This window comes from Glycine soja, chromosome 10, assembly GCF_004193775.1.
Source record: "Glycine soja cultivar W05 chromosome 10, ASM419377v2, whole genome shotgun sequence".
NCBI classification, from domain to species: Eukaryota; Viridiplantae; Streptophyta; class Magnoliopsida; order Fabales; family Fabaceae; genus Glycine; species Glycine soja.
Genome location: NC_041011.1, coordinates 6476681 through 6536188, shown reverse-complemented (window position 1 = coordinate 6536188; position 59508 = coordinate 6476681). Strand labels below are relative to the sequence as shown.

The 59508-nt window shown below is 33.6% G+C and overlaps 3 protein-coding genes across 8 annotated transcripts; 1 reads left to right on the top strand and 2 right to left on the bottom strand.

Annotated features, from left to right (window-relative positions):
- Positions 1 to 1097: 1097 nt before the first annotated feature.
- Positions 1098 to 10876, bottom strand: LOC114371891 (serine/threonine-protein kinase CTR1-like). Of its 2 annotated transcripts, none has more exons than XM_028329201.1 (16): positions 10092 to 10876; positions 8599 to 8900; positions 8366 to 8510; positions 8128 to 8231; positions 7714 to 7922; positions 6076 to 6465; positions 5584 to 5624; positions 4694 to 4762; positions 4515 to 4615; positions 4314 to 4398; positions 3909 to 4007; positions 2820 to 2888; positions 2587 to 2718; positions 1868 to 1962; positions 1477 to 1787; positions 1098 to 1318 (listed from the first exon to the last, which is right to left on the bottom strand). In XM_028329201.1, exons 1-15 carry the CDS (start codon positions 10650 to 10652, stop codon positions 1679 to 1681), a joined length of 2511 nt encoding a protein of 836 aa, XP_028185002.1. In that variant the 5' UTR covers positions 10653 to 10876; the 3' UTR covers positions 1098 to 1318; positions 1477 to 1678. The 2 variants fall into 2 exon arrangements, with proteins under 2 accessions (XP_028185002.1, XP_028185001.1); XM_028329200.1 differs by having other exon boundaries at positions 1584 to 1787.
- A 5896-nt stretch (positions 10877 to 16772) lies between these two features.
- On the bottom strand, positions 16773 to 34872 carry LOC114372568 (DNA glycosylase/AP lyase ROS1-like). 3 transcript variants are annotated; one of them, XM_028330202.1, is made up of 23 exons: positions 34750 to 34872; positions 34590 to 34664; positions 34460 to 34493; positions 33798 to 34376; positions 31849 to 33262; positions 30857 to 31602; positions 30380 to 30757; positions 29557 to 29647; positions 28286 to 29474; positions 28118 to 28197; positions 27851 to 27935; positions 27688 to 27779; positions 27547 to 27615; positions 27397 to 27433; positions 27230 to 27312; positions 26454 to 26927; positions 26161 to 26197; positions 26021 to 26078; positions 25722 to 25864; positions 25512 to 25577; positions 25302 to 25416; positions 25177 to 25215; positions 17781 to 18278 (listed from the first exon to the last, which is right to left on the bottom strand). In XM_028330202.1, exons 4-23 carry the CDS (start codon positions 34204 to 34206, stop codon positions 18085 to 18087), a joined length of 5799 nt encoding a protein of 1932 aa, XP_028186003.1. In that variant the 5' UTR covers positions 34207 to 34376; positions 34460 to 34493; positions 34590 to 34664; positions 34750 to 34872; the 3' UTR covers positions 17781 to 18084. The 3 variants fall into 3 exon arrangements, with proteins under 3 accessions (XP_028186002.1, XP_028186003.1, XP_028186001.1); XM_028330200.1 differs by having other exon boundaries at positions 30857 to 33262; positions 33798 to 34229; positions 34340 to 34376; XM_028330201.1 differs by lacking the exon at positions 17781 to 18278 and adding an exon at positions 16773 to 16951 and having other exon boundaries at positions 30857 to 33262; positions 34750 to 34857.
- Positions 34873 to 39929: 5057 nt separating this feature from the next.
- Positions 39930 to 50480, top strand: LOC114371141 (dihydrofolate synthetase-like). 3 transcript variants are annotated; one of them, XM_028328568.1, is made up of 11 exons: positions 39930 to 40055; positions 40262 to 40502; positions 41121 to 41218; positions 41348 to 41498; positions 42004 to 42066; positions 42303 to 42464; positions 43634 to 43825; positions 48024 to 48123; positions 48696 to 48827; positions 49145 to 49276; positions 49767 to 50480. In XM_028328568.1, exons 2-11 carry the CDS (start codon positions 40275 to 40277, stop codon positions 50117 to 50119), a joined length of 1611 nt encoding a protein of 536 aa, XP_028184369.1. In that variant the 5' UTR covers positions 39930 to 40055; positions 40262 to 40274; the 3' UTR covers positions 50120 to 50480. The 3 variants fall into 3 exon arrangements, with proteins under 3 accessions (XP_028184369.1, XP_028184371.1, XP_028184368.1); XM_028328567.1 differs by having other exon boundaries at positions 39942 to 40077; XM_028328570.1 differs by lacking the exon at positions 43634 to 43825 and having other exon boundaries at positions 39941 to 40077.
- Positions 50481 to 59508: the final 9028 nt, after the last annotated feature.

The window sequence follows — 59508 nt, the reverse complement described above, 5'->3', positions numbered from 1 at the left end:
TTAAGATTTTAAATTTAATTTTTGTGGATGAAAAAAATATAGATAAGAAAAGAAAAAAAATAACTCTAATTAAATAATCGATTTAGTTTTTAGAGGAAAATTAGTTATTAATAAAATTAATAAATACTTAAGCTATTGCCAAACTGACGCAGATTCCTCTTTGCTTTGGTAGAGCAAAATTTATAAACTATCCCTATTTGATCTCGTTGAAATGGAGAGTTCCGATTCTTTCTTCTGAAGGAAAAAAAAAACGTGAGCCTTTCTCTTTGATATAAGCTTAATTTTGATAATAAAATGCAAATTTGCTGCGACAATATTCATACTTCGTTTAATATATAAGGTTTACGTGAATTTACTTTTTCCTCTAATTTATGTTCTATGTATATAATATTTTTAATAAAAATGGCATTTTTAATAAAGATATAACACTAAAATAGTATTTCTAGGCCGAATGTACCCTATAGTTACTATGTTAATAGTACTATAGTAGTATTTCCGTGCCCGCCTTCGAAATTCGAATACGTTCCTTAAGGAATGAGAGTTATCAGAGTCTGGCTCGAAAACGAGCACTTATGAGGCTCTATCCACCTACCATTATTTTCCTGATCCCCTTGAGCTTCTACCTGTTCAATGGATCTATTCTTCCTCTTAGTGTCTGTTTAAGTTATTTTTGTTTTATTGTTTGAGTTTTCGATCATCTCTTATGTCCTGTACATAGACATGTATTTCTTTTATGCTTCAATTAAGTGTAAAACAAATTTTGCATTTTAGATTTGTTCTTTTATCATTCTGTTTATGGATTGTTTTTCTTTTCCAAACTTCTAAATGACGACCATGAATTATAAGAAACCATGGAAAAAGTGGTGTGAGTACAATGAATCGTGTGTTGTACAAGACAATTGGTGCTCATTACAGTATGAGGATCAGAAAGACAAAATACCAAAATACTGAAATAGCGTACATGTCAGATGGGATGATGGAGGGACCATCTGAATTAAAAGTATTCCCACCATGGAATTGATTCAATGCAAGTACAGAGTGTAATTCAATGGAGTCAACGGATCCAAGCATGCAGAAAAATGTAAATGTACACCGGTAGCGCTGGCAAAGCTGCTTATCATTAACTGAATGTAATTACAATGGGAATGTTTTTTTACATACAAAATTATGAAAGAAGAAAAAGTGAAACATTTCTCGGTAAAATTACAAGATCACCTAATCAAATAATTTTGTTTGGAACAATAAAGAGGGAGTATCCATGCTCTGCGTTGGAAATCAGTATTTCTTAAACCTGAATTAAAGAAATATACAATTGACTCTGCAACCAAAAAGACATGAACAAGCATTAGTTTGACCGCGAGGTTAGACACATGAACAATAGGGACAAAAAAAGCATATAAAACTATTTATTGAGTTGTAAATGCATTTCAGCATGATTTATAAATAATTATAACAAAAAATTGTGTACGCTCCAACCTCCAACTATAATGAGGTCATATCTCCACTAGAAAATCGATGACCATTCCCCCTTACCCACAGCACAACCAAAAATTGAGAAGACCGTCATGGAATTTGGCACTTACCTAGGGACAACTAAAGCAGTGTAATCTTGTTAGACATCAAAGACCAATAAAATCCTGTCATATGTGCATGAAAAGAACCTTGGCGTTCAAACCATTCAGGTCAGTAATGGCATGCTTGGACAACCAGGTTGAGGTGTAGGGGGTTTGAGCAATGGCCTCAAAGAATCCATAATACTGGCAAAAGAAGGACGTTTCCAAGGCTCACTGCAGTAAATTAATATCAATAAAATTTAATGACAGAAGATTGAAGTGGAATACATAAAGGTAGATGCATCTGAACTCACTTCGCCCAGCAAGCATCAATTAGTGCAGCTACTTGAGGATTCACATCATGTGGGATCTCTAGCCTTTTCCCCTTAAAGCCAACAGCTGCCACAACCTACATGCCAATATGCGTTTGTGAACATTGAAGCAAAATAAATAAATATGTAGTAGAAAACTATAGTATGTGAAGAGAAAATGTGGAATCTAGCTCCTTACAACAGAGCTTAACCCTACTAATTAGTGATTACACTGAAAAACAGAAAAAGCAACATATTGACAACTTTCTCTAGAACAGATTCTGCCCCTCATTCCTTCTTTCAAGCACCTGCGGCCCATTAGGCCCACTCCTCTTTCATTTAGAATAAACTTGGGCCAAAGGTCTACCTATGTGCATGCAAATGCAACCAAAGCAAGCATGATATAACAAAGATGTCATTGACCACCATGAAACAGGATAACACTCAAAAGTCAAAAAATACTTTGGGCACAACCTTAAAATTTCAACCATACACCCATCAATATTGGCTTGTCCAAGACATGCTTCAAACAATATACATTTCTTGCAATCATTCTCAGATTTCTATTCCCAGCCACATGCTATTTCAATTTCATTTATTCTTATGGTCATTCATTTCACATCACAAGTTTCATAAATGCTGAAAAAATATAATAATAATAATAATACAACTATTAAGCATAAACATACTGCAATATCATGTATCACAGCTATACAACAAACCTGTGCTGGATTTAAATTAATCCATGGCTGTTGCAATGTTGCAAGCTCCCATAAGATTACACCAAAGCTGTAAACATCAGACTTCTCATTCGATGGCTCATCACGAAGAACCTCTGGAGCCATCCACTCAGGCTAAGGGAGGAAAAGGAGAAAAATTAATAAAAACGTAGTTATAAAACTTCTGAAACATAAGTAGTACAAAACAGAAACATCTGCAGTCAATGTGAACTTACAGTCCCAGCAGCTGATTTGGATGAGAGAAATGTATTGGCCTTCAGACGTGAAAGCCCAAAATCACAAACCTACAAAAAGAAGGCATTATTATTTAGAGGGGAGGAAAACATCCATTAATGTCCAACAGAACAGATCAACCCCACCCCACCCACCCTCCCCAACGAAAAAACTTCCACAAAAAAAATTACCAATACACTGCACATGTAGTTTTCGTATTAAATGGCTTTTCAAATTTCAACAACATTCCAAATTTGAATCAAAACAAGCACAAATAATTTAGCAGAAGGCTGAAACTGTCAGGAAGTCCCACATCGCCGGCTCCAATTCTCAAGGTGCAACTTATATATTTGCTGGACAACTTCACTTAATGCCAATTGGTTTTAAGATGGAATCTAAAATGTTATCAAAGCCTACATCTTGGTCATTTGCCTCTTCGGGTAGGCTCGCCTGTTCTAACGAGCATTTGTGGAGGGGGACCTTAGAAAGTCCCACGTCGCCTGTCTCAATTCTCAAGGTGCAACTTGTATATTTGCTGGACAACTTCACTTAATGCCAATTGGTTTTAAGATGAAATCAAGCAAAAACATCTATCAATAAAAAGAAAGGTTTGAAATAAACACAACCTTCCTCAAGTTCATAAAAGATCCAGATCAAAGTATTACTAGAATGTACCAGGAAAAAAGTATCAATTACTATTTAAAGAAAAGCCAATCAAATCAATAGTTTATTCATGATATAGCTCCATCTCTCTAGACAATCCAAAAAGGGCTGTCATCTGCTATTTGGAAACCAGAAGTGTCATTTTCTTTTTGGGATGAAATACAAATTCCAAGAGACAGGTGGGGGAAGAGGGTTGCTCCCTCCCCAGATGTGAAATAGGTCCTGATCACTTGAGCAAATACATCTTACTACATTCAAGCTATGCTCGAACAAAAAAGACGTGAACATTGTGGCTAATTATTGGCTAGTATCAGTGTGAGGCTATCAGCAAGAAAAGTGGAATCCTACTGCCATGGGTGACAAATAATTTATATGAAACCCTTAAAGACTATTTGTAATTTTTATACTAAAGAAAACTCCATTCCTACCTTCACTGTATATTTCTTGTCAACAAGAAGGTTTGGAGATTTCAGATCTCTATGAACAATGGGGGGATTACGTTTATGAAGATAATTCATCCCCTTTGCCTGCAAATGATAAAATAACACATGGTTAATCAAAGAATACAAAGATTATTTTTATGACAATACAAATTCAAAAATACTAAAAAGCAGAAACAGTAGAGTTTATTTTTAAGAGAAAAAGGGTTATACACTAACAATGTAAAAAGTTTCATAGTCATCCAGTCACAACTCACCATGTATAATAAGTTCGTTGACTTTTAAAATAATTATCTTAAAGCAATTTAAACGATGATATGTGATTGGATGACGGTGTAAAATTGTTTTACACTGTCAATACATAGACATTAAACTCATTTTTTAAATACATACCACGTCATAAGCCATACCAAGCCTACGCCGCTCATCCAATACTTCTTTGGCACCAGACCTATGCAACAGCCTATATAAGCTACCCCTGCACTTAGGTCAAGAACTCTTAGAATCTCAAGGTCAAAATATCCTATTATCCATAGCCTTGAAAAACTTCCCTCTTTGAGGGAAAAAGATGAGGAACATGTAGAGGAGTACAACCTTGATAAATATTCTGTGACAATTGATAAGTTAGGAGGCTGAGTGACTGCCCCCATAAACAAAACAATGTTTGGATGCCGTAAACGTTTCATTATTGCAACCTAATAAACACAGATCAAATAAACAGTAAGCAAATATCTAAAAAGCAAATAAAGCAGGGTTAGGACTTTCAAGCATACCTCCCTTAGGAATTCCTTGAAGCGCTCAGCAAGAAAATCCTGTTCCATCAAAATTTTCACAGCAACGTCCTGCAATATGATGTGTTTTGAAGGATGTAAGAACAGCAAAAAATAAAACAGGGTTGAGAGGAAGAGGGAAGCATAAGAAAATTATATATTTATAATTCTGTGAGTGTGTGTGTGTGTATGAAAATTGAAACACTTTCTGTTACAAACTTTAATGAAGCAATCCTGGAAAGTGCAATCCTCTAGGAGGACATATAACCCCCAAAGCCCCAACATATACGCATTCCAAATGGTGACATAAATTAAGCTTAAAATTCTTGAAAACAAAAGAACGTAAGTCTAAAAAATATGCCACTTTGGCAACATTATTTAAGGCTCCGTTAATTTGCAGAAAAAATAAATGTTTGATGGAAATAGTTCCATGAGCAAAACATCTTATTCTCTTGGCGTTTGAAAAATTTTCAAATAAACTCCCGGTCTTTTGAGGCGCAACTCAATTAGAAAACATAAAATGCACTGTTACTGAAGGTTGGTCTTGTACTGCAAAAGCCAGTGTAACAATGGCTGGGCTTGTACTAGATGAGCATTGAGCTGGACCTATTAGGATTATTATTAATAATAATATGTTAGGAGTAACATTGGGCAGGAGTCTGGACTTGTCTGCCTGCATTAGTTTTACTATACTTGTCTTTGGAATAGATTATTAGCATAAATAGGAGTAAAGTGCCAGTATTTCATATCACAATATATCAATTATTCAGCATCTTATTACTTTCTCTATTCACTTTTTTATTCATTGTCTAAAAATTTAACAGAAACAATTCAAACAACCATAAGCTGACCGATTTATACAGCATCAATTTAAGAGAGAGAGATTGGCTTACCGAGCCATTCCACTCAGCACGATGTACAGTTCCAAAAGAACCTGAAATACAACAGGCCACTTTCAATTTAATGACTACTGATACTAATTACACAGACCATGCCACTAGAAGAAGCAAGTTATGTTACTAAAAATTAATTACTGTGCTCATTTAAGTTAGGATCAGATCTTGATTATTAACTTAAGAAGGTTTGGCAGAAGCAAGGAAAATTTTTATGGTGGTGTGGTATAAGTGATTGGATGATATTTTGAATGCTTTTATGAATCATGACTTCTTCAATGAAAGCCCCTGGTCAAATATGCACATGGATTGGGGAGCTTTGTTGCACTAATGAGCAGGCTTACTTTTTTTGTTTTCTTCTTTTGTACTATCATTACTAAGGACAATATCTAATTTCCTTTTTCATTTTGTCTTTTCCCTCTAGAATAGTATGTCTCTTTTTTTCCCCAAAACTTTAAAACAAAATTGCAAGTTATAAAGGAGAAGATATACCTGACCCTATTTTCTCTCTTAAAACAAGATCGCACCATGGTATGTCCAAATCCTCCATGTCAAGGTTAAGCTCTCGAGCATGTTTGCTAGGAATCAGTTGACTTCCTTCAGCAAACCTCTTGCCCTCAATCATGTCATCATTAGTATTTGTAAGTGCTAATGGGGTTGGTATACCAGCAGGACGCTTATGCTTTATTGGTGGTGGATACTTTCCCACAGTCGAGTCTACAATGTTCTGAGGAGGGTTACATGATTGATATGTTTCGGAACCTTGTTCCCGTGAGCTTGGATGAGAATCTTGAGGATGCAGAGGAAGGTGAGAACTTCTATTGCTGTCAGTCAAAATTGGCCTAGGGTTATTCCTGTCTTTGCACTTCCCATCAAACTGTTCTGAAATGGAGAATCCAGAATCCACATTAGCAACAGCTCATGTGATAGAAAATTTAGCGCCTCCTAAATTGGCACCTAGTTAAAGTTTAAATAACTATCATCCATAACTGCAAACAAGATTACAGGAAGACAGGCAAAACTACAACTAATGTCGAAGTCAAACAAGCAACATGAACATTTATTCAAAGTACGTGCTTTTTGGAACTATTCCAGATGTTGATTTACTTGCAAATTTGCCACATGTTAAAATTAAATTAAATATATAGTCACTCAAATTTCATTCTGTAGACAGAATAAATGATGTTAACCCCTGTTCATCACAATAAATCAAGAAATTGATAAACTTGACCAAGTAACTTGAACTGTGCTTCCAATTCTACAATACAGAACCCAACTTACATGGAACACCATATAGCACAAACATCAAAGTGAAGAATCATGAACTTTTTTTTAGTAGGCAACCATATTCTTGCAATTTCCAAGTTTAGAAAAAGTATTCATCAGCTAATTGCAGTGAGCATACGAAAGAGACAAAAATACAGACGCCTGCCATCTAATCTCTTGGTGCTTATAAACTGATTAAAACAACAAATGGATAGAGTTCAATTCAAATAAGAAAGCTATAACACATTAACATATAAGTTTGGTAGACAAGCAAATTAATTATAAAGTGTGTTGGGAAGTAGGAACCACAGATTAAACACCAGAAACTGATAGTTTTATTATCTGAACCAGCTTAATGAGCTATAACAGGCAAAAAAATATACTCCAGTGGAGAATGCTGCTTCTCAGAAAAGGAATCTTCTCTGCCTACAATTCACCCCAAAAGCAATTGCAAAAAATAACTCATCACTCCCTACACTCCCCTCCCTGTAACCTTCCCCCTATCTGGGATCTACACCTCTCAGCCAGCATGCAACTAACTCTTCCTACTCAGATAACCAAGTGTAGGGACCCACTTCTTTTTCCTAACATAAACCTTCCAAATCTTGGGCCTCTTTTAGATCCAAGTCCAATAACTGGCCCTGGCCCTAGTCCTGGTCGTGGTCTGGGCCCTCAACCCAATCAGAGAGTAACTATCTTAAAGAAAATGATTTCATCATTCATTGAAAATATGGAAATTAAAAAGAGAAAGATCGGGGACACCTGGATCCTAAATTCTTAATAAATGCAACAGTAGGCCATTAGTAGATCTTTCACACTCCCAGATGTAGAGTATCATAAATTAACAGGAAATATGAATATCACCTGCAGAATTGTTGTCAAAGACAAGCTCAAGAGACACACAGTCCGAGAAATACTGTTTGGCCAGTGACCTGAAATCAATGGTAGTTTCAGCTGGTTTAAGTCGTGGAAAGCGCAAGGGTGAAGAAAATGAGATGGAAGATGGACCATTGAGCAAGGAATCAGGCTCGGATAAGTTTCCTGGCTTTCCAATTAAATCAACAAGATACTCCCTGTATTTAGATTATGAAAGATGAGAGGTGTCAGGAATATTACTATAAAGAAACATATATTTAAAATGACAATAAACAGAATGCTCACAAGTTAACCAATTATATAAAGTCCTTTTCCATGGCCATCAACTATTGGAAACTAATTTTTCCATTGCAGCCTACTTATTAACAGAAAAGTATTTGTGTTTGGCAATAAAGCACATACCTCTCAATCCCAAATCGAACAAGACAAGATGAAGCATCATCCCTTTTGCAATATTTACAGCCCTTAGCAATTCGACATGGTAAATCAATGGCGTCAGCTAGTACCTGAAAATATTGAATATAAAGCAAGTCATTTAAAAAACAACTTAAATACAATTGCATGTACTAAACTAGCAAACAAAAACAAGTTAACATGCATAATCATAGCCTTAAAAAGCCAAAGGAAAGTAGAGCCTTACTTTGAATAATATAGCACGATGCCGGCAGAGGCCAACAGATAGACTACCTATGGGAATAACAACAGATCCTAAGCAATCTTTCAGATCATTACTGCAATTCCTCCAGATGGAAAAAAAGTGATCTTCCCCAACAGAAGCTGAACCCCTTGTGTATAGCAATAAAACACAGTTAAGACTGATATGACCAGACAAAAAGTTAAATAGGTCAGGCCATGAATGCCAAGGAGGCTCACCCCATACGGTTGCAAACCAGCTTGGAAAGTTTATCTACAACATCTGTTGTTGTTATGCTAGTGAAAGAAATGTTATGAACACTATTTTGCAGATCTCTTAAGCTGGGGTCACTGCATCGATCCACCATAACTACTTCGAGTGAAGGAACGACACAGGGATTCACAGACTTCAGCATATCAACTGATGGAATTCGTCCATTTTCATGCAGATCAGTGCACATGGTCCAGACAAAGGAATCCATCCCGTGAATTAGGTAAAAGCCATCTGGAATTTTGTCAGAGTATGATAGGCAACCATTCACCTGGTGCACGTTATTAACAAGACACAAAATTAACAATTGCATATCTTACCAAAACGGTACAACTTCCAGTTTCCTCCCTCAACTTTCCAGGGAAAACAAGAGATGATTTTCAAAAAAGAAAAATGGAGTAGAATAAAGAGTGAAGGGATATTTTTTCCTCTTAAACATAATTCATGCAACAACTCAAGAATCAGGTTTCAACTTCATTTATAAATTAACATTTTGAAGCTCCTTAAAGTATTACATTATCCAATATTGAATTTTTATGCAGCACAACAATGAGAAAAATAACTTGAGATAAGCATGAGAAATATGGTAAGCACACAGTAAGAGGATACCCTACCCATACTGCCCAGAATTCACAGCAAACAGTTTTCCCAAGACACAGACGTCACGGGGGAGGGGGGAAGAAGAGAAAAGCAAAAAGGAACATGATACCCATTAGATTTCAACAGTGTAATTCAAAATCCAACTCTGTCCTTTCAGACAAACAAAGCACAACTTCTTACTAAGAATTTTTGTTAGAAATTAAATGGAAGGAGAAGAACGGAAAATAGTAGATCCCTCCTTCAAGGGTTTCCCCTTCAGGAAGGATTTATTTTTTCACAAAGAGCATAAGCTCAACCTACAGATGATACAAAACAAGATAGAATCCTCCTTTGAGTCCTTGCTCTTAATTACCCCTATTTATATCTAATCTAACTAATTGCTATAACTGACTAATTTACAATAACTGTCAGTAACTAATTTTCCTTTCCCTTCCATCTAACTCCTAACAGTTTTGTACTAATGCAATTCCCTTCCATTCAATTCAAACTACAACTCCTCCAATCACTCACAGAAAAGGACCAACCAATCATTGTGAATGAACGTCTAAAAATTTGCGATCATCAACCACAATTTGATTGATCCTCCATTCCTCCCTTTGGCGAAGACTAAACCTATATAATATATAAATTCAACAGTTTACAATCATAGAACCACTGCAGCTTCACCTCATGCTACATTACATTGCACTTGATCAAGCTTACCAGAGTCAAACTACACCTATGTCCACTCACAAGCTTCCAAATTATTCAGCACACGATTCAAAAACACCAAACAGTGAAATCCATCACCGGAATTCGTAATCACAATACAATTCAATCCAATCCAAGCCGCGTAAACAAAGAGGCACAGCGATCAACGTACCCAAAACCTATGCGAAACTGCCTCGGCCGACCACAAGAGCCGCAGCGCGCCGTCGTCCGGCACCGGATCGAGGAAATTGGGATCATCGGCGCACGTGGCGTCGGACGAGAGCCGCAGAGCGAGCGCGAGCTGCAGCTGGTAGCTCTCCTCCGTCTGCTGCGCCCAGCTCTTCCCGGAGGAGGAGCCGGCGATCCTCGCCGGCGCCGCCTCCGAGAACTTGCTTCGCTCGTCGTGGAGGTAGCCGAAGGCGTCGACGTCGCTGGCCGCCGCCGTGGAGATCGTCGGAGCGTAGAAGTCGCCGCCGCCGGAGAGCGAGCTCTCGCCGTAGCTGCTCCCGCTGGACTGGCGCTGCAGGCCTATCGAGGAGTAGACGTTTCCGATCCGGTTGGCGGCCCGGTGATCAGCGACGAGGTCCCATTCGAAGGCGGCACGGTCGGACTTTCCGGCACGGCCGGCCTTGCCGTCGCCGGAGGATGAGGGAGCGGCGGCGGAGGAGAACTGGTCGTCGGGAATTTGGCTGAGGAGCGAATAGTTGGATCTTCTGGCAGGCATTTCCATCATCACAGTGAGTTCACAAAACCCTAAAACTCGCCATTGGTTTTTAGCGCGGTTTTTCTGTTTTGGTATTTCTTCTTCTCTCTCTGTATTTCTTTTTCTCTCTCCTCTTTCTATTTCACTTTCTCTCACTAGAACTACAACCAGATGTGACTGTTGAATGACACCTCTCACTGGAATTGGGTTGTCGGAGAGAGAGAAATCAACGAGGACAGCCTTCTTTTCTTTTTTTAATCGGTGGCGCAGTCGTAATTATTTTCCTTAAACTTGTTTTTTTAGCTTAATCTTACAATCACTTATCACTGTGTTTCTCAGAAAAAAAATATCACTATTTCTTAAATATTCATTTACAAAAATAGTAAATAGATAGTATTAAAGTATTAAAGTTTTGTTTTGATAAACTGTTTCATAATTAATTATAGGAGAAAAATAAGAAAAAAATTAAATAATTCTTTTATGAGTTAAAATTAACTTACACATAAATGTAGTATTAATTTGAAAAAAAATTCCTATTTTAAATTATCAAAAAATTATTTAAATTTATGAAAAAAAATTATAATTTTTCTTTTATTTTTTTATAAGTGTTACAGAAAGATTATTCAAACAACTTTTTTTATATATATTATTAGTGCAACTTTATATTATTAATTAACTAAAAATAATTATTTATATGATTTTTAAATTTGTTTTATATTTAAGTTTTGCATTTTTTTTATTGAGCTGATTTTTTTTTATATTCAGAGTTAAATTATATATTAGGGATACATATACTATTTGATCTAATTCTCATAAGTTGGAAAAAAGAAATCAGAATGCTCCATTTGCTACTTCATAAAGTGGGAAGAAGGAAGGCAAGGGTAGAGTAAAAGATACAAAAATGGTGTTATTTTCTCTTCTTGATTTCTTTTAAATGTTAGGTTTGGAAGGGATGAAACTGGGAGAGAAAAAATAAAGAGAAAAAACAAAAAAATAATTATTTTTTTGTTTAGTTAGAGAAAAAAATTGATTTCTAAAATTAAAATTTTTATTTTCTCTTCAACTTAAATTTCAATTTTTTTTCCTTCTTTATTCTCTTTCCTCTCAACCAAAACAAAGTAAAGATATGGAGGATGGAGGAATAATTAAAAACACATGTGAGACTCAAATGTTTAGCTTTTGTTTTAAGATGAAAAGAAAAAAAAAGAGAGAAATATTGTCTTATATATTAAAGACTTAAATATCTTTTTAAATATATTTATGTCTTAAAGATGAATCAATATTCATAATTATTTTGATAAAATACATATATATACAAATGATAAAAATTATGTTTAATGTGTTATCAAATCATGATTTATATCTTTGTATTGTTCATAAAACAATCTGACATAATATTTATGAAGTACATTTAAGACTTTCATTTAATATTTTATGTTTGAGATTATTTTATGCATAAAATATTTTCCTTGTCAAAATGCATGTTCTATTAGTGTAAACCTATTATGATGAAAGTAAATTTCCTCTTATAATATAAGACATGTTAGTCTATTAACATATTTTACATGAAGAAAGGATGTGCATTTAATGCAAACATTAAATGCTCCAACCAACTCAAAACTTCAAACAAAGAATAGAATGAAGAATCCAACTGGTATGAGACAATAGATAGTTGAAGACAAATGTTATAAATAGAATAAACAACTTTGAAGAAATAAGACACATATTTTCTTGTGCAAACATATTTTTTTTTATATTTTCTTGTAAAGCTTTTTATATAAATCTTTGTATAGATACTGAGTTCTCAAAACACTTTGTAAAACTTGAGAGAAAAGACTAAAGCGTCGAGTGATATAAGACGATCACATATTAATCATTGTGTAAACTTGTAAGAAATCTTATTAATTTGTTTAAAGTCAATAATGACTTGATAGGATAAAAATTAGTGTGTGTAAGTTAAACTTGGGGTAATACTTGCATGTGTAAAAGCTAGAAGTGACAATGAAAACTATGTAACTTTGATAATTAGTGAAAACTTGGTAGATTACTAAGAATTAGATGTGATCTCAAGTTTGAGACAAACAAGTATAATTTTATATGTGTTTTCTTTTATTGCTTTAACTAGCAAATGATTTGAATTTATTTTTAGATTTTATATCTTATTTTGATTTTCCAAAAACTATTTTCCTCACCATATGATAAAGTCTATATCAAAATCTTCTTCATTTATTTTTAGGTTTATCTACATTAGATGATAAATGTGTTTTCAATTTTAGAAAAAGTTTTAAATTTCTAAAAACACAATTCAATCTCACTTCTTATGTTATTTGATTTTAGACTCATAATTTTTTTTTTGCTTTTTATCCTTGTAAAATTATTTTTTTTGTTTAATTTTTATAAATTATGTTTGTTTTGTTTTTCATCCTAATAACATTTTAGATAATGTTTTTTTTATTATTTAAAGCATTACCTAAAGTGTTTTAAAAACTAAAAACAAAACAAACATAATTTACAATAACTAAAAAAAAAATTGCAAGGAAAAATAGTAAAATAAAATAAAATTGGAAGGAGTAAAAAGATATTTAAACCTATATTAAATGACCAAAATAAAATAGTCTTATTCATGTATTTTTTTTCCTTTTTAAGTGGATTAAGTCATTTTCATACATATTTAATTTTCTTTCAGAAATCTCATAATTTTTGTATACAGTATTTATCTCATATTTTTGCTCTTACTTATTATTTTAATAAATCAATTAATTTATTTAAATTTCCATAATTTCATCCTCCTCGTGACAACATGGGCATATAGTATCAATATCTAACATTTTTTTTAAGGTTTTTCGACTGGCACTACATTTCTACATGCCCTCCATACCAAATTTAGGCTTTTCGGGATCACTTGCACTTGCCATATATTTTTCCATAGGGAATCAAAGTTTGTACTAGTAGAAGCCTTAATGCCAAATAGCCTTTCAAGAGCTAAATGATATCCAATTTTAATGGAACATTGTTCATTTACAATGTAGTTCCAGTTGATTTTATACTCAATGGTGTTGATACAAAATGGAATAGCAAGATACTTTCAGCCTCATGCTGAGGGAACAAATCCTTAATCTTTTGTTTGTTTCATGTTCTGATCTCTTGATGTATAAGTTCAAACATTGTCAAGTCTACTTTATTTATTTTTGCAAGCCATGAACTTAACATTAATTAGAAATCTCATAGGCAAAAGTAACACAAAAAGCCTTCTCTCTTATCATTATAAGTTTTTCTTTTCTTCCCTTTTGAAGTCGATGCCTTTCTCTGTGTCCTTTTTCTTTTTCCCTTCAGCAATTTTCCTAGAGCTATTGTTATAGTGAACATAGTTTATCAAAAATTGATACACACGCTAATAAAAGAGAAACAAATGTTTAAACTATTATTACTATTGGAATATATTGAAAGATTTCCAATTTTAACATAAATACTTTGTTTGCTTGAAAATGTTGAGGAGAATTACTTTTATTTTACCTTGGTGGTGATGCTTGTTGAGTTTCATTAATGTACGTCTTCATTTTTTTCCCACAATCTTTAAAACTCCTTTCTGCTCCAAATAGTTCGTCCCGTTAACAATTATAAATGAACAACTTAAGTAATTATAACAATATAGTAAAGTCAACATTATAATTTTTTTACAAGAGAATAGTAATTAGCTGCAGTCTAATATTAATTGATGTTATCATATATTACAATTTATCCATAAAAGGACCAATATTCAACATGAAACAAAATAATAAGAATGTTGGAAGTGATCTTAATTAGCTGACTTGTTGAATAAACAAATACATAATTTAAATATGTTTTAAGTGTACGCGAATATATATATATATTAGTCTCTGTATTTTTTTTATTCCTATATGATAATCAGGGCTAAAAGAATTTATAATAAAGACAAAAACAGTAACCTCAAATGTTATTGGCCAGGATAAAAAAAACTCACAAGACAAAATAAAAATCATTATATTTATAGAAGAATGTTAATATTTTTAAGCCTATATAATTAATCAACATGAACTAATTAATTATATAGGCTTAAATGTATTTAAATTCCTCTATAAATATTGTTTTAATCTCTGTCATAAATTTGTTGTTAATTGCAATATTTTTTACCTTCTAGCAAATATAATAGTTTTAGCTTTATATCTCTATAAAATATAACATTTTGCTTATTTAGTTCCTACAGATATAACAATCTTTGTTTTTACCTACTTCTTAGCTAGGACCATATAATATATATAGTCGTTTTTGTTATTAGTCTTGACCATCATGGACATCAAAATAACTGACAAAATATTGTAGGAATAAAATAAAATAAAAAATACATGGATTAAAAACAAGAGTAACATGTTTGTATACATTGAAAACATATTTAAATTGTGTATCGCTTTATTTATATTTGCTTGTTTTATTTTTAACAGGTCAATTAATTAAAATCACTTCCAACATTCTTATTATATTGTTTCATGTTGAATATTGGTCCTTTTCATGGATATATAGTAATATATGACAAGATCAGTTGATATTAGATTGCAATTAACTATTCTGTTATATAACTATTCTTATTGTATTGTTAGAATATTACTTAAGTTGTTCATTGCTAATTGTTAATGAGACGAACTATTTGGAGCAGGTTATAAAGATTGTGGGAAAAAATTAATGAAACTCAACAAATACCACCACCAAGGTAAAATAAAATTAATTTTCCTCCACATTTTCAAGCAAACAAACAACGTATTTAGGTAGAAATTAATTGGAAAACTTTCAATGTATTAGAGTATTTATAATAGTTTTAAATTTTTTTTAATCTTTTATTAGTCCGTAATTGTGATAAGTTGTGTTCACTATAGCAATAGCTCTAGGAAAACTGTCAAAGGAAAGAAAAAAAATGACACATCGAGAAACACATTGACTTTAAGAAGGAAGAGAAGAAAAACTTCTAGTAATAAAGGGAAAAGGTTTCTTACCTTACTTTTGTCTATAGGATTTCTAATTAATGTTAAGTTCATGGTTGGCAAAATATGTGTAATCCAAATATATATTTACTTTTTTATTTTCTAACTTTCGTAGCTCAAGTGATAATCGTCCTATAGTATAAGTGTGGTGGTATATGCTAAAGGTGAACGTTAGAAAAACTTCTACTATCCCACAAGGTGACTCGTCTTTGTCATTCACTTAATATTTTTGTCTTTAACTTGAACTTTTAAGGATATAAATAAAAAGATTAGGTAAGTAATATAGAATCTACTCAGGGACAATGAAATACATCTGAATACTTTTTCTCCATTGATTATTCCTCCGGACAAAAAGAAATATAACGACACATGTTTTTTAATACACTTTTTTTTAAAAAATTTATTATAAATTATAAAATCACACGAATCTTCATGTACTGTATTTAATAATTTTTATTTATAGTTTTGTATTTCTTAATAAATTTTAACTGATAAAAATTGTGTTAAAAGAGATAAATTGTGATAGAAATGTGTCAAATAGAACTATTCCATATCTACTCGTTATCCCGTAAGAGGGTCCACCCTTTCTACTTTATGCATCTCATTAAGTTATGCAAATTTAGAATCCAAAGATCCGCAGATAAGACAAGATCTAAAACACAAGTTAATACAGATTTGACTCTTAAACGTATAAATGAAAAATATTTTTAGAAAAAAACAAAACATATTTCGATAATCAGTGTATTTTCAAGGGTCTGGTCTAGAATTATCAGTTGAAATACCCATAACACACACTAAGCAATAATATAAGATTGAATACAATTACAAATAATAAAATTGGTACGTGTGTAATCATTACGTATGTAAATATCCTCCATAAATAAAGTATTGTTTTGAAAAGAAGAAATGGGTTCGGGTTCCATGAATCTGAACCTGAAGTTGTCATGGATGTGATTAGTTTGTTAATACTTGCTCTTTAATATTATTTTAAGTCAATGTGAAATTAACCTTCATAATATTAAAAAAATTATCATATTATAACATAATTAATAGATAATTTTATTCTTATTTAAATTATAACTTCAGTTCCTAACTTGTCTATATGAAAAAAAAAATATAGTTAAAAGAAATCAATTTTTAAATAAACCTTTGTACAATGGATGATTAGTCTTGACTTTTGGCAGAAATATTTTTATTCACACAAAAATAAAATAATAATAAAACAAAAAAGTAAAGATTAGAGCAAAGCCTCCGGTCCGCAACGGTAACCATGATTTGATTGGAAATTGGAAATAGAATGATGAGTGACGCATTGATGATTCGTCCAACCCCAGCCTGCTTCAAGTGAGCGGAAAATCTTTAATTATTGAAATTGAAGCTTAAAAAAAGAGAGGGTTACTTTTGTTGAGATTATGATTATAATTTTTCACAGGTTTTAATTTTTATCTCAAAGTCCAAAGACCGAAGCTGTATTCCTTCTACATTTATCAGCTCATCAGATTCAGAAAAATAATAAACTAAAAGAATAAAAAAAAAACTTTATTTTATTTTATACAACTGGAATTGAAATTTCACGCGGACGGTTTTTGAGGATCATATGTTACCTCTCATTATGTAACTTTATGTTCCTGCAATTTCAAGTTTTCATGATTTTCAACATTTTTATTTATTTACTGATGATCACATGTTTTGAAAATCATACAAAAACATTTTTTATTTAAATAAAAAAGTTCAACAAAGTGACTTCATCCCATGCCTATACTCTATGCTAATAATTTACTGTTCCTCCTGCAAAACCTTTTGAGTTGAAATTAGGTTTTTCCTATTCAATGTTTGTGTTGATTATTGGTTACTTGTATATTTATGTAAGTATGTTCATGATTTTAGATGAAGTAATTAATAATTGAATATTACTATTAACTTGATAGGTTTTCATAAGATCTTAGAAAGCTTGTGTGCGATGTATTTTTTTTTTTTTTCTTCCAATTGTTTGAAGGCTATTATGTTGCTAATTTTAATGTGTCTTGAATGATTTCTGAGCGAGATAGGATTGTTTCTGTTTATATTAGAATGAGAATTTGGATTAGTGAGTTAATACAGAGAGGACAGTATTGCATTTTAATCTTTGTTATATTGTCTTTAAAATTATGATGAAGACGCATGATTGATGTAGATGTTGTTGGTGAAGTGGGGAGGCATAATTTAATTCTAAAACATTCTAAGTGTACATCAGCAGGGATTGGGGGAGAAAGTACTTGGCCTCTCATATGGCTCACACTCCCCTTCACATAATCTTCCTTTTTGGAAACAAGAAACTAAAGCCTAAGTTCTACCAATAGTACATTATTGGGGGTCCTAATCTGGAAAAACTGCTCAGTCTCTGAGCACGATAAAAAGTAAAATGAAATAATGACTTTGTCATTTTATGCATGCAACTGGGCAACACAGCATGGGATGATGAAAAATGCTCATTTGTCTCTGTTGGCAATCAATTCCGGCTGTTCTGGATTTGGTTTGGATGCTCGTGATTTTGCTGAATTCGACTCCTTTTTTGCTTTCTCTTTGGTCTTGGCGGCCAACTTGCTAGCTGGGAAATGTAGTCTAGCCATCAGAGGGCGGGGTGCTCGTGCTTCCCTGTCAAACCCCCGCACACAGATATACCCTGGAAAACATTTTTTTTCATTTCTTTAGACAGGTTATGTTATTTGGATACCTGCTTTTCTATTCAGCTATGACATGGCTCCCCCCAATTAATTTACTTTCTTTCCTTTTCAAATTAATAGTAATACACTCCTATATTTTATATTTGAATAGTGATGCTTTCACTTCTTTACTTTCTCAATTAGACATTCATATATTCCCTCTCTTTTTCCTTTTCAGATCTACATTTCACATATTATCTTGCAACTAGTTGAAAAAAAAATTCTGTCAACCATCTCAAACTAGTGTTTATCTTTATTTGTTTAGTTAATCTATATCTACTTATCTTTTTTCTATATCTCTAAATTAGAATTTAATAATTTTTTGGAAAGAGATTGTTAAAAATTAAAAATAACATAAAAATTTTAAATTATTCATTATAAATCTAAAATATAATTCAGAGATTTAAAATATATATTTTTTATGAATTTAATTACAATATAACTTGTATATTAATTTTTTTATTATCATTGCATTATTTACCAGTTTTATTATATAAGTTATATTAGCAGGTACGTTGCACTAGTATATTAGTGATAAATGATAATAATAAAAAACCAGCAAGGCAGCTAGAGCTTAAATTTTTTTAGTACAATGATGCAGCTCGTAATTTGTATTTTAAAGTAGTATTTCGTATTTATATAGAAGAGTTCACGATATAGTTTAAGGTCAGAAAAGTAAGGAGCCAATATAGTGTCATATACAGAAGGGTATGGAAATAAGATGACTGCGAGTTTGTCAAAAATCTATGATAAGATAAACACACATTGAAAGTATTCGAATATGTCTGAGTATGCATGCTAGAGTGCGCATGAATCTTCCACTAGGAGAAGAGAATATGGATAATAGAAGTCTGACAAAGAAAATAAGAAATGACTGAGAAAGTAAGGAAACAAGGTTTCTAGAATTATTCGATGAAGTGGGTTTAGAATGGACTGCGATGGGCGATGGCACAAGGGAATTGCTATCAAGGGTTTCAGTTACCGTTTGAGGAGTTTTGATACCAGAAGTACATTGGTAAATAGTGCAAGTTGTCAATTAGACTTCGTTAGTCACAAAATGCTTCTGGATGAGATGAAGACAACAAACAAGTTGTTACACCAATAATTTACTCTACTAAGTAGGTTGTTTCATATCTTTCTCTTTGGTTATGGATGCAAGTTATGTTTTTGGCTGGTTTGCTAGTTATCTTTGATATTGTTAGCACACTGTTGTTAACCTAAATCAACAAAGCAAGCTTTAGCAGAACTTACAAATTATAGAAGCATGTGCATATATAATGCTTGCACAATTAACCTAAAAGCTATAGATCATGTGAGGTTGAAAGGAACAGCAAAAAATAACACAGTAGTAGAGAATTAAAGAGATCAACAACAGAAAATGGTATGTAAGTATGGTGTATAGTATTATTCACGATTTGATGCTAACACCCTGCTTGAATAGCCAGAGTATTCCAGAGCTAATGCTCCTTTTCTGTTACTATTTTTCAGATGTATTTTTCAATAATCCCCCCCTGCAACATGCTCTCCCTCTAATACCTCATAACTGCATCACATGGGTCCCTTGTCCACCTCACCAACTAATATTCCCTTTCTACCCTTGACCCCACTTTGTTTCTTCTAGTATATACTTTCCACTGAGTAGCAGGCCTATATTTTCCCACTAATTCAGGCCCATTAGACAGCACCCTATCACTGCCCTCCCCATCAGCTACAGCCTTGTCCTCAAGGCTGAAAAAGGGAAATTGACTTCTCATCGCATCTTCATTTACCCATGTAGTATCCTCTTCAGCTCGACCCTTCCATTTGACTAGAAATTGCCTTGTCACATCATCCCCTTCACGGATATCTCTAGTGGCCAAAATAGCTTCAGGCTCCTCCACATCCGCATCCTCAACTCCTAATTCAGCAGGGAGTTCTGGTTCCACCGTATAACTACCAACAGCCTTTTTTAATTGAGAAACATGGAAAACATAGTGAATTCTTGCAGATTCGGGCAACTTTATCCTATAAGACACTACACCAACTCTCTCCAATATGGGATAAGGGCCAAAATACCTCGGTGCTAACTTTTGGTTTATCCTTCTAACTACAGTTTGCTGCCGATGGGGTCTCAACTTCAAAAAGACCCATTCTCCCACCTCGAAGGTCAAATCCCTCCTCTTTCTATCTGCATATTTCTTCATCTGCTGCTGCGCCCTAAGCAAGTGATGCTTAAGTTGCCTCAAAGCTTCATCTCGATCTACTAACTCGGCAGCCACAGCTTCAACCCTTGTTTCTCCTTGTGTAAAACGAATTATGGTGGGAGGTTTTCGACCGTAAACTACCTCAAAAGGTGTAGTTCCAATAGATACATGGTAGGAAGTATTATACCATAATTCAGCCCAAGACACCCAATACGACCAGTTTTTGGGCTGCTCCGATGCAAAACAACGCAAATAAGCCTCAAGACATCTTTTCACCACTTCGGTTTGGCCATCCGTTTCCGGGTGATAAGAGGAACTCATCTTCAAAACTGTTCCTTGTAGCCGAAATAGCTCCTTCCAAAATAAACTAACAAATAGAGGATCTCGGTCACTAACAATGGATTGTGGCACTCCATGTAACCGGACAATCTCCTTGGTAAACACCTCAGCTATTTTCTTGGCTGTATAAGGGTGCTTGAGGGGTATGAAGTGTCCATACTTTGATAATCTGTCCACAACAACAAAAAGTGCTTCAAACCCCTTAGATTTAGGAAGACCGGTGATGAAATCTAGGGAGATGTCTTCCCAAATTTGGTCCGGAATTGGCAATGGTTGGAGCAGTCCCGCGGGGGACATCGCAACATATTTTTGCCGCTGGCAAATGTCACAGCTTCGCACAAAGTCTTGTATAGATCTCTTCATCCCAACCCAATACAAGTTCCCAGCTATTCTGCGATAAGTTCTGAGAAATCCTGAGTGCCCCCCTGTTGGAGATGAGTGAAACTCTTGCAATAACAGAGGAATATACACTGAATTTGCAGCCAGCACCAACCTGTTATGGTAAAACAAGTTCCCTTTTTGCAAACTGAATTATGGATGAACATTCGGGTCCTGTGACAACTCTTCAATGATTTTTTTTAATTCTTCATTTTCTCTTACTTCCTTTTGAACCTCTGCTAGTTGTAACCAAATTGGAAAAGTGGTAAGGCTCCTCAATTCACTATCTCCATACAGCCTTGATAAGGAATCAGCCGCTTTATTCTCCAAACCGGGCTTATACACTACCTCAAATTGGTAGCCTAACAACTTGGCTAGCCAATTTTGTTGATCAGCTGTAGTAATTCTCTTTTGCAACAAATATTTAAGGCTCTTTTGATTTGAATAAACAACAAACTTCCTTCCCAGCAGATACGGTCTCCAATGCTGCACCGATAACACTAAGGCCATCAACTCTTTCTCATATGTTGACTTTGCTAAATTTCCTTCAGATAAGGCCTTGCTGAAATAGGCAATCGGTCTTTTCTTTTGAACCAAAACAGCCCCAACTCCTCTTCCCGAAGCATCACACTCAATCTCAAAAGGTTGAGTAAAATCCGGTAGAGCCAAAACCGGAGAAGTTGTCATCACCCTTTTTAGTTCCTCAAAGGCATGCAACGCTTCTGGCCCCCACTTAAATCCTTCTTTTTTTGTGAGTTCGGTCAAAGGCTTGGCTATTTTCCCATAATCTTTGACAAATTTTCTATAGTATCCTGTCAACCCCAAAAAACCCTTAACTCCCTTCAGACTTTGAGGAATTGGCCAATTTACCACACTCTTTACCTTAGCCGGATCTACCGCTACACCCTTCTCCGAAATAATATGGCCAAGATATTCCACTTGAGTATCACCAAAAACACATTTCTTCGTATTGGCTATAAATCTCTTTTCTTGTAACACCTCTAAGATTTGCCTTAAATGCTGCATATGTTCACCCCACTCTCTACTATATACCAATATATCATCAAAAAATACTAGAACAAACCTTTTCAAAAAGGGCTTGAAGATTTGGTTCATAGTTGCTTGGAACGTTGCCGGGGCATTTGTCAAACCAAATGACATGACTAAAAATTCATAATGCCCTTCATGTGTCCGGAAAGCGGTCTTGTGCACATCCTCCTCCTTTACCCTTATTTGATGGTAGCCCGATTTCAAATCGATCTTTGAGAAGTATTTGGCCCCATGGAGCTCATCCAACAACTCCTCTACCACCGGAATGGGAAATTTATCTGGTATGGTTATTTTATTAAGTTCCCGATAGTCCACACGCATCCTCCATGCACCGCCTTTCTTCTTAACTAATATGACAGGGCTAGAGAAAGGACTTGAGCTACACCTAATAATGCCCTGCTCCAACATAGAGTTCACCTGATTCTCTATCTCACTTTTGTGATGAAAAGGATATCTATACGGTCTCACATTGACCGAAGAAGCCCCTTGATGCAACTCTATGGAATGAACATTGTCCCTCTTTGGTGGTAATCCTTCTGGTTCTTTAAAAACTTCCTTATAATCAGCTAGCATGTGGTTTAAATCCTGCTGCTCCTGCGCCTTCAATTCACCACGAGGAGTCATATCAAATTCTATTTCACCAGCTTCCAACAAACTATGCAGGGAAGAGTTTGAAGATTCAGACAAGGCTTTAATGCCTTGTAGTTCCACCATTTTCCCTTGCCAAGGGAAACTCAAACTCATGCTCTTCCAATCAAAGGTGACTTTGCCAAATCGTCTCATCCACGTTGCTCCCAATATCACATCAAGATCTCCCAATTCCAACACAAGGGCATCTATCCGGGTTAAGATTCTAACTCCACATTTCTGCACTTTCCCATGGTCTTTACTCGGTGACCATCGCCCAATTTCACTCCTACCGCCGCTGTTGATTCCACTATTAATCCCAGCGCCGTTGCCACCTTTGGGTCAATAAAACAGTGACTTGCCCCACTGTCCACCAATACTTCAATTTGGACCTCACCCAACTTCCCTTTAAGTTTCATAGTAGCCGGTTGACCCCTGGTGCTCATCATCTCTTTAGTTTCAAATAACCCCAAAGCATTACATTCAATAACTTCCTCCTCTTCATCTTCTAGCACTTCTACGACAATCACTTCTCTTTCTTCATTAACCTGTTCATCATCTCCTAGGATAAGTAATCGAAGATGCCTCTCCTTACACTGATGTAAAGGATGAAATTTCTCTCTGCAACGAAAACATAAGCCCTTGCTTTTCCTATCCATCAATTCAGAATAGGGCAAATGCTGAACCCCTCTGCTGCGAGGTCCTCCTTCACAACCCGAGTTGGCACGGTAGTAAGAGTTCGAACCTCCCATGGAGTTCTGAGAGTTCGAATTGCCTCCTAGGTGAGAGTTACTCCCAGACTGGGCAGATATTTTTGGAGAAACAGGCCCCGTAACATTGCTACTGCGATTTGGGCTTGGGTTGTAAGTTGACCCGAATCCACTCCTTTGACCCGACTTAAAACCCGATCCCGTTCTCCCCCTTTCATACAAATTATACGACACATCTCTTTCCTTTGTCCATCTTCTTCCAAAATCATTCAGCCTCTGTGAACGAAAACCCCTTATCTCCACCTCAATATCCCGCGCCATTTTCATGGCTTGAAGCCGGTTTTGAGGATTTAGGGTTCTGACCTTTACCCGAATTTCTGGTTTGAGACCTCCAACAAAATATCCCAAATATTGTTCCTCCGGCAAACGATTCACTTGAGAAGAGAGGAATTCGAATTCAAATATGTACTCTTCCACTTCTCCCTCCTGGTGCAAGTCTTTCAATTCTTCAAAAGGATTATCACACCTTCGGCCTCCGTAACGATCAACCATCATCTTCTTCAATTTATCCCATGTCAGATTATCCTCTGTTTCTGTCAATAAGTTGAACCAATGGATGGTAGCTCCTTCCATACATATCTTTGCCAAACGGATCTTCACATCCTCCGAAGAGCCATGTATCTCAAAGTAGGTCTCAGCTCTTGTGATCCATCCAACCGGGTCACCACCATCAAAAGAAGGAAGTTCCACCTTCTTGACCGTCATTCTGAATTCAGAGTTCTCATCCGCCGACACCGATGAAATCCCTTCTGAACTCGGTGGGTTTCGCATTCTAGCAAATTCCTCCATCATCACCTTTTGGAACTCCTCCATCCTCAGTCGGAACGATTCCTCCAGCATTAGCATCCGTCCCTCCAAAGCGTCAACCCTCTCGTTCATTCTCGTAGTCATGGACTAGATCCACGCTAGCTCCTCCTCGTCAGTATCCAGCAGGTTGGACCAGTGAAAGGAACAGCAAAAAATAACACAGTAGTAGAGAATTAAAGAGATCAACAACAGAAAATGGTAAGTATGGTGTATAGTATTATTCACGATTTGATGCTAACACCCTGCTTGAATAGCCAGAGTATTCCAGAGCTAATGCTCCTTTTCTGTTACTATTTTTCAGATGTATTTTTCAATAATCCCCCCCCCCTGCAACATGCTCTCCCTCTAATACCTCATAACTGCATCACATGGGTCCCTTGTCCACCTCACCAACTAATATTCCCTTTCTACCCTTGACCCCACTTTGTTTCTTCTAGTATATACTTTCCACTGAGTAGCAGGCCTATATTTTCCCACTAATTCAGGCCCATTAGACAGCACCCTATCAGAGGTGGCATATTATGGTCGCATGATGGCATTCATAGTGTTTTAACAAATAAGGTGGTAGAAGTGCATTTATTTAGTCGATCCTGTAGTATGTCTAAAAAATGCAAATTAGTGGTGTTAATCACACCAATAAAAACTGGCTAAAGTAGGATATTCAGTTAACAAAGCAGGATTACATTCTGTGTATTAAATCTTACCTCTCCAAAAGCATTGTTGAGTTTCTTGTGTTGTTAAACCTGATTGACAAAATTCATATATTCAATTTCATTGTTAATGCACAGTATTTATTTCTTACTTTTACAAAGAATTCTCAAGCCTTTACCTTTAAATATTGTTGTTACGGAGGTCCCAAAATATACTGTTCGCCTGTTGAGGTTCCAGATCCAACTTCGGGGCACACTAATTGGGTTGAGACTTGAGTCATGGTCAGCAAATACCTGGTTCAAATGATACAAGTTGGTAGTGCTTAAATTTCAATAAACAAGTATAAGAGAAAAAGAGATTCAGCAGTCTGAATTTCACATTATTTTACCTCATTGACTTGGAAATAGGTGCCATTCAGTGGAAAGCTCCCCCGCATAGCTGTTCGACAAGGTATCTGCTCATATTTATCATAAATTCAAGTCAGTCTATTATAATGCTTGAATTTCTATGCAGATGTGTTCCCTCCCCAGCCCCCATAATGTATAAGAATTAGTAAGCTACATATGGTTAAAACAATGATTTTGATAAGCATTCAGACCAGGAGTGTCCCTCTAACTATCTGAGAATTTGCTTCACGGAAACTGTTGCATGAGAAACATTCCTTCTCATTACAGAGTTGGCCACATTCTTCTTGAGAGCTGCAATTGCTTTCTGGTGGCTGTATAGAATTTGCGGTCTCACCTAATACAATAATTTATCCGGAAAAATGAGTTCGGAAAGACCAAAGCTGAAAGAAATCATTTCCCAACTTATTGTGCTGCTGCATGGAGCAGACAAAGACTATATCTAAATTCATCTGGTAGGAGACAAGGTAGTGAAATTGTTATTTTTGTCTACCTGGAGTCCATATAGCAAGAAGATATTTGCCTGGATCATCAGGCTCTCGTGTGTCCCACTGTAATGCACAAATAATTAATAAAAGATGAACATACAGGGTAAAGCATAGCTTTGATTAATAGATACATCAATTTACTAACCCCTTGTAGAAGAGGATGCGTATCTGGGAGTTCATAACTGTACAAGAGTAAACACAATCAACATAAATTGTTAGAAATTTCCCCTACGTTAGCATGGTGGTTGTGATGTCTGCTAAACTCTCTGGTTTTATTACATGCAAGATTCTTTTACACTCATATTTGAATATTGTTGGATTTATAATTGTGGACATGTAATTACTGATTTCTGGTCTTGCTTTTGTGGTAATTATTATGAAATCTCGATAGTGCACTCAATGTTATGTAGTTGGAGATGAGTTAGTTATTTTACTTACACACAATGCTCTGTTCGTAATCGGCCCACATTCTTTAGCTTGGGCATAGGAATGGAAGCAGCTTGTGGATTCAAAGCAACCAATGCCTTTGACATTTCACCTCCTTGAAGTTCCATATTTTCTTGCATGTAATTTTGTAAATTCAGAGTGAACTCTTCTATGTTAAGATTGATGGTTGGAATTTCACTTGAATCCTCATAGAAAGCATCCTCTATATCAGTTTGTGATTCTTGCAAGCATTCTGGCTCTGGAGTTCTGGGCTCTTCAATGATAGGTTGGCAAATATTTATTTCAAATTTTGATTCCAATTGTCTGCTCACTTCTGTTAGTTGAATTTCATCTTCTTGGGCTGTGTTCTCAGGTGGAGGCAAGTGCAACTGACTGATGATTTCAGATGGGTTCTGGTTAATCACACTATTTCCAGTTGTGCTAACTATACTCTTCTGCTCTGGTCCAGGCAGTGCAAACCTTGCACTGCATACAATATTGTTTATTTGTAATTGATCTATCATAACTTGCGATACATGCATATTATTGGGTTCAGTGTGGTATTGAGATCATTTTCAGTTATCACTTAAGTAAACATTTCTTAATTAAACCATTGTGATAAGGATAGAATGCAATAGTACTGTCATTATACTGAGGTAGCGAGTATTATATTTCTGGATATATGAACCTAGTATTTTGTCCGTCAAGATCCATACCTATTGCCCAACTATAATGCTTTCAGTGCCTTCTAGAGTTCTATATTTTGCAAAGAATTTTAATATACATACCTTGCAAATGCACTAGCAAAGTGTCTACATTCTGCTCTCATTGGGCATGCATTACAATTTGGTTTGCTTTTTGTACAGAAGACCTGCATTCATTGTAGTTTTTGTCCCAATCATAATGGGTTTTAGCTAAGTAAGGTCAGTCTCTTCCTTGAGAAAATGTAATTTACCTTTCCAAATGTAATCATCTGGTAATGTAGCTCATATCTGCAATATAACATTAAAAAAAAAGCAAAAAACAAAAACCTTTGCTAAACTTGCAGAAACAAAGAATTTATTTATATTTTATTTTTGCCAAGTAAATTGAAGAAAATCTTTACAGTGTTTCCTGATCTAGCTTGCACAGTCGAGGCCAGAGATATTTTTGTATTGACTCCAACACCGGGTACCTGCATAAGACAATGATATCAGTTCTTCGTATCAACAGAACTAATGCCTCATATTATTTATGAAGCACTCACAATTCTAGGAGATGCAACTGCAGTGACTCAGGCAGTGGCTGCAGAGGCACCCATCCCAGTCGTACGGCAATACGTCCGACATTTGTGTCTACCTGTTATACGTCAATAATTTATCAGATTTATTCCATATTGCTGTAATTGCTTACTACTTATTTCAACTTACCGGGAAGGCAAGATGGTGCAGTGTTAAAAGCCGCACGCATTCCACACTTTTCAATCCCAATCCTCTTATGCTGAGCAAGTATTCTCTGTATGTATGAAATCAATTTTTATTATGAATACATTGCCTACATGAAATAGGTCTATTCACTTGTGTGAGTTTGTTACTAGTGAATGAATTGAGAGAGTTCAGGATGTTGGTTTCTCCAATGAGAGTCAAGAAATGCTCACATTATTGCTTGTAAGTAGTTTAATCAACCACTGGACTTACTTTGCTTTGTCAGGTGGAACGTCTCTAAGCCATTCAAGGTCAATGCTTTCATGTTCTTCAACCAGTCGATTCAGGAAATTCTGCAGTGTATCATGTAATATAAGTTGCATTCATAGGCTGTCTGTCTCCAGAAAGTTAAAAGAAATATTTCATGGAATTTGATTGTACCTTAATACGTTCAGCAAGCCTGTTGTTCATGCCCCGTTCTTTGATGGTCTCAGCGATTTCACTGACATCTGCACATCTCACAGCATCCCAGTCCAAAGAATCCATGGTGTTTTCTGTCTTTTCTCTTTTGCCAGCCTTAGCCTGTGCATCAATTCTTAAACTATCCCAGTTAAAATCATCCTTTTTTTCTTTTCCTTGTTCCTTGGTCTTTAATTTTATTGGGGCAGAACTTATCTCATTGGTTCCATTCCTCGTGGCATTTTTTTGCTCACCAAGACCTGACCCCCTTTCTTTCTGCATAAGATCTTGAGTTTGTCCAGAAATGTTGAAAAAGCTTTGCTGCTGGTGATTGCTTTGTTCCCGAGGATGGACTTGAGATGCAATACTTTGAGAATGGGTAATTGCAACTTGGCCTGCAGGTTCTGTTGTTTGAAGACTAGATCTGTTCATGCCATTTTCATCCTTTTTCTTTAAGTCACTTGTTGATGCTTCTGTTTTGAAAGGATCAAAGCCGTTAACTTCAAGCATTCCTGAGTTTTCAATTGATTCGCTTTTTTGACTGTTATCTTCATAAAACTTGGTCGAACTAACCATTTCAAGGAGTTTACTGAAGGAAGTGTTGCTACCAAAATGGTTGTACTTTGCTGTGCTGGACAGAACTTCTACTTCTGAGTTGCTATCTGAGCATGATCCTATTTTCTCAGGATTTTGATCATTTGAAAAATCTCCAGATATTTGAGAGGAAAAAACAGAGCCTTGGGATGAAACTATGTCATTTAACTCTTTCCTATCACCATTGTAACATGATTTTTCTTCTCCTTCCTCAATTGTAGCACTAAGTATTCCACTCCTCGTAGGACTACAGTGTTCCTTAATATTCTTTTGAGGTAATTCTGACAATCTGGAGTTTGATTCATCTGTTAAGCTAATTACACTGCTGGGAGTTCCACAGGATTCATTGCTGTTGACGGCTTCTTTTTCTCCAGAATGTTCAGCCATATCTATTGTAGAAGTCTGGTCATAAACAGATTGATTCAATAATTTTACATCCCATTCTGTGCTCTCTTCCGGTTCCACTATATGCACTTGTGGTTCGTTGACTACCAGCCTTGTGTCTTCTTTATGGTGTCTTTTGCACATGCTGCTTGAATTTTTTGGAAATCGAGCAGCAAGGGACATGAATGCAGAGCTGTCAACATAGAATAGAAAATGTTGCTGTGGCATGTCATCATGTTATAAATTTGCCAAAATTAAGCTTGTATAGTTTATACCTGGAAAGATGGTCAGTGACATTTTGGGTGAGGAAAACTCCAACCACTGAATCCACAACTGATCCTTTCCATCGAGAAAATCGTCTGTCTCCTGTTGAATATGATTTATATTGGTAAATGAACTCAATGCAAGAAGCTCTTATTGTCTGAAGTTTTTCATTGTTCATGGGGTAGATTTTCTGCACATTGTTTTTTTTTTCAAGATAAAGTTGAAATTATTTTATTCTCTTCTAAGCTGTAACAACATCCTGAGGACATGGTTTCATTACACTATTTTAGTAAAGTGCTACATGTATCTTTAGTCAAATTAGATTGTGTCATTGAGGTTTATGAACATTACACCTGAAAAAAATATTTATGCTACTTATCTTTAAATTACTATGATGATTTGTTGCTTATAAGAGATTCTGAAGTTTATGTATGATGGATAAGATATAGGATGCTATTATATTTGTCTTGCCTTCAATCAATTTCAAGAAAAACCCTAATAGATGACCGCCAAAGTGTAGGTACTTAAATTTTTTAGACACTGAGAGTGGCCCTTGCATTGTTCTTGTGATATTATCACTGACCTAGGAAGTACAAATAATTTCATAATTCATGTTGTGGTGGTCTAGGGGACCTATTTTGTTTTATAGTTATTGGTGGGTCGGGTTTACCATCTACTTTTTTGGGAAGTAGGCAGACATAATATTTGTTATTCTTTTAAAGTGTAGTTTTGTTTTGCATCTTTCCTTTTCTCATTTCTTCCACTTCAATGATCACATAAGTTGGTGCCTAGCTAGAGGTGTGTGTCAAAGGTGAATAATGTCAAACATGATACCTTGTACAAGATGCATTCGTGCAATAAAAGAGTCGGCTCGTCCTCGGAACACATTTCGTTCTTCTTCCCACCACTTGGCCTTATCTTCATCTGTTCCATCAATGCCATGACTGTTTATATCTAACAGCAAAAGCTTCCACACTCTATCAGTCTCATCATCAAGGTTGACCTTTGGTCGTAGATGCTGTTTCTTAATGTGAAAGGGAACGATGACCCCATCTCCATGGATAAGGCTGTTTTTCTGTTTATAAGGGACAAGTGCATTCTCCTCATGAAATGCAAGGTCTCTGGCTTCTGCGTTTAAGTTTAGCTGTCTAAATTGCAATGTTAATGCATCAATATTGTTCATGGTGTTCCATAGTACTTCAGGAACAATGTCTGCAATGCAAAAAAAAAAAGAAAAAACCATGGTGGAATTATTTGTCCTTTGAGATTTATAGTGTTATTGACACAAAAATAAGGATTCAGTTCAAATACCTGATGGCTTCCCCATTGGCAGAGGGCAATTTTCCAATGTAAAATTATGGTGGTGTAGCATCTCATTTGTGGTAGAATGTGCTGAACTGGAAAGAACACTTTTCTTTCTATTCTGCCTCTTTTTTGTGGGTGGTGTACATGTCTCTGCAACTAAAGCACCAATTGCATCCCCAAATGTTTCTTTGCCAGGGACACCCACTTGTTTTGCTGTATAATTTGGTTCAGTATCACAGTTTCTAATTCTAGTTAGAGAACCACGATCACAAGTAGAGGTTTGAGATGTTTCTGCCAGCCTTTTCAAAGACAAGAGAAACTCGTTGAATGTTTGAGTATTATCAATACTTGTGGCTGGGACTCTAGCTGTATTATATCCAGAACCATAAGTCCAGCAGCTGGAGCTTGATGCATATGGATGTCCTAGAGCATCTTCCTGAGGGCATGTCAGTTGGACTTCTTTTGTTGCATTCCCCTTTTCGGTTCTCCTTTTCTTCTGTATTTTTGGAAACTGAAGGCAAAGGCTAGTGTGGTATGAGGGCAGTCCATTATATTGCACTCCAATCAGATTCAAGCTGCTGTCATCTGCACGATTAAAGGTACCAGAATGTTTTCTCTTTGAACCAACCATTTGTAACCCTATTGATGAACTTTGACTATTACTGATGTTTCCACCCCGAGCAGTTGCCCGGATTTTTTTGTTTTTCTTCTCTACAGAGTTGGCATTCAGCTTTGCCCCAGGGGAAGTGCATTTTGAAATAGACGTACTTAGGTGTTGGTATGAGGGCAGTCCATTATATTGCACTCCAATCAGATTCATGCTGCTGTCATCTGCACGATTAAAGGTATCAGAATGTTTTCTCTTTGAGCCAACCATTTGTAACCTTATTGATGAACTTTGACTATTACTTATGTTTCCACCCCAAGCAGTTGCCCGGCCTTTTTTGTTTTTTTTCTCTACAGAGTTGGCATTCAGCTTTGCCCCAGGGGAAGTGCATTTTGAAATAGACGTACTTGGGTGTTGGGTTTCCTCAGGTAATGACATGCAAATATTTACTGCCTCTTTCAACCAAGTGTCTTTATAGGTGGGACCTACTTTTCTTTCCTCCAACACCATATTTTCCTTCCCAATGTCCAAATCTAAATTTTCTCTGCCTACATTTCCGATATCAAAATTTAAGGATCTTCTCCATGACATGTTAGATTCAAGTATCATTGCTTCAGTCAATTCTGTCATTTCTGTTGGAGGAATAGGAGACGGATTCGATCCTTTTTTCCTCGCATTCTTCCTCTTGCCAGTCAAGTTTTCTTTTCTCTTTGTCCCCGGGAGTTTGATTTTTGAAGATGAACTTGGGGCTTGTGTGTCCTTAGGTAATGTCATGTCATCATTTAATGCCTGCTTCATGGAAGTGTTTAAATCATAGGCAAGGCCCACATTCATTTCCTTCATTACTACACCAATTTCACTGCCTGGATGCCCAGTTGGATTCTCTTTGACTGCATAACTTTGTTCACTTGCTCTTTCATCAAAATTTATGGACCCTGTGCATGATGTTTGGGCAGATGCAGACGTTGTTTCTTCAGTCAAATTTCCAGGAACTTCTATTGGAGGAGCAGAAGTCTTGTTCACTCCTTTCCTTTTCACATACTTCCTCTTCGGAGGTGGGTTTTCCTCTGGCTTTGTCCCTGAGCTTTTTCTTCCCGAAGATGTATTTAGGGCTTGTGTGTCTTCTGGTAGTGACATGTAACTGTTTGATGCCTGCTTCATGGAAGTGTTTAGATCAAATGCAGGACCTACATTTGTTTCTTGTACAAGAACACCATTTTCTTTTCCCAATAGCGTTCTTGTATTTTCTATGGCAGCAGAACTTTCATATGTTGTTCCTATGTCGAAATTTAAGGACCTTTTACAAGACATTTCTTTAGTCAATTCCCCAGTCTCTTCTGTTGGAGGAGTAGAAGTCTTGTTCAGTGCATTCTTTCTCACATACTTCCTCTTGACAGGTTGCTTTTCTTTTGATTGAACAGGCTTTGGGGTAGCTGGCTTCCGAGTTCTTTTGGGTTTGCCTTCTTTGATGACCTTGGGACGGTGCTTTCTTCTCCTTGGTTTTTGTTGTGGTGTTTTATTAAGATCAGTATCATGACTGCTTCCATTATCTGGGTTGTGATTCTCCTTCACTGGTGAAGAAACAGCAGCAAATTCCATGGCAGGGTCACAGAGTTCTTTGCTGTTTGGCGCTACATTATTGTCAAGCTTATTGGCAGTGACATTTCTCTCTTCCCTTCCTGGATCCTTTTCTTCCATATTGACTTGCATTGATGCTATTTGTCTGCTTTCTTCTTTGTTGGCATTGTCAAGTATATATGAGGTATCCTGTGAAGATTTCATGCTACAGCAAGCAATGTATGTTTCTGTGTCAAAAGAGAATATGCAAACAAGTGTAAGAGCAATATGATCCTAGCAAGACCAAGTCTGGAAATTAAAGCAGAAACTTATTGATAAGAAAATGGTGGATATTGTGCTTGTGGTGCAGAAGGTTTTATGAAATGCTATAGAGCAACATGATCTCAAGGTTGATAACCTTTAAGGAGAAAAATGCAGGCAAACATGCAAATAAAATCATTTTAGTCACAAACTAGTTTGAATGTATATTTAGAAATTACAAACTGATTTCCCATTCAGATTGTCCTCATTTCAATACAAAATGGATGATAATGGAAAAATATATAGTATGCGTAATATCTTATTCAAATTTATCAGGTATCCTCTAGCTGTTGCTACCTCTATTTTTTTTTATTCATCATCAGTGTTCTGTGTAAATTCTTAATTTACCTTGATACGAATACAATCGTTGCTAGTGCTCACTGAGTTCCAGTGAGATGTGGAGTGGAAAATTTAATGAAATGTCACATACCGAGAGTAGCAAGGACAAAAAATAGGACTTACCCTGAGGGTCTAGGACATTATCAAGGACGAGTGGAGGAACAAACGGATTCTTCAATCCATCATTATTCCCTTGTGTCACACTGATGTTCCTCGATTCAGCTTCAACCGCCAACAGTTGCTCACAGAACCCAAGTTTTCTGTAGCTGGAAACAGCATCCGAAACTATCTGTTCACAAGTTTTGCCACTGTAACCGGCAACATTTGACCCATCACCTGACCCACCAATTTTGTCTTGGCCAAGTGAAAATTCAGCACATGCAACTGCTCCATTTGCAAGATGATCCATTTGGTTTCTCTCCTCAGGCATGTAGATCGGCACTGGTTTCATAGGAACTGGCTTAATAGGTGGGCCGGGGCTCCAAGGAACCTCAACTTGTGTCTCCTTTCTGTCCATTTCCCCAACCTCCATTCACTCTTCCCCTTCAATCCTCACTGAAAAAGGTCAATAGGGAATATAATCAAAATTGCTTACTGGGACTATCTCAGGGTGCTCTCAGAAGCCCAATTTCCTGATAAAGGTCACAACTTTGTGCAATATTGACCTTTTCCTCTCTGGAAGGAGCATCTTCCCATTTGAACCTAAAAGAAATGTGAAATAAATGTGAATAAATATCAGAAATTGAAGAACAGGATCAAAGATAAAGATAGGTTTCTGTAATTACCTCTATGACAGGGGTAACCGCTCCAGCAGAGTAACTGCAGAGGGGATAGAAGAATTTGTTTATACCCACTTAATTAATTAATATTAAAAAAAACACCAACCCAATTGGTGGACTATGGAAAGCAACAAACCAGAAACCAGATACTTGTTGATAGATTTATTGATTATTTTTCTGTTTGGAAAATCCCTCCAGAATTTCTTTTATGCTGCAAATCAAAATCGAAATTAAAACAGATATGAGATATGAAAGCGGTTACATAGAATCAAAATATGTGGGGCTAAGTTAAGTACCAAGTTGCTGTTGTAAGTATCTGAGGGAAGCCAGCAGAACAAGAGAGAAGTAACACGAATTCTATGTGCCTGTGTATGTATCCAGAAGATAGGTTTCATTTCTTCTATGATGCATTGGTTGAAGAAATCAACATTTAAAGTACACGATTTATTAGATGTACTTTTAATTTTTTTTTAAGTTATTGTTCACCGAGAAGTTGTAATCACAGAAATACCAAAAAAAAAAAATATTTTTCACACACATGCATAACTTTTTCATACGTAATGCATGCATGCATAAAATTATGCATGCATGCGATTTTATTTTAGAATTTAATTTTCATACACAGTTAATAAATTTTTTGATTGAAAATTTATTATTAACTAACAAGTGTATAAGAACACGCAAGAAAATAATATTATTTATATATTTTTCATAAGTGACACATGCATATAATTTATTTTAGAATTTAATTTTTATATATTATTGTGATATCAATTATCATAATGTTAATTAAGGAATATTTTAATTATTAAACTTTTAAAAAGTGTTTTAAATTTATATATATGGTCATGAATTTAAAGATTTTGTAAAATACATACATTGAATGTTTACTTTTATTCTTTTTATTTTTTCATAAATAGTAAATGTGTTATTTATTATGACCATGAGTTTCTCTTTATCATCATGTAAAAAGAGACACTTTCTCTGTTTTATTATCATTTTCATTTTAAATTATTTTACACATATTAATAAAAATTAATAATAAATAAAAGAAAATAAAAAATTTATAAAATTAATATTATAAGAGATATAAAAAAATAAAATAATTATTATTTTTGAAAAATTTCTTATTCGTACACAATTATCAATTATTATTATTATGGAACAAACAGTAAATTCTGCAAGTTAGGTTGTGTTTCCATTTTTTTTTAGAATATTGTATTAACTTTTTACAAATTAAAAGCAAACTAAAAAAATCTGTTTGAAAAAAATTATTTTTCAAAACTAATTTAATTCGATCTTTAAAACTGAAACATTTCTGTTTTTTTTTTATAAAAAAAAGAAAAATAAAGAAAAACATATGTAAACAAGAAAATAAATATATTTTAAACATAATACTTAATGAATATTTATTTTCTTATTTTGTTTTAGGAAATATTTTTAAGACTATTTTATAAAACAGTTTTAAAAATTATAAATAAAATTAAACACGATCAAATGTCCATAATCCATTTAATAAAATGACTTAATTTTACTTTGGTTCGTGTATGTAGTGATTAAGCAACTTTTTGCTTGTTATAATAAGTAATAATAAGACATTAACAAAACAACAAATTAGCATACTCGCAGAGAAAAAACTATAAAGGGGAAACATGAACAAAAAAATTTACAAACATTTTACACAATTAACTATAGGATTAATTCTGCAATTGTCTTCAATGAAATTGTCAAACTTTTACAACGTGATTGGAAGACATCTTGATGAGGGATGCTTTTTTTTAAAAAAAAAATTGTTGAGATGAAATTAAGCTTTATAAAATCAATAAAAATAAGAAAAAAATTCTACTTTGAACAACCAGTCTTAAAAAGAGAATCTAGATTTCAAACTAATATAATTCTTAATAATATTATTTATGCGCTAATTAATTTAAAAATAATAAGCGTATGAAGTTAATTTAAAATATATGATTAAAAGAACTATCTTTTTATTTTACTATGATTAATGTAATATCTATTCATATTTAATCCTTATTTATTAAAATGATTGAATTTACCGTTTAAAAAGAATATTTTGTGATCACCAAATAATAGAGTGAAAGTGTCTTCAAGGGCTTACTAGAAGAAAAAAATTATATATTTTAAATTTTACATAATTATCTATGGTAAGTTTGTTAACTTTAAAAATAATTATTTTAAAATAATTTAAATATTAATTTATGATTAAGTAATCGTGTAAAAATTATATTGTAAAACGTTAAAATCTTAATAAAATGTTCGATTCATGTAATGTATAGATTTTTTTAGTAAATTAGATAGAGAAGTCAAGTTTCTTCTTGCAATAATATTTTAGATAAAAATAAGTGTGGCTATTATAATATTAGGAAATCATAGCTTCTGTATTTATATTTTAGAGAACTGATTTTAAAAATTTTAATAAAATTAAAATTTTAATATATTTAATTTTCTATTTGGTAAATATTTTATAGATTTTATAGTTAATAAATAAATTTTTGATTTAAATTTAAAATATTATAATCTTAACCTTTAATTTTAATATAACGATTAAAATTAATTATTTTAATTCTCACATATAATAATCATTTTTATATTATATGTTTTTTCGTTTATATATGTATTATCTTAAAAAATTTAAATGGTATATTTAATATATCCTCTTATTCTTTCTTAATACCAACTCAACCGTTTTATAAACTATAACTGAATATAAAAAAAAAACTAATTTTAATTTTACATATATATTTTATTTTTAAAATTCAAATATGTTTGTTACATGCATATAATATATTCTCTTACACTTTTAATATTAATTGAATCATTTAATAACATTTTAATCTATCATTTTTAGTATATTTATATTCTTTTAATATTATATATATATATATATATATATATATTAAAAAATTAATATTACATTTGTAAAATGTGAAATAAGAGAGACAAATAAAAAAATGACAAATTCATGAGTTAGTGTTACTTTTCTTCACTCGAAGTCTCTTAAAAAGTCAAATTTATAATAAATATACTTAAATTTAATCTTTTTAATATTAAGTTTCCATTAAATATTTTTTACATCTTTTTATCGTTGCATTAGAATCCATGAAAAGAGAAAGATCAACTAACACAAAAAAAAAGTTATTATTTTCTCATGTCATTAAAGTCTTCTAAAAAGTAAAGATTTTAAAAATTATGTCAATTTTATTCTTTTTTTAATCTTTTTTTATTATTACATCTTTTAAGCATGAAATAAGGAAGATAAATTAAAAAGAGGTGAAAAAGTGAGTTGAATTTTCTCCTATCAACTGGAATCTTTTAAAAAGTGGAGATTTCAATAAATATATGGAAATTTTAGGGATGTAGCAAGTCAGTTTGAGTTGGTTATGAACAAATTCATGATTCAATCTAATCAAATTTGAACGATTGGTTTGAAGATATTGAGACTCAAGAACCAAGCAGAAGGAAGACCTATATATGTGGTGATGATCTCAGTGCAAAATTGTTATTGACCCATGAGTTGAAGGGTGTTGTTACTAACTTTTTTTTTTAGAATTAAATAAAGTTATATTTCTTTTATTTTCTTCTACTTATTTTAGGGACCGATAGCATTGGTGTCTTTTCATGTGTGTCACTAAGAATTAAATGTCTTAATAATCACAATAAATTGTGTATTTAGAATAATTAAAGATTACCTGTTTATATGTACACAGAATGAAGGACTTGAATTTCCAAAGACTGTGTTGTGAGACTATTGTCTAGGTTTGAGGCACAACCCGTGTGGACTTGTGCAATGGCTAATCTTTCATTGCTAGAAGTGATGTCTTTCACCTGTCATCAAGGGATCAGTCACCAAAACCATGCCATTCTTTTTCAAGAAAAAAAATTAAAATCCAACCTAAACCAACCTTTTTTTATAAACAATTTGAATGGGTTGGATCAACTAGTCAAAGCATTTACAATTTTTTTACAAGCTAAATTTTTTATTAATCTCTATCGCACTATTCCGTGTGTTTCTAAGTTCGTTGAAGTGAGATTGCGAGTTGCGATTGAGTGAGGTGCACCGAAAAAAGATGGGAGTTAAAACTCTAATTTGGTGTGGATGGATGGTGAAATTGTGAGAATTGAGAAAAAAAGACATTATTTCAATCTTAATAACTAAGTTTGATAATAATAGTAATTGATTTTTTAAAATTTAAAATATATATTATATATAAATAATAATTTAATACAAATTAATGAATTAATAGATCAAATTAGTGGATTATCGGGTTCATATATTTAAACCTATGACCAAATCCAGACTCAATGGGGTTGAATGAATTAGTTCAGGTTTGATCTAAACACAAAATATACTTAACTCAAATTATTTGAATTGGTTTGAGTCAATTTGGATTTGCGGTGATCATATTTGTGAACACTCTCTATTTTTTTTTAATAATAGTCATAGATTAACTATTTTTCTCATCTCTTTAACATTATACATCTAAAATCATGAAAAGAAAGACAAATGTAAAGTCAAGATTTAAAAAAATATATGTAAATTTTACTTTTTTATGTTAAATGTACATTTTTAACATTACATTTTTTAAGTATAAAATAAAGAAGACAAATTAACAAAAATCTGAGTTATTTTTCTTCTTATTATCCAAAATCTTGTAAAAAGTGGAAATTTCAATTAGTATACTTAAATTTATTAATTTTAATATTAGTTATATATTAAATATTTTTTTCACACCTCTCTAGCGTTGCATATGAAATTGTGAGAAGAGAAAGCCAATTGAAGAAGCAACAAAATGAAAGTTTGTCATCTAGATTCTTCTAAAGAGTAAATATTTTAATAAATTTATGTAAATTTTATTCTTTTTAATATTGCATATAATTTTTTTAACTTTTTTGACATTACATCTTTCAAGCGTAAAATAAGGAAGACAAATTAAAATCCAATAAAAACATGAGTTATCGTTTCTCTTATTACTTTGAATCTATTAACAAAGTAAAGATTTCAACCATAGTTCAATTAAATCAATTATGCATCCTATGTATACATCAAAAGAGAAATTCTCTCTTTTGTTAACTAAAACTAACCCTGCACACACATCAAACTCTAGTACTATACATCTAATATTAAAACCCTAATAAAAGGAGATTAAATTTTACCAATCATAGTTAGAAGAAATTTATATTATGTTTCGTAGTCATGAAAGTGATAAATATATACATCCAAGTTCTTCTTGTATAAATAAAAAAAATATTTAAGAAAATTTTAAAGAGAAAACACTTTTTATTTTTATTATTACACGTGCATTCAAGTTTGGTTCTCACGCAGATTCAAAGGAAAATTATACTTGCAAGGATGATATATTTATAAGTGAGACCGTGCTTTGAATGATAACTTACCTATTTTCGTAAATAATTCAAAAACTATCCATTTTGGTAATTTTGAAATAAAATTGCACCATAAAAAGCCATCTATTTCCCCTTTTTTTTCTTCTACACCGGTTGTTGACATTGGAAGAGGCATTGTGCAGTAGCTTCAATTTTTGTTTCCTGGGAGAGCGAGAAGAGTGTTCGGATTTCACCATTCCAGGTGGAGGGAACTAGCTCATGTGGTAACAAAACTTTACTTTTGATTGTGTTTAATTAACGTAATTGCTGGAAATCTGTTGTTTGTTTCCTTCGTCGTTTACATTGCTTGATGATGTTCCCTGATTTTTCATGTTTAATTAACATTATTGCATTATGTGAAACCTTGAGGTATGTGTTATCTGAATGACATGCTGTATATGAACATAGGTGACGGCGGAAGATGCTTCTGTCGTCGATACGCAGAGGATTCACTAGTCGAGTAGGTCCCATACGAACCCTCTCTTCGCACTCCGAAATGAAAGACTTTCTGGATTACCTCGACTCCCTCAAAAATTACGAGAAATCAGGAGTTCCCAAAGGTGCCGGCACCGATTCCAGCGACGGTTTCGATCTTGGTAGAATGAGACGCCTCATGGAGCGTTTTGGTAACCCTCACTCCAAGTTCAAGGTTTCATTCCTCTTCCTCTCTATTTTCACTCATTATCAACGGATGGTGCCATTTTGATCACTTAATTGACGGCAGAAATGCAAAACAAAAATTTGAATATATCATGGACTAAAAATAATGAAAAAATTTATTAGGACCCAGAATAAAATTTGGTAATTTATTAGCAACCTTAAACATATTTAAGCCTTTTTTAAAAAAATATTGGTTTAATTACTTATTTGGTTGGGAACAATCTTTATGTTTTAGTCCCTACACCTAGAAACTATTCGATTTAGTCCTAACATCTAGAAATTATTTATTTCAGTCCCTATAGGTACACTTTTAAACTCATTTTAGTCCCTACAATTTTGGATGACCGGGACTAAAACAGATTAAAAAGATAGTTTTTTTTTATGGATAGAGACTAAGATGTAAAATCTGTGTATGCATAGGGATCGAAGGAGTAATTAAACCAAATTTATTTTAAAGTTTATCTCTTAATTTTTCACCCATGTTTTGAAGAGGACACCAACTAACCCATGGAAGTTAAAATGGGCATTTTATGCTTGGGCTTTAGGGATGTTTTTGTACTTTCAGTTGATTTTATGTAGTTGATGGAAGTGCTCACTCCAATTGTAGGCTGTTCATATTGCTGGAACTAAGGGGAAGGGATCAACAGCTGCTTTTGTATCTAATATTCTGAGGAATGAAGGCTATTCTGTTGGTTGTTACACCAGGTGAAGTTTCTCTATCATTTAAATATGTTTTATTTTTGTATAATTGCATCTGCTTGTGATTCGTCTTCAACTATATATTCTTTACAGTTTTGCACATCATTGACAGCAGGCTTTATTTTTCTCAAGCAGTCCACATATCCTGACCATCCGGGAGCGCATTTTACTGGGAAAATCCGGCCATCCGGTGTCAGCGAAATTGTTGAATGATCTCTTTCGTAGGATCAAGCCCGATATTGACCAGGCAATGAAAGAGGAAAATGGTTGCATAAGCCATTTTGAGGTATTGAATGTTGAACCTCATCAATGTTTGAATGTTGTCAAGAAATTGTTGTGGTAACTTGAGGACGTATGTTGATGGGATTCCATGTGTCCAATTGACAGGCTGGGAGTAGTGTTTTTCCTTTTTGTGGCCATTGCATTTCTTTCTTGTTTTTGGTCCATGTTGTTACCCAAAAACAACTTAATGATTTGGATAGAAGTATGGTACTTGATAGAACATTATGGCGGAAGTTGATCCATGTAGCCGACCCCACCTAGTGGGATAAGGCGTTGTTGTTGTTTGTTGTTACCCAAAAACATTGCTGAATTTAATATTTCATTATTATTTAGATATTTCTGCTTACACCTTCATAATCATAGCATTATATTAAAATCCAGGTGGAATATTCTTTGTTTTCTTATTTCTTTACCCTTTTGTTTTTATATTGGTATTTAATATGTTAGAAATCATGCACATTGCCAACTTCTGTATTTGATAACTCAAATCATTTATGGAAATGTTTCAGGTTTTCACTACCATGGCATTCCTCCTATTTGCTGATGAGAATGTTGACATTGCTGTTATTGAGGTTAATTATCTATTTCCCTACATCCAGTAACTGCTTGCTCTATACCATTATGTTATTGGTTGATTCTTCTGATTATATTGTTGTTATTTCTCTCCATTAAAAGAATCTTGAGAGTTGATATTCACTTTAAGGTAAGGTAGGGCATGGTGGGGGTTGTGCTGGTTATTATAGCCCTTTCATTCACATTATATTCAAAAACCTAAATTATGCTATTCTTTTCTAATTATATTCTACAGGCTGGGTTAGGGGGTGCACGAGATGCAACAAATATAATATCCAGCTCTGGGCTTGTTGCATCAGTCATAACCACTGTAGGTGAAGAACATTTGGCAGCTCTTGGGGGTTCTTTGGAAACAATTGCAATGGCAAAGGCAGGAATCATAAAACAAGACCGCCCAGTTAGGTGTTTCTCTCTATAGATCTCATTTTCATATTAATGTGACATCCTGAAATTGACAAGATATATAACCCATTTCTTGTGGACATGAGTACATTTTGTAAATGCAAAAAATTGATAGAAAATGAGTGAAAAGAAAAACTGAGATTATTATTGCTGAAATTAGGTAATTACATCATGACAAAGAACCAGAAAGTCTGGCCTCCCTGGGGACTATTGTCCCTTCCTGAGAAAAAAAACTATTCTCCAGCCTTGAGCCTCAGCTATAATCCTCAAAACAGTATGAAAGAAATCCCTACCTCATCCCACTTACTCCCCTGCACACAGCTGCTGCCTAACCATAACCAATTTTGTTGGGAATCCTCAATGGAAATAGAGAAAAGAAAGAGTAATTTTATTGCTAGACTGAAAATGAACCATACAAGGAGAAAAATCTTTCCTATGAGGGTTTCTCCTTTCACAACTGAGCACTTGCTCTGTGCTCTCAAAATACAATTCTCTGAATGATCATCTTACACTTCTCCTATTTATTTATCCAACTAATTCCCTCTAACTAACTTCTCTATCTTTGGTATCTGCACTTCTGCAATCTCCCAGGTGACTCATGAGTTCATCTATGGAAGCATTCTCTCCCCCACTTCTTAATGATGTTAGTCGTCATCATTTTCATTTCATCCAAATAATCCAACTTTGTCTGTATGTCCTTCATTCCATTGATCATCCTGCATATCTCTTCCATCCCTTTTTACAATGCTTCCCACAAGACTCCATTATCTTTAGGGCATTTGAGAATGAGTGAAAAGCCAGGATTATTTGGGTGGCATTTTAAATAATAAGATAGTGAGAAAATTGTATTGTTTTTGTTTGCTATTAATCCAAAGTCCATTAACATTTTCTGAAGACTAGATATTCTAAAATGTTAGCTAAAGTGTGAAAATGGAAGCTATAGAAATTCCATTTCTTTTGGGATGGAGTTAGACATTTCTTCCACGGTTTATCTTTTTTGTTAATGGATATATATGTTTTGAAGTTTCATTCATCAAACTCAAAAGAAAGAGTAGCAACTTTTTTTTGGTGAGTTTGGGTAAATAACTTTGTTCTTTAAAATGTCATTAAGAGATACTCCATTGTTTCCTTTATTTCTTGCTGACTAAAGGAATACCATTCCAGTTGGTGTTGGGTGGCCCATTTGTCCCTCATATTGAGCGCATTATTCGAGACAAAGCAGTAGCCATGGACTCACCTGTAGTGTCAGCATACGATACTGGAAATAAGTGTACTGTGAAAAGTTTCAGCATACGCAATGGAAGGCCTTGTCAAATTTGTGATATACTGATACAAGTTGTGAAAGACATGAAAATGGTTTGAACTTTTGTTCTTTAACTTTCAGTTTGTTTAAACAATTCAGTGTATGGGGACATATCTTAGAGGTGGCTGCTTTAGATGAACTATAGGCATTGATTGCTTAGGGTGAATCTTATAGAGACATGGCGTGCAATGTTAGTGAACATTCTTTAAACCTGACACACAAGCACAGTGTAAACATAACATGTTTATATGGTTCAGCATAACACCTTGCATTGGAATATTAGTTGGCAAGAATTTGTGATAAGAACAGATAAAAATGGAACAGATTTATATGATGAAACAGAAATTTATATAGATAATTTGAGATATTGTATTACACAGGTTTTCGAGAGCTTGTCTCTCCACAATTCAGATTCTTCCTAATTCCCAGAGTGTCTTTCCTATTCTGGTTTACTTCTATTTATACTACATCTAATGGACACAACTATTCTGAATGGTTGTGACTGTTCCCAAGGGTGATGCCCCCTTGATTCGCATCTCCTAACCTTGCACCCCTTGGGCGGATCATAATGGTTGGTTGTGACTGTTCCCAAGGGTCATGTCCCCTTGATTCATATCTTTCGGTTGGTTGTGATTGCTCGCAAGGGTTATGTCCCCTTTCGGTTGGTTTTGACTGCTCGCAAGGGTTATGTCTCCTTGATTCACATCTTTTGACCTTGCACCCTTTGGGTGAATCGTAACTATTGGGTAGTTTACACCCTTTGGGTGGGTTGTAACTGTTGGGTGGTTTGCACCCTTTGGGTATTTGCGGGTGTACACCTTGGTGATGTGTGGCTTATGCTTATGCTTATCAATACCCCCGCCTAAAAGACTCACCTTGTCCTCAAGGTGATAAGTCAGAAAAACCTCTTGTAATTTAGCCACAGATTCCCAACTATTTTCACTGGGAGAGAGATTTTTCCACTGAATTAAAACTTTCACGTTGCCCGGTTGTAATTCACGAATATCTAAAACAGAATCTGGATAAGCTTGTAATTCCTGATCCTCAGATAACATAGGTGGTAAAGGTTGGGACTGGAATGAGTCACCAATGGCTTTCTTGAGGAGAGAGACATGAAAGACCGGATGAATTTTACTGTGAGATGGAAGATCCAACTTATAAGCAACAGTACCCACCTTATTAAACACCTGGAAAGGACCATAAAACCGAGGGGAGAGTTTTTCATTAATCCTTTTAGCCAAGGATCTTCTCCTGTAAGGTTGCATCTTCAAGAACACCCAATCACCGACTGCATATTCTATGTCCCGACGGCGTCTGTTGGTATTTGCTCGCATGATATCTTGAGACTTCAGCAAATTTTCTCTTAGAGTAGCCAATAATTCATCCCGAGCAATTGTTAGTTTATTGACTTCTTCAAGGCGGTAAGGAACGGTCGATCCCTTGAGAATGTGAGGGGGATCATGTCCATACAAAGCTTTGAAAGGAGACATCTTGCTTGAAGCAATATAATTGGTGTTAAACCAGAATTCTACCCATGGAAGACAAGAGGCCCATTTCTTAGGCTTTGTTCCAGTTATGCATCGTAAATAAACTTCCAAGCATCGGTTGACAACTTCTATTTGTCCGTCAGTTTGGGGATGATATGTTGAACTGAACTTAAGCTGTGTACCTGCTGCTTTAAAAATGCCTTTCCAGAAGTTTCTTAAAAACAAAGGGTCATGATCTGAAACAATGGAAAACGAAAATCCATGTAATCTTACAATTTCTTGTAGAAAACTATGGCTACTTCGGTAGCGTTGAAGGGATGTCCTAATGGTATGAAGTGGACATATTTAGTGAGTTTGTCAACCACCACCAGGATTGTATCCTTCCCCTTGGATTTGGGTTGTCCTCCAATAAAATCCATAGAAATATTTGTCCATACTTGAGTAGGAATGGGTAATGGTTGTAGCAATCCTCCTGGAGACAAGTTGTTGCTTTTGTTTCTTTGATAGATTGAATGTCCTACCAATGATGAATGATTTTTTTTTTAAATGATTGGAATTCGAGAGGAAGATTTGGATAGCACTAATTTCTCCTTGTAAAATAACTTCTGATCCGTCAAAGTATAGCCCATATGAGATGCGGGATCAATAATCAGGTCTTGCATGATTTTCTATAACTTGTCATCTTGTATGATCTCTTCTGTCCATTCTTCGAAATCATGAATTTGTAAGACTGTCATGGCACAATAGGAACTTCTCTTGGAAAGGCCATCGGTAGCAGAATTTTCCTTCCCTGGCTTGTACTGTATTTCAAAATCATATCCTTCCCATTTGAAAATCCATTTGTATTGTTCCTCACCAAGCTTCCTGTGTTCTATCAAAAATTTCAAACTTTTTTGGTCAGTTTTGATAATAAAATGGTTTCCCAGCAAGTAGTGTCGCCATTTTTGGACCACTTTCACGACTGCCATAAATTCGCGATCATACACCGATTTCCTTTGGTTTCTTTCGGATATGGTAGTGTTCCAAAAGGCTAGGGGTCTTCCTTCTTGCATTAGAACTACTCTGAATCTAGTTCCACAAGCATCAGTTTCAACCACAAAAGGCTTTGAAAAGTCAGGTACTGCTAATGTAGGCAAACTGGTCATGGCTTGCTTAAGTTGTTCGAAGGCAGTTTGCGCCTCTGAACTCCATTGGAAGGCATTTTTCTTCAACAGGTTGGTCAATGGCCTTGCTATTTTTCCATAATTATGAACAAACCTCTTGTTATAGCCAGTAAGGCCTAAGAATCCCCTTAAGCCGGTGACATTCTTGGGCATAGGCCATAATGTCATTGCTTCCAACTTCTGAGGATCTGTGGATACACCTCCAGTGGACCTTTCGAATTGCTCAATGTACTCTTCCACCGTTTCTTCTTGTTTAAGTGCAAGGAGGGCAGCAAAAGGGTTGAGAGTGGCTGAAGTTTGGAATCTTTCAAGAATGACAACTTTGAAATCGCCCCATCCAATATCAGAATTGCAAGTCTCCCACCATTGGAACCAAGATAGTGCCTTTCCATCTAGCGCCACCATAACTGCTTGAATTTTCTCTTCTTCCAGTATATCTCTCATTTGAAAGAAGCGTTCCAATTTATTTATCCAACTATAAGCATCAGATTCCCCATCATATATGGGGATTTCCAATTTTCGGCATCGTTCTGTTTTTCCTTCGCCAGTGTGGTTTTTGGGTGTCTCTTCTTTATTGACGGAACCTTTGGGTGTGCCATCATCTGAATGCTTGAACAAATTTTTCATCATGGCTTCTAGGCGCGCAAAACATGTTTCAAGTTGTTGTCGTTCTGCATCTTGGTTTTGTTGGTCCTCCATTAGCATTTCCAAAATTCTCTCCATTGTGTCTGGATTTTCAGAATTAGATCGAGTTGTCACTATTGTTGGAAACAGGCACCGAATCGGTGCTCTGATACCAAATTGATAAGGACAAATAAAAATGGAACAGATTTGATACGATGAAATAGAAATTTATATAGATAATTTGAGATATTGTATTACACAGGTTTTCGAGAGCCTGTCTCTCCACAATTCAGATTCTTCCTAATTCCCAGAGTGTCTTTCCTATTTTGGTTTACTTCTATTTATACTACATCTAATGGACACAACTATTCTGAATGGTTGTGACTGTTTCCAAGGGTCATGCCCCCTTGATTCGCATCTCCTGACCTTGTACCCCTTGGGCGGATCATAATGGTTGGTTGTGACTGTTCGCAAGGGTCATGTCCCCTTGATTCACATCTTCTGACCTTGTACCCTTTGGGTGAATCGTAACTATTGGGTGGTTTACACCCTTTGGATGGGTTGTAACTGTTGGGTGGTTTGCACCCCTTGGGTATTTGCGGGTGTACACCTTGGTGATGTGTGGCTTATGCTTATGCTTATCAATTTGATTATCAATTGCAAAAATAGGCAGTCTAAAAGTATAACCTAATTTAAACACTCTTGATTTGGAACTGTAGTTGTAGTATTGTAGATTATTATCTCTTCCCACTGTGCAAGGTCATAATTCTCTTGCCTCCACATGTTTGCTATATCGCTTTGTGTCTCATAGTATCTTGCATCTTATGCTGTAATAAAATATCTGAATGTTTGAAGAATTTGTGCACCTCATTTGTCCACTACCTTAGTATGTTATTTTAGCTGGTTTTCTGTCTACCCTTTCATCATTGATCATGGAAAAGTTTATGAGCAACTTATGAATATATCTATTAATGTAGTCCTGTAAGTTACATGATGTGAAGTTGCAAATGCTTGGAGATCACCAACTTCAAAATGCAGCTACTGCTACTTGTGTGGCACTTGTTCTTCGCAATTTAGGTATAACTTTTCTACCTTCTGCTTGGCCTCACTCTACACATGTCTTTTCTTTTTGTTGAATTCAAAGATTTTAGGTAGGGAAGAAGAAAAGGAGATAATAGTGAATCATAATAATACAAGATTGATATTATTATGATGTAATGAGGTGATCACAAAAGACAACCCAATAAATAGTAGTCCTAATTGAATATTAAATATAGAAACATATCAAAATATAAAAGAATAATAAATCCTTAGAGATCATCTGGGATACTCTAAAATATTCCAAGATATCATCAGATGTTTCTCAGTTTTTCTAACACTTCTTATAATTAAATTGAATATATTCCTACTCTAATTCAGAAGTTACTTGAGATTCAGGTGTGTGGATAACATCTACAAGGGTTTCTGTTGCATTTTGTTCAGACATTGCATCAAATTTTTTGCATATTTTAATATAATTATTTTGTATCTTTCTCATGACGTCCTTGATTAACCAAATCAAAGGCTTAGTATTGTTTTATTTCGAGTCTATTTTTTTTCTTGGTTTTATGACTATGCCTTCACTTTCTCCTTGTTTATTGGATGATCAGGATGGAGTATTTCTGATGAATCTATTAGGTATGGTTTAGAGGATACATACCTTCTTGGAAGGAGTCAATTTCTAACATCTGAAGAAGCTGAGGTATTAGGACTTACTGGATCAACAGTACTGCTTGATGGAGGTTGAGTGCTCTGACTTTTCCTTTATTACCGTGGTATTAACTAGTGACTTGAAATCTGTTTTAAAAAAAAGGCTTCATTTGTTCTGGAAAATTTTCTAAAAATCCTTTGAAATTTTCTGAGGAAGAAAAGACATGAAATACGGATAATTTCAAGACTGGACACATCTTTAACATATAATATGGTTCTGATGGACTCTTTATGTTATTGTTTACTACAATTTTTATTTGTATTGTGGGAAGAACTAAGAAATTTCTGGCTTAGTGCCACAAATACTTGAGAACAGAGTTGTGATTAGTTGTGGGGATATATGCTGCAGCCCACACCAAAGAATCTGCCAAAGCTCTGATGAATACCATAAGGATGGCATTTCCCAAGGCTCAATTGGTTTTTGTTGTTGCAATGGCAAGTGACAAAGATCATGTGGGATTTGCTCGAGAGATTCTCTCAGGTAAAGTCTGTTAAGTTGACATTTTAATTTAATTAAAATATCATGTTTAAATAGAAGAAAGTGAATGCCAGTCATTTAATATGAGAGTTTATTGATTGAACGAGGATCAAGTTGGTTTGGTTCCTTCAGACCACTAAATTTTTGTGCCTGTCTATAATGTCATTATTTGTAAATGATTTACCCAATGATCAAGAGGTTTTTCGGCATATCGTTTTCTGTTGATTGCTGCATATTGATGATGTTTTTTAAGTTGTAGATCTGGGGTCTTGGATAATATTCTGAATTTGATAAAATACTTGCATTTATATAACAATTCATGAAGTTGTTAAATTTCACTTTATTGATTCTTGATTTAAAGGTTATATTTCTGTATTTTTCTCTCCAAGTGTACCCTTCACTTTAGAAGAGCTATATTAAAAAATGTTGCGATAAGCCTATAGTACTAGTAGTGAAACGATAGGCCTAAACATGCTATCACACATTTGTTTAGGTGTACATGTGGAGACTGTCCTTTTGACAGAAGCTGCTATTGCTGGAGGTGTAACTCGAACAACACCAGCATCTTTGTTGAGAGATTCTTGGATTAAAGCTTCTGATGAGCTTGGCATTGGTATTGTTCATGATGGAATGGCAGAATACAGTGAATTATTAAAGGAACAACCAGTAGGCTCTGAAAGCAATTTGGGTGATGGTAAGACCGTGTTGGCTACTGTGCCATGTTTAAAGGGTTGTTTGAGAAGCGCAAATCAGATTCTAAGCAGACGAGGGGATGAAAAGCGTGTTATTGTCTTCACCGGGTCTCTGCATATTGCAGCTTCAGTCTTAGCTTCTCTTGCTGGTTAATGGGGTTTTATAGTGAAGCTACTGAAACGGAATTTCCCTGCAATAACAACACAAAAATTAAGGCCAGATGGAATCTTGGATGCCTTTATATTAACTTTCATCATCACTGTTTTCTGCTTCCATGGAATGAATTATAGTCCCAATGCGGCAGCTCTCGACTGGAATTTTGGATGTCAATAATCAGCATTCAACAGTAATCTATTAATATTGTGTTTGACTTAAAGTTTGAGATGTGATTTTCAGAGGTTATTAGTTATAGCTTTTACATCCTAAACGTGATTTTCTGTTTTCAAAGAGTTTCCAAACACACTTTCTAGAATGAATATTTTAGAGATAATGCAAGGCATTTTTAGGATCCTAATGAGCTTAATCCAATGTTTTAATATTATCTCCATTCCTATTTATAAGAAACAAGTTAACTTGTTTCTTATAAATAGAAACGGATGAACTACACCTAAGTAATTAATACTAGTTTTCTTTTTTTCCCTTTTGACTTCACTAGTTTTCTCCCGGTGTCTTCTTTAGTGACTTCATTAAGTTATCTAGAATTATGAAAGCAAAGCACATTGCTCATTTCAATGTTTGAGGTATCGTGCGAGTTGAAGTCTCTGGAATGAAATTCAAATGGTCGCAGTAAGCCTCAACTACCCAGCACAGTATTTACATTGGAGGCTAAACAAACTCCTAGAAAATAAGCACTACAAATTACACTTTTTTTGGTAATATATTGTCAATGAGGCAAGTGATGGTGTGTTGACATCAGTATTAACACCTGATTTAGCTGTTTAGCTAATTAAATAAGAATTCAATTATCTTTCACAATTACAAGTTTAAAATGTGTACACTTGATAGTTGGTAGCATATAAATATGATTGGCAAAACATAGAAGTTCATAAGTGAATTAATGAGAATTCTCGAGATTGATACTTCAAGAGCTGCTATATGCCTTGATTACCTACAGGTTTATAAACCATTGACTCCAACCACTGACTATGCAAGTGAACGTAGAGATAAAGCGTTGATAATCTAATAAAAAGGGGGAAGATGGTCATTTGCAGTCGACTTCTTTGCTGGTGGTGGTGTGTGGAGTAGTATTCCATCCATCCAATCCAGTAGGGGTCACAAACTAATCTATTTATCTGTCATGCGTTCAATCCCTCCATTACAAAAGAAATTCAAAAGGAGTGGATTCAATTAATCTATTTTTAAAAATCTAATAGATTTGTCCTATCAATATTTAATGGATCAAAACTAATCCATGATACTTATTTTAAATTTAAATTGTTCTTAAATTTATTTTTTAATTTTTTCTAAAATTATATTTTCAAAAAAGTTTTACAAAATTATTTTGGCCGATCTTGGTCGAAGTAATTTTTGGCCGACTTCAACCAAAGCCAATTTCTGGCCGATGTCTACCTAGACTATTTTTTTTATTGACCTTGGTTGTGATTAATTTATAAATGATCTCGATTGAGGTTGTTTTTCAGTTGGCATTGGTGCGGATTATTTTGCGACTGAAGTCAACTGAGATAATTTTTAGCCTACGTTAGTTGAGGTTGTTTTCAACCAACGTTGGCCAAGGTAGTTTTCGGCTGCCCTCAACTCCGTCTATTTTTTGCCAACATCAACTAAGACAGTTTTTTAACATCATCGACATCAGCCAAGACTATGTTTCAATCGACGTCAGCCATGGTAGTTTTCAACCGACCTCAGCTAGGTTGTTTTTGTTGACATTAGCCATGGAAGTTTTCGATTGATGTAGACCAAGGTTGCTTTTTGGTCGACCTCAACCTGAGATTTTTTTTGTTGATGTTAGTTCAAGAAATCTTTGGTTGATGTTGTTCAAGGTAGTTTTCGGTCAATTTTTTTTTTTTTTTTGCTTACGTCGACTGGAACTATTTTCTGACCAACATCATCAATGGCAGTTTTCGATCACTATTGATCCAAGTTGTTTTCAATCAACCCTGGTTAGAGTTGTTATTTATAAAATATATTATTTTTAGACGGCATCTAATATGGACCAACAAAACATTTGATCTATCATGAACCATTATTTACAGACTTAGGATTTATCTAATATGTAAAAATTTATCCTACATTCTATACACCAAATTTCTTTCTCAACCTTCAACAGTCTCTCTCTGTCGTGAGCCGTCGCCAGAGGCACCATTTTCTTCTTCCTGTTTTTTGCTTCTTCTCCGACAACCACAACACTGCACCACATAGATCCAAACGCCATCTAACAACGACTCCATCTCCGTAAAGAAAACATCATGCATAATTTTGGCAACTCCAACTGCAGACGTGGTTGAGCCTCTCAAATATTTACAAAACACGGATTCATAAATTGTTGTTTTAGATCATAACTAAACAAAAAAGGAATCTGGAACATTAACGCTATATTAATCAATGCCCAGAAGAAAAATCCAAAGTAAAAAAAGAAAAAAAAAACAGATCCGAGAGAAGAAATTGCCAGGTAAGAGGGTAAAGATGTGTTGCTCAACAATAAATTACAGTGTTGTTGAACGGAAAAGTAAGAGAGTGGTTGCTTTTCATCAAAGTTAAAACCACGGTTTAGAATGAGAATTATGTTTGCAATATGAATACATATGTTTAGGCCTAAAATAAACTTTAAGACGATATCTTTTTAAAATCGTTTAAATAAAAAAATTGGGGACTTTAATAAAAAATAAAAATATTTTTCTTCTACTAATACTTGAACTAGGGGTTTTCGGGGTTGGTTTAGGTCGATTTTCTCCAAATTCAGTTCTCAATCCAATCAAATTTGATCGGTTTAGTTGGGTTTGATTTTTTATTTTTTTTGAAACTCAACTTAATCCAACCCATTCATGAATGATTTGGTTCATTCGGGCCAACGAGTTATTTATTTAAATTTGACCTTTTTTTAAACTATTATTTTATATCATGATTCATCCAAATATCCAATGCAATTAATACAATATTATCACATGTCTGAAAATAGTAAAATTGATTCATTTAATACTATCAACCTAATATTCTAAAATAAACTAATACAAATTAAAACAAAGTATTCTTCAATAAGATTTACTATAGTAGTTTGAATCACAACTATTTCTTACACACTAATTTCTTCTAATAAGTTTTGTTACAACCGGATTTGCTGAAACAAATGAACAAAATATGATCCATTAATATTATAAACAAGACAAAAAAAATAAATATGTAAAAAAAGGTGAAACAAATAACAATATACCCGACAGTAATCCTTAAGAAATTTCAATACTAGTCGTCCAAACACTTGCACTTCCAACACTTGGAGTCCCAATATTAGTAGTATTTAATGTCAAACCAAACAACTCTAAAAATTTAATGGGTTCTGATCGTTTCGGTTCGGCTTTGATCATATCTATAAATTTAAACTCGTGACTATCGTATATGAATGGTTTTGATCAGTTCGATTCAATTTTGACCAAAATACAAAATTATCCAACTCAAACTATTTAGATGAATTTTAATCAATTCGGATTAGTGGATGATCCATACCTCTAAACACCTCTAATTTAAACTTTGTTTACTAAGAAAAAAAGTATACATTAATTAATATTACACTATAACAAGTAATAACTAATAATAAAAATTATATAAATACCAAATTAAATAAATTAACTTTTTTTATGATTACTAATAAAAGAAGACGATGTCTAGGGTGTGAAAGTGAAACTAATTTCGCACCCTACGAAAGTTTTACATTTTTAAAAGTAAGCAATGTGAACCGTCCGATTAGTGAAAAGCAAATCTAACGGTCCTTATTTTTTGCTTGCTACCGGTAGAAAATGGATGCCTCAATTTGTGTGTCTGCTATCCCCCCACGCGCGATTGAAGTTGCAAAGCATCCCTCAACTACTTTTCTGCTTTCCCCAAAAGGTTTTTTCAAAACCAAACGAAACAATCTATTGAAAAACCACAGCCCCCTCTTGAAAAATCGCAACCCCGTTTTGAAAAACCACAGCTGGTTTTGTCTTCTTGGTGCGCAAATTCCATCCTAGAAGATCCGATTTTTGAACCAAAGCACTTGGGTTCTCATCATTTCGTATCAGAGGTCAGTTCTAGGGTTGGAATTGAGTTACCTTTTTCTCCATTATATTAATCAATTCTATTCATACTCTACTTTTGACACAACCCTAATTTGTGTTTGATAAAATTTGGGTTTTTCAATTTGGTTGTTTGCTTTCTTCAAATTGTTGTTGTTTTCATACTCTACTGCATATTTGTTGTTGGTGTTGATTTCTGTTGATTGTTAAACATGAGCTTGTGTTGTGGGGAATGGTAATGTAGTGAATTTTTTGCTGCAACTTAAATGTTTGATTGCAATGTTACAAATTTCGTTATTAGAAGCAGTTTGTGTTATAAAAGAAAAAAAATTGCACAACTTGTGGCTGTTGTTTATTAAATTCAGTAGAAGAAAAAAAAAAGACAGAGTACAGCAGCTATAGTCATTAAATTTCCTTGCACCCGACTTGTTTGATAAAATTCCTAAGTGTCAAGTGTGTTCTCTATTCCTTGTATTCCATATAATTTGTTCTTACATGTAGTGAAATTGTTCTTTGTTACTTCCCTTTTGTTGGTGTTCAAAATTTTGTGTCAAGCCTTGTGATTGTTACTCTTGAAAGTTATTCTTGATCATAGATTGTTGATTGTTGTAAGAAGCTTAAGTTATAAAACGAGTGGAAAAAGGCTAGAGAGTACATATTCTAAAAAGCCTAATTATGTCAAACACTTGAGTGAAACACTTTGGTGAGGTTTTCTTATTTCAGATTCTGTTCATGGCTGAGAGAAAGGGACCTCCATCCCCTACTAGAGATCATAGGATGTTGTTAGATGCCTTAAGTCAAAGGATGAACCAAGTTTTGAGGGAGCATACGGAGGGAATGTATGAGAGGCTTGAGAGTTTAGAAAACCAAAATCTGAATTGGGAAAATGAGCAACATGGAGATAGGGATAGACATGAGTTTGGTATTTTGTTTTTGTGTTTGTGATGCCAAAAAATTGATTTGCGAATATTAGACAAATATCTGCAAATATTAGATAAACAATCGTTGAGTAGTCCGTTTTGTTGTTTGGTTGTTATTTTGTTGTAATGTTTGTTTTGCAGTTTGGGTTGCTTGAATGTTGTACCGTTTTGAGTTTTGTTGTTATATTATGTGTTGTAGTTTTGAAGATGCAAGTATTTGTTGTTGAGGACAATATAGAAGGAAAAATTGTATAAAGTTGTTAGATGTGAATATTTTGATGGGATGAACAGTTATCTGTCAATTTAGTGTAGTTGTCAGTGTCTCTGCGTAGTGGTGTCATGGAAAGGAGTTCGTCATCGTACACCTCCGAGGCCCAAAGTCGCGTGTTTTGTCTGTGTAACATAGAGACTCCACTAGTGACATCGTGGACTAAGGAAAATCCAGGGAGGCGTTTTTATGGTTGTGGTCTATACAAGGCAAGGAATATTAATTTGGTGCATATAAAAAAAAAGAATTCGGTAGGGATTGATTTATGTGTTCATTGTTGATTGTTATTGGTTATGTTGGGCATGTAGGATACAGTAGGAAAGGGTGTAATTTTTTTCAGGTTCATGTTACTTTTTTGTATGATTTTATTTACATTATAAATTTTATTCTTTTTAGGCAATTAAATCTAAACCTTCTATTTTGATCTAAGGGTTGCTATTTAATTGTCTCACCTCTTGTGATAAAACACTCTTCTTCTCGCCTGATATGCACCCTATATTTATCGGCTCATAGGGATTCAGACAAATAATAAACTAAAAGAATAAAAAAAATTTGATTTTATTTTATACAACTATTGGAATTGAAATTTTAGGCGGATGATTTTTGAGAATCATATGTTACCTACAAATTTTATTTTTATTGTAAATAAAAAAGTTCAACAAATTGACTTCATCCATGACTCTTTTCTTTTTCTTTTACAAGACATTGGTGAGTTGTTTTATTTAATCAACCATTCATGAATAATCTTTATTCACCAGCTCCATGAAAAGGTTTTGGGTTTGAGCTTTGACCCAAAGTTACAAAAAAAAGAAAAGAAACCAGACTAGCCTAGCCCAACCACAACTAAACGGCCCAAAGCATATTCAGTTCTGTTGATATTAGAATGAGAATTTGGATTAGTGAGTTAATACAGAGAGGACAATATTGCATCTTAATTTTTGTTATACTGTCTTTATAAATTTTTAAATCATCATGATGAAGAGGCATAATCCATGTAGATGTAGATATCATTTAGTGAGATAAAACTTTGTGGTTATTATATATCATGATAATGGAACTCAAGAGTAAAAATCAGATTAAATGTGCAAGCGTGAAGTGAAGAGGCATAATGTAATTCTAGAATATTCCAATTGTACATCAGACTATGTGAATAAATATTAGAATTGAAGAACATAATCAGATATACAGTTTCCCAACATTTGAACAAAGGTAGGTTTACTATGTCCAATTAATTAATTAATATTAAAAAAATACCAATCCAAAAACTCAAAACTCGTGGACTATAGAAAACAACAAAGCAGAAGCCAGTAGATAGATTTATTGATTATTTTTTCTGTTTGGAAAATCTAGGCTTCCTGCTCTGTTCATCAAAACCAAATTAAAACACAGATATTATATATTAGATATGAGAGCGGTTATATAGGATCAAAATCAAAGTATGTAGGTCTAAGTTGTAAAGGGGAAGGGAAAGAGAGAAGTAACACAACATTCTATCATCTGCCTATATGCAGAAACTAGGTTTCATTTATATGTTGCATTGGTTGAATAAATCAACATTTAAAGTACACGATTAATTAGTTGTAATCACGTAAGTACAAAAAAAATATATATTTTTCACACACATGTGTAACTTTTCATTGGTAATCCATGCACAATCAAATAATGCATGCGATTTTATTTTAGAATTTAATTTTCATACACCATTGATAAATCTTTTGATTGGAACTTTTTAACTAACTAACAAGTGCATAAGAAGATGTAAGAAAATAATATTATTTATATATTTTTCATAAGTGACACATGTATATGATTTATTTTAGAATTTAATTTTTATACATCATTGTGATATCAATCATCATGATGTTAATTGAGAAATATTTTAATTATTAAACTTTTAAAAAGTGTTTTAAATTTATATATATGATCATCAATTTAAAGATTTTGTAAAATACACACATTAAAGTTTACTTTTAGTTTCTTTATTTTTTCATAAATAATAAATATTTGATTTATTATGACCACGAGTTTCCCTTTACCATCATCTAAAAAGAGAGACTTTCTCTGTTTTATTATCATTTTCATTTTAAATTATTTTACACATATTAATAAAAATTAATAATAAATAAAAAAAAATAAAAATTTATAAAATTAATATTATTATTAATTTATTTTTTTATTATTTTATATTATTAATATTATAAGAGATATAAAAAATATTTAAAAATAAAAATATTTATTATTTTTGGCAAATTTCTTATTCGCACACAATTATTATTATTATGGAACAAACAGTAAATTTTGCAAGTTAGGTTGTGTTTCCAATTTTTTTTTAGAATATTGTATTAACTTTTTACAAATTAAAAGCAAACTAAAAAATCTGTTTGAAAATTTTATTTTTCAAAACTAATTTAATTCGATCTTTAAAACTGAAACATTTCTGCTTTTTTTTTATAAAAAAAAGAAAATTAAAGAAAAACATATGTAAACAAGAAAATAAATATATTTTAAACATAATACTTAATGAATATTTATTTTCTTATTTTGTTTTAAGAAATATTTTTACGACTATTTTATAAAATAGTTTTAAAAATTATAAATAAAATTAAACACGATAAAATGTCCATAATCCATTTAATAAAATGACTTAATTTTACTTTGGTTCGTGTATGTAGTGATTAAGCAACTTTTTGCTTGTTATAATAAGCAATAATAAGACACTAGCAAAACAACAAATTAGCATACTCGCAGAGAAAAAACTATAAAGGGGGAAACATGAACAAAAAAATTTACAAACATTTTACACAATTAACTATAGGATTAATTCTGCAATTGTCTTCAATGAAATTGTCAAACTTTTACAAGGTGATTGGAAGACATCCTGATGAGGAATGCTTTTTTTTTTAATTTTTTTTTTTGTTGAGATGAAATTAAGATAAAATCAATAAAAATAAGAAAAATTCTATTTTGAACAACCAGTCTTAAAAAGAGAATCTAGATTTCAAAGTAATATAATTCTTAATAATATTATTTATGTGCTAATTAATTCAAAAAATAATAGCCGTATGAAGTTAATTTAAAATATATGATTAAAAGGACTATCTTTTTATTTTACTGTGATTAATGTATTATCTAATCATATTTAATCCTTATTTATTAAAATGATTGAATTTATTGTATAAAAAGGATATTTTGTGATCACCAAATAATAGAGTGAAAGTGTCTTCAAGGGCTTACTAGAAGAAAAAAATTATATATTTTAAATTTTACATAATCATTTATGGTAAGTTTGTTAATTTTAAAAATAATTATTTTAAAATAATTTAAATATTAATTTGTGATGAAGTAATCGTGTAAAATTTAGATTGTAAAACATTAAAATCTTAATAAAATGTTCGATTCATGTAATGTATGGATTTTTTTTAGTGAATTAGATAGAGAAGTCAAGTTTCTTCTTGCAATTTAGATAAAAATAAGTGTGGTTATTATAATATTAGGAAATCATAGTTTCTCCATTTATATTTTAGAGAACTGATTTTAAATTTTTTAATAAAATTAAAATTTTAATATATTTAATTTTCTATTTGGTAAATATTTTATAGTTAATAAATAAAGTTTTGATTTGAATTTAAAATATTATAATCTTAACCTTTAATTTTAATATAACGATTAAAATTAGTCATTTTAATTCTCATATAAAATAATCATTTTTATATTATATATTTTTTCATTTATATATGTATTATCTTAAAAAATTTAAATGGTGTATTTAATATATCCTCTTACTCTTTCTTAATACCAACTCAACCTTTTTATAAACTATAACTAAAAAAAACTAATTTTAACTTTACATATATATATATATATATATATATATATATATATATATATATATATATATATATTATTTTTAAAATTCAAACATGTTTGTTACATGCATATAATATATTCTCTTATACTTTTAATATTAATTGAATCATTTAATAGCATTTTAATCTATCATTTTTAGTATATTTATATTCTTTTAATATTATATATATATATATAAATTAATATTACATCTGTAAAATGTGAAATAAGAGAGACAAATAAAAAAAATGACAAATTCATGAGTTAGTGTTACTCTTATTC

Coding starts and splice junctions, on each gene's coding strand:
- LOC114371891 (XM_028329201.1), bottom strand. CDS start 10,652: ATGATGGAAATGCCTGCCAGAAGATCCAACTATTCGCTCCTCAGCCAA. Junction 4,008..4,313: donor TTGGTATGGCTTATGACGTG/GTATGTATTTAA, acceptor TATCATTTGCAG/GCAAAGGGGATGAATTATCT. Junction 1,963..2,586: donor TTAATTTAAATCCAGCACAG/GTTTGTTGTATA, acceptor ATTGGCATGTAG/GTTGTGGCAGCTGTTGGCTT.
- LOC114372568 (XM_028330200.1), bottom strand. CDS start 34,206: ATGGAGGTTGGGGAAATGGACAGAAAGGAGACACAAGTTGAGGTTCCT. Junction 33,263..33,797: donor TAATGTCCTAGACCCTCAGG/GTAAGTCCTATT, acceptor CTTTTGACACAG/AAACATACATTGCTTGCTGT. Junction 18,279..25,176: donor TCAACAATGCTTTTGGAGAG/GTAAGATTTAAT, acceptor AATGTTTTCCAG/GGTATATCTGTGTGCGGGGG.
- LOC114371141 (XM_028328568.1), top strand. CDS start 40,275: ATGCTTCTGTCGTCGATACGCAGAGGATTCACTAGTCGAGTAGGTCCC. Junction 42,067..42,302: donor TTGACATTGCTGTTATTGAG/GTTAATTATCTA, acceptor TATATTCTACAG/GCTGGGTTAGGGGGTGCACG. Junction 49,277..49,766: donor TGCTCGAGAGATTCTCTCAG/GTAAAGTCTGTT, acceptor ACATTTGTTTAG/GTGTACATGTGGAGACTGTC.